Source organism: Erigeron canadensis, chromosome 1 (genome assembly GCF_010389155.1).
Source record: "Erigeron canadensis isolate Cc75 chromosome 1, C_canadensis_v1, whole genome shotgun sequence".
Lineage (NCBI taxonomy): Eukaryota > Viridiplantae > Streptophyta > Magnoliopsida > Asterales > Asteraceae > Erigeron > Erigeron canadensis.
In genome coordinates, this window is record NC_057761.1 from 31,655,481 (window position 1) to 31,727,569 (window position 72,089).

At 31.8% G+C, this 72,089-nt stretch overlaps 3 protein-coding genes and 1 long non-coding RNA gene across 6 annotated transcripts; 1 reads left to right on the plus strand and 3 right to left on the minus strand.

Moving 5' to 3' along the window:
- The first annotated feature begins 4,452 nt into the window (after positions 1-4,452).
- On the plus strand, positions 4,453-9,086 carry LOC122607815 (G-type lectin S-receptor-like serine/threonine-protein kinase At4g27290). Its single transcript, XM_043780868.1, has 8 exons — positions 4,453-4,572; positions 5,053-6,620; positions 6,796-6,936; positions 7,346-7,500; positions 7,590-7,800; positions 7,898-8,138; positions 8,239-8,389; positions 8,488-9,086. Exons 2-8 carry the CDS (start codon positions 5,300-5,302, stop codon positions 8,773-8,775), a joined length of 2,508 nt encoding a protein of 835 aa, XP_043636803.1. The 5' UTR covers positions 4,453-4,572; positions 5,053-5,299; the 3' UTR covers positions 8,776-9,086.
- A 4,319-nt stretch (positions 9,087-13,405) lies between these two features.
- LOC122607832 (G-type lectin S-receptor-like serine/threonine-protein kinase At4g27290) lies at positions 13,406-17,382 on the minus strand. Its single transcript, XM_043780891.1, has 7 exons — positions 16,080-17,382; positions 15,770-15,910; positions 14,880-15,034; positions 14,564-14,774; positions 14,238-14,478; positions 13,994-14,144; positions 13,406-13,890 (listed from the first exon to the last, which is right to left on the minus strand). The coding sequence occupies exons 1-7, from the start codon at positions 17,350-17,352 to the stop codon at positions 13,603-13,605; spliced, it is 2,460 nt and encodes an 819-aa protein (XP_043636826.1). The 5' UTR covers positions 17,353-17,382; the 3' UTR covers positions 13,406-13,602.
- Positions 17,383-22,826: 5,444 nt separating this feature from the next.
- Positions 22,827-25,237, minus strand: LOC122605790 (probable acetyltransferase NATA1-like). 2 transcript variants are annotated; one of them, XM_043778754.1, is made up of 2 exons: positions 24,476-25,236; positions 22,827-23,113 (listed from the first exon to the last, which is right to left on the minus strand). In XM_043778754.1, exons 1-2 carry the CDS (start codon positions 25,170-25,172, stop codon positions 23,109-23,111), a joined length of 702 nt encoding a protein of 233 aa, XP_043634689.1. In that variant the 5' UTR covers positions 25,173-25,236; the 3' UTR covers positions 22,827-23,108. The 2 variants fall into 2 exon arrangements, with proteins under 2 accessions (XP_043634689.1, XP_043634681.1); XM_043778746.1 differs by lacking the exon at positions 22,827-23,113 and adding an exon at positions 23,176-23,384 and having other exon boundaries at positions 24,476-25,237.
- A 4,959-nt stretch (positions 25,238-30,196) lies between these two features.
- On the minus strand, positions 30,197-32,310 carry LOC122586149. Of its 2 annotated transcripts, XR_006321882.1 has the most exons (5): positions 32,200-32,310; positions 31,951-32,113; positions 31,677-31,742; positions 31,080-31,583; positions 30,197-30,220 (listed from the first exon to the last, which is right to left on the minus strand). It is a non-coding gene; the product is annotated as an uncharacterized LOC122586149 (long non-coding RNA). The 2 variants fall into 2 exon arrangements; XR_006321881.1 differs by lacking the exon at positions 30,197-30,220 and having other exon boundaries at positions 30,743-31,583.
- Between the last annotated feature and the right edge of the window lie 39,779 nt (positions 32,311-72,089).

Sequence of the window (72,089 nt, forward strand, 5' to 3'; positions counted from 1 at the left end):
CATGTAATGTACCTCATTGTACACAATTGCACCATGACCATCAATGTCCACCCAGAAACAAACACCATGTGTATATACTTCGTACGATACTACTTTTGAAAGGCCTTTGATGCTTATATATAGGGTCACCCGCAGCCTTCCCACCACATCTCCAACCTTTCGAAGGTAATACCGTCTTCCATATATACACAACTAACCTAATAATCAACCAAACATGCACATACAATAATCATATAACAACCACGTATTTACACGTCAACAAATCCATCAATCAAACAATGTCATCACTCAAGACACTCAAACATATGCACAATCAAGTCATGTCATCATCAAGGAAATCAAATGTATGCACAATTGAACTATGTCATCAATCAAGGCAAACACATAATTGCACAAACAAACAAGTTAACACACAAAGGTTGTACACTTTTCAGCCCGAATCTCAAACGAGTAGGGAGCTACGAACTCACCTTGGCTTCCAAGCAAAACAAAAAGTTTATATCAAGTTATAATTGTCCAAAATTCGCCACGCGTCCACAACCTATCAATATATAACATATCGTCATCAAAGACAACTCAAAACCTAGAACAAGACACTTTGACCCGACCTTTTTAGAAATGTACAAGGTTTCAGACCAAAAGGACTATACCATGAGAAAGTAGACTCTTTTGTGATTCCAAGGATAGGTCATATGTCTCGATTGAACTTACGGATCAAAAGTTATGTACGTTTGAAAACTGACGCGCAAAGCAGGCAAAAACTCGCGGCGAGACCTTGCGACACGAGGTGTTGGCACGAGAACACTTCTGATTGAGGGACACCAAAACTCGCGGCCCGAGTCTGGTTCCTAGCGGCGCGACTGGGTGAAATTTTGCAGCCAAACACGAACAAAAACGCTCCAAAACTTCATTTTTGACCCAAGGATCGATCTAGGAAGGTTCAAGACATGTTTTGAAGCACAAACCAACATAATTTGACATAAACAAACATAACCCATCTCATAAACTCGAATCATAACATCAAATTCATGCCCAAATCATTTGACCCATTTCTAAAACCCTAATTTAACCCTAATTGCGTTTTGACCCGATTCGTGACCCAAATTTACTTGAAGACAACTAGAAACAAGTTAATAAACATAAAATGATGATTATGGGATGAGTTTCACTTACCAATCTTACACCAAAAGCTCAAACCCGAATTTGACCCGATTAGAAGTTTCCTTGCACTTTCAAGACTCAATCCTTTGATATGTTATTAAGATGATGATGATGGTGAAAACCCCCAACAAAGCTTGCTTAATCTTCCATTAAGAGGTAGAAATCTAGAGGAAGGGAGATATATGTGTTTGTGTATGTTTTTCTTGGAAGAGAAAAGAAAGAGAGGAAGATAAGAAATGAAATGGGTGGAGGAGTTGGAAGGGGCCGACCTAGATTCCAAAAAGGGTAGGCTCCCGCTCTGCCAAATTCGACAAATAGCTAATCATTAACCCTTTAAATGCCAAAACGAACCCACAACATAACTTAACTTAACGATCTCGACTAACACATGCGTCCCAAATTGCACAACAAATTGATCTATCTGTACACATTGCACTTAATGAACTTCAAATTGCACTTGAACTATATTGGCCAACTCGATAGTTAGTTAAATTGAATATATGGTCAAAAGGTCAGGAACCGCGATTGTTACACTATATATGTTGTACGTGTATGTTGCTCTACCACATTGCTAGTGAAGTAATATAATATTTGTTTGCCGATTAGATGGTCTTAACACTTGCTATTAGCTAACACAATGCAATAACATATAGATTAAGAATAGGAAATATAGCTTCATGGCGCACCCTTATGGGTCACGCCACGATGTGCAATGTCTCATCAATTGCTTCTATATGGCTGGTTCGCATACTTGATAATTAGTCAGCATTAGTTTTGTCGTCTTCCTTCTCATCAAAATACAAATCACAGGTACATTATGCTATAGAAAAAAAAGAAATCAAGAAAGTAAAACATTTGGCTTCTTACGGTGTGTACCTTGCTGAGTGCTGCAGAGTCGATGCAATTACATATAGTAATTGACCTTTAGTATGACTCTCAAGTGTCAAATATTGTAGAATCTGGTGTCGAGCTTACAAATTGTTATCAATACCTGATCCTAAAGTATCATACACAAATTGCTTGTACATTGAGCATTAATTAAGAGTGCTTTTCTCCCTATTTTACATCTTATTATATATATATATATATATATATCTTATTCTACCGATCCAGAGTATACTTATATTCACCGATTAAGTAAATAACTATCAAGAAAGAAGTAATCCTTTAACTTTGTTTAAGGTCCTTTTTTTGAGAAAAGAGAATAGAAAGGAAAAAAGAAAGACCGAATACACTAGAAAAATTTATTTTTTCTATATCTATATTGAGAAGAGATAGAATTTTTTTCATGATTAGTGAACTAATGCAGGGTCTAATTTTTAGTAACTGAAAAGGTTAGATTGAAATGTCTCTTAATATTAATATTGTTACAAAAACTATTTTATTTGAGTATTAAGTTATTATTTGTTGGCCTATGGCCCAAACATGAATAGCCCGTTTTCTATTTGACCCAATAAACTAAAGCTAGTTGTTTTGACCCCCTACATAAGCCGACTTTCTATTGTTTTGACTTTTGACATTGCGAATTCCAACACTTAGCAATATTGAACCTGTATTAGCAACGATTTCGCAATAAAAACCAATAACTTTGAGTCAATTAAAGTTCAGCCTTTCGGGTTGGAGCGGCCTCCAAATACGAAACGCTTTAAAAGAGACCATATATCCTTCGATAGATGGAACTACTTTTATTTACCTCGAGTGCAAAAAAATCTCAGGAATTGCGAGATATATGACTTCCATGTTTATAAATTGTTCCAAATGAATTGTTTTACAATGGAAATATATATTTTTTTTTTTCAGTTCATGCCAAGTTGTAAGCCAATAGCTACCTATAAATACCCTACCAGTGATGAGATCAATAGAGTTGTAAAGAAGTAAGGTGCATTTTTTAACAAACTGAAATTTAAAGAAAATAATCTTACATGTTCCATATGTCGTCTCACTTAACATATGGGCCTTTAGTTGTGTAATACTTATATTATAAAAATAGAAATTGAAGTAGAGAAATATAAATTAAGGTTTCGGAACTATGCTAAATCATAGACACACTACAAAAAATCGGCTTTTGAGGAAGAATTTTTATACGATGGAAAACGTTTCGTCACAATAAAGATGTTAAACGACAAAAATAAAATAAAAATGTACTTCTAACATTTATGATACTTTAGGATCAGGTTGTGGTTGTGATGTCAATTTCTAAGCTTAGACATCGGAGTCTACAAAAAAATACACTCGAGAGTCATAAAAAAAAAAAGTTATAAGCTTGTATATTTGATTAATGTTTGAGTTTTTTTAACTTTAGTTTAACTTTTTATATATAAGTATAATTTTTATATTTAAGTATAATTTAGCTTGTATAATTTTTATTTTTTCGTCCTTTTCAATTTTTATATAAAAAAAATAAAGATTATATACTTTTAGAGTTTCTTATTTTTACCACTAAACTTTTGAGTTTTTTAACTTTAGTCTAACTTTTTTTATACAAGTATAAGCTTGTATACTTTTAGAGTTTCTTAATTTTTACCACTTAACTTTTAGGTTTTTTGACTTTAGTCTAACTTTTTATAAACAAGTATAATTTACTTTTAAATTGTAACTTATTTTTACCACTTAACGTTTGGGTTTCTTTAAACTTTAATCTAACTTTTTGTATACAAAGTATAGTTTACTTTTAAAGTTTTTAATTTTTAGCAATTAACTTTATGTTTTTAACTTTAATCATCAAATCTTTTTTTTTTTACTTTCTATTTTTTATTTTAAAGTTTCTAACTTTTACCATCAAATTCTTGGTTTTGGGTACCTATTTTTTAGTTTCCACCTAAACTTTTAGTTTCCAAACTTTTAGGCAATGTTGTATGTATATATGTTTGTATGACACAACATCGATCTCGGACAACACCCTCCCGGGGTAAAATAACAAAGTAACTTCTTTTTTAAAAAGGTGAATTTCGCTGAAAACTTCGTTTCGCGATTCAACAACGAGACTCTTGCAAGAGGTCTAGAATATGTTGTCTTAACCGGATCTGCGCTAAAGAGCTCCCACAAAGTAGAAATGTCTATTTCAAATACCGATGGGGAAACCCCCTACTAATCCACTCGAAAGCATGACGTTTAATAGGAGTTTACCCTGTCCCTTCAGACTTGAAGCTGGTAAAACCCAAGTTAAGCTCTCATAAAAAGACTTCTTGAACACAAAACCTCGTATGGGATGATCTTCCAACTATTGAGCATTATTGAGTTAATGCTTCATGTTTTCCTGTTTCAGTTTTTTTAATTAATTAAACACCTGTAATAATTCCCCCAATCCCAACTCATGATGTTCCATTCTTAAAATTTCTTTTTTTGCATTCCAATAATCAAGAGCCAGACTACGTATATACAAGTTGTGGCCTGTGGGTTTTCGATAATAAGGTATGTAAATCTAATAATATTGTTCGCTCCAATAATAATAATACGAGTAATATATCAAAGACTTTACACTCAGATTCTTTTCATTTAACTTGCTGTTGCTCAGATTCAAACGCCAAATATTTTCCATGTTTTATTGTTTCATTATCAGATTCTTTGATTTAGCTTTGGTAAATTATACACAGACCATGAGAAAAACCGTTAACCCGACGGTTAGTTGTAAACGGGGACTCGTCGGGTTTTTGGGCGGGGTTTGGGACGGGGTTTTTAATCGGATTCCGGTCCGGGATCACCGTTATGATTGAGGTTAGATTGTCTACATCTAATCTTTCGAGATATTAACCTACAACTTGTGGAAAACGACCTTAGATGTTTATTTTTTATTTTTATATTAATTTGAAAGATCTCTATATATTTTCGTGACTAAGATATATATTTCGATGGCTTTCAATCCTTTGACAAACTTACACTCATGACTCACAGGTCACAGTGGGGACACGCATTTTAACGTACTTGTAATTGATCGGGTAATGGGATGGCTTCCAATCCGTTGACTAATAGATATGACTCACATATAACTAAAATATCACCTAAGGAAAAGCTTACGCAGGTCAGCCATAGATAGAAATTTATACTTATGACTCCAGCCTAAGACCACTTCTTAGAAAACCTGCCTCTTTTGGTCCTTACAACGTGTCTCAAATGAACACAAATAATGCAAAACTAACCCATGAAGGTATTATATGTTCCGCCTTTCCTCAGACACAAGAAAACAACAATGGATATACCATTCATGTTTTTACTACTCTTAGGTGTTCTACTTGTTCAATTGTCAGAATCTAAAGCAGTAGACAGCATTTATGCAAATCAAGCTATCAAAGATGATGGCAATACGATTGTTTCCCGTGGTGGGAAGTTCAAGTTAGGATTTTTTAGTCCCGGAAAATCCAAGTATCGGTATGTGGGGATATGGTTCAACAATATATCAGTTTGTACTCCCATTTGGGTTGCAAACAGGGAGACGCCGATTGCTGATAAAACGGGCATCTTCATACTCACTCATGAAGGAGAACTGATTATATCGGCAGATGGTGGACATACTAAAATCTGGTCATCCAATTCGACGTCCTTGGCTATGATCAATCCAGTTGCACGGATTCTAGACACCGGAAATCTTGTTCTTTGGGACAATACTAGTACCAATAATCAAAACCTGATTTGGCAGAGTTTTGATTATATGGGTGACACATTTATAGCAGGGATGAAAATTGGAAAGAATTTAGTAACAGGGTTAGAATGGTCCATGACATCCTGGAAGAGTCCTGATGATCCTTCTCAGGGTGAATATATACATTACTTAGATACAAATGGATATCCACAAATGTATGGGAGGAAAGGTAAGGTTTTGAGATGGAGAATTGGACCATGGAATGGTCTCGGAAATAGTGGCATTCCTAGTGACACTCCAAATAAAATTTACGCAATGGAGTTTGTTCATAATCAGAAAGAAATGTATCAAACATATGAACTGAAAACTTCAATTATTCAACGGGTACAGCTGACTTGGGACGGGAAGATACTGCAAATGCATTGGATAGAGCGACTGCAAGAGTGGATTGTGTATGCAGATGTTGGAGTTGACAGTTTTAACCGTTATGGAGTATGCGGTCCTTATGGAAGCAATAACATCAATATGCGTCCCTTTTGTAGTTGTTTGAAAGGTTTCGAACCAAGATTTCCAGATGAGTGGGAAGCATCAGATTGGTCAGGCGGATGTCAACGGAAAAAACCTTTAGATTGTGCAAGTGGAGATGGCTTCTGGAAGATATCAGGAGTGAAACTTCCAGACACACGACATTCATGGTACAATGTGAGCATGAGCTTAGGTGAATGCGAGATGACTTGCAGAAGGAGTTGCAATTGTACAGCTTATGCAAATTTAGATATTAGGGGAAGTGGGTGTTTGTTATGGTTTGGTGAGCTTATGGACATCAGAGAGTATGATGAAAAACACAATCTTTACATAAGAATGGATGCCTCTGAATTAGCAGGTACTCGCCTTTTCATCTAATATATTCCACGGTCTTGTTTTCCTATTCTCAATTTATTAGACCTTTTAGATGTCTTGTTTTCCCATTCTCAATTTATTAGACCTTTTAGATGTCTTTCATTTTCTGGTTCATTTTTAATGAAAGCCTACTGAATTTGATAACTCGTTACTGGAAGGACATAATATATCGCAATTTAGCTACAAGAGGAAGAAAGAAGTGATCATGGTAGTGCTCTCAATTATCTCAGCTGTGCTGTTACTGTTGTTTGCAGTCGCGTATGCTTGTAAGAAGAGAAGACCTTACATGAAACAAAGAGGTAACAAACTTTTAGTTTTAATGCTTCTAAATATGAAACAAAGAGCTAACAAACTTTTAGTTTTAATGCTTCTAGAAATGAAACAAAGAGGTAACAATTTTTAGTTCTAATGCTTCTAGAAATGAAACAATGGTAATCAAGGTTGTCAAACTCACTTGAATTGAACATTTTAAATATAAAGTTCAAAATTATCTGTATGATATGTTCATAAGACCATATATAGGATTGTTCATATACCAAGTTTGACATAGGGAACACTAAGACTAGTCCGATTTTTGGCCAATGATGACCGACTTTTGACCAAATTTTAACCAAACTGATATTTTGGCCGATTCAGCCCTGTTGCCAATGATAACTTTTGGCACATTTTTGTAATGAAAAAAAATCTAACATTGATGCTGAATTGTAGGAATCTGGGATGCACTTAATAAAAAGAATAAAAGTGTTCAGATGGAAGATACTGATGACTTGCCTTTTTTTAGCCTGTATGAAGTAGCTAAGGCTACTAAAAACTTTAGTATCGATAACAAGATTGGAGAAGGGGGCTTTGGTCTTGTTTACAAGGTAACTTATTGATACCTTACTAGAAAAAGGCAAAAAGCAACAACTATCGGTTTGCATCATGAATAAGAAATCATAAACTTTGATCTCAGGGTATTTTGGTAGATGGGCGAGAGGTAGCTGTGAAAAGGCTCTCCGAATCATCTAAGCAAGGGCTTGAGGAATTCAAGAACGAGATAATGTGTATTGCCAAACTTCAGCACCGAAATCTTGTAAAGATTCTCGGATATTGCATTCATGGAAATGAAATGATTCTGATTTATGAATACATGGCTAACAAAAGCCTGGACTCGTTTCTATTTGGTTTAGCTCTCTCTCTCTCTCTCTGTGATTTCACATTATCTTTTCACACTTGTAGTATTATATGCTTAACTAAGCAGATACTCCTTTTTTTTGTCAGACGAAACCAGAAGTTTGATGCTTGACTGGCCTCGCCGTTTTCAAATTATCCACGGGATGGCTCGAGCTATTCTTTATCTGCATCAAGATTCCCGCCTCCAAATCATCCATAGAGATCTCAAGGCAGGCAATGTTCTGTTGGATGCTGACATGAACCCAAAAATCTCTGACTTTGGCCTTGCTAGAAAGTTTTTCGGATCTGATGATACTTTCACCAAGACAAAGAACGTGGTGGGAACCTAGTATGAATCTGAACCATTGTCTATTTATTTTTTATTTGATATTGCAGTTAATTTTCTTTAAGGAAAAATGAAAACAAAAACTGATGCAACTTTGCTGTAGTGGTTACATTTCTCCGGAGTATGCAGTACATGGGAAATTCTCCACAAAGTCGGATGTATTTAGCTTTGGTGTTTTGGTGTTGGAGATAGTAAGTGGTAAAAAAAACAGAGGATTCTCTCATCAAGATCACGGTGACAACCTTCTTGGGCATGTACGTTTAATTAGTGGATTTTTAGAGACCAACCTATTGTCTTTGCTAAGAAACCTCCCGGTGTGTATACTTATCATGATATGTTTTGTCTGATTTAGGCATGGAGACTTCACAAAGAAAACAGGTCAATTGAACTCATGAGTGCGTCTTTACATGACTCGGGCGTCATATCTGAAGTACTACGATCAATACATGTTGGGCTATTATGTGTGCAACATCATGCAGAAGATAGACCCCCTATGATGTCGGTGATTCTGATGCTCATCAGTGAGGGTGTGTTGCCTGAACCTAAACAACCTGCCTTTTTCACAGGAGAAAGTCATGGTGAAGTTCGGTCAATGTCATCAGCTGATGAATACATGATAACGCAATTGATTGCTCGATAGAAAGCACATGTTAATGACAAATTTACAAATACCAGCAACAGTTTGTTAGTAATATCTATATATATATATAGTTGAAGCATGTGGTTTTCTAGAGTTTTTTGTACAGACAGGGCGAAATTACATATTTTTGGTGCTTCTAGTAATTTCGTCGAAGAAAGTAGGAAGTCCGGTGTTGTGACTTATCCATATCATCCAAATACGGTGTCCATAACACCGAACTTAATCTAGGTGGAGCACTTTTTCAATTCTTCAAGCATGTTGTCTTTTACGTATTAATTAATTGAAGTGAATGAGGTCTCTAATTAATTAAACTAGGTATCTATATCACCGCCCTTCACTTTGTCTTTTCTTTTTCTCTTGTTTTTTTGAATGTTTCATGTATCCACTGACTTATATAATTATATTCCATTCATAAAAACTCACACTCACAACACATTTGCTCTGCCTTCCAAAAAAGAAAAAAACAGAACATTTGCTCTCTAGCTTTATTACTTTCAAACACCGAACTTCTGTGAGAAAAGTGAAGAACGATGTCAGGAAGTGAAGGTAGGGTTATCTCATACCCAATTTGGGTGAAAAATTTTTCACATCTTGATTTTTTATTTCATAAAAATCAGGGGCCCATCATTTATTCATTAATATTAAAATATTAATATGTAAGAGGTTTTTCACCCAACTTAGGTGTGTGACAACCCCATATTCACATTTCTCATATATATATATATATATATACGGTAACACTCCGGTGAGAACAGTCTTAAAATAAGAACGGTGGGAACACTTAAAAAACATCATTTTGATGCATTAAAAGTCCATAAAACTAACATAGTGCAGAACTAATTATCATCATTTAAGTGTTTAACAACACATTGATCCGTCAAAATCGAAAGAATCACATTTTTTGATAGATGCATCATTTTGAAGAATATGCATCCAAGATGGATGCACAAAACAAAAAACATAATTTTCTTCATTTTGACAGGCCAATGTGTTGCTATACACTTAAATAATGATAATTAGTTATGCACTATGTTAATTTTATGGACTTTTAATGCATCAAAATGATGTTTTTTAAGTGTTCTCACCGTTCTTATTTTAAGACTATTCTTATTTGATTGTCCCCCTACTTTTATATATATATATATATATAGGGGTGAGATATTTTGAGACCACCTCTTATTTTAAGACCAACTAGGACGATTGATTTTTGTACACCATCATCATCTACTACGATATACAAGACTTTTTTGTAAAAACACTAAGACTTTCCGGCGACGGGCCCACCGGAAAATCATGTGTAAGTTAACTTACACATGTGTAAGTTACTTATGTGTAACTTACACATGTGTAAGTTAACTTACACATGATTTTTTTGTGGGCCCGTCGCTGGAAAGTCATAGTGTTTTTACAAAAAAGTCTTGTATATCGTAATAGATCATGATGGTGGTGTGTAACTTACGAAAATCAATGGCCCTTTTCTGGATTTTTGTTAGTTTGTCTCAAATTATCTTTCCTATATATATATATATTTGTTTGAAGGGAGCTAATATTCGTACCACAACAATTAAAATATCTATCACAGCTGCGCAATATATATTTGTACAATACGTTGCGAAACTTGTACACTGTGGTAGTGTATCATTTACTGTGGTACGTTTCATTTCCCTTGTTTGAAAGTAGTAAAGCTAGAGCAAATGTTTTGTGTTTTTTTTTCTTTTTTGGAAGGCAGAGCAAATCACCGGACTTCTGTGAGAAAAGTGAAAAACGGTGTCCATAATACAATTCTTAATCTCCTCAATGTCTACAAACAGCCACCTGCACAAAAAAGTGATCCACATAGATTAAGTTCGGTGTTATAGACACCGTATTTGGATGATACGGTTAGGAATGGCAATGGGTCGGGTTTGGGGCGGGTAGTACTAAACTCAAACCCGATAAGAAATATACGACCTGAACCCGACCCGATACCCATCGGGGACCTTATCGGGGATAAAATCATGCCCAAAATCCGAAACCCGACCCGATAAGGATATTTATTTTTTAAAAATATTTACTAAAACTTATACTCCTATGATTTGAGAAAGGTACTACTTATTCTTGATGTTTTGAAAAATGGATGTGCAAGTTATTGAACATAGATACAAATTTTGTTGATATTAGTGTGGAATATAGATTCAAAACTAATTACTTATAAATATATAGATATATGTATTGATATCGGGTCGGGTCGGGTCGGGGTAGACATGCCCCAGTCCCTGCCCCGAACGGGTTGGGTATCGGGTTTCCCCGTTGGGTCGGGTTTTTTTTTTTTGCCATCCCTAGATACGTCATACGTGTAAGTCCGGTGTTTTCCTACTTTCGCAAAAATCTTGGACGAAATTACTAAAAGCACCAAAGATTGGTAATTTTGTCCTATTCGTAAAAAAAACTCCAACTCTTATCATTATTAGAAGTTTAGAACATATGCTGTCATTTAAGTTTTTATCATCTGAAAATTAAAATTTTCTTGAAACTAGAAAATTGAATAAAATACTTCGTGATCTGAATTTAACACAATGTGGTTTTAATTTTTATTTAAAAAACACATTGTGTTAAGTTCATGTCACAGTGTGTTTGAACAATTTTTTGATTTTCACGCGCTATCAAAACACAATGTAATTTAAAACTTAACACAATGGGTTTTTGGATTACACAATAAAAACACCTAATAAAAAACTTAACAGTGTGTTTTGACTAGTTTTCTAATTTTCACATAAATTTTAGTTTTCAAGTGAACATTCCACGTCTTTTTAAACTCAATATTAACCACTAACCACTTATCCAACTTATGTAGTTATGTCTGCTGTTCTTATAAGGAGGCTGGTTTCTGAAAAAATTAATTAACATATATACGAGTAATAATTTAGGTTGGATAGTTTGTGAGTGAAAAAAATTGTCCATCAATTTCACACCTGATAGAATTAATACCCATGTCCCTGAATGTGAGAGGAAACACCAAGTATATGCTGTCAACAAACCATACGAGTTAATCTATCAAGTTAAAATCTATCCAATAAAACATCCAATCGAAAATATATTACGAGTATTACACTATTACCTGTGATTGTTTTTGGTCCACAACCGATATCAACTCTTATCATTATTAGAACATATAGCTATCTTTTTAAACTTTTTACCACAAAAATCATCATTTTATCTTTTTATAAAATAATAAATGGTTTACTTCTTTTAGCTTCTCAAAAATAAAATAAAAAATTATTCCACATCCCGCGCATAACGATATACTAAATATATTTAATATATAATATAATGTAATTATGAAATATGGAATTCACATAACACATTGATACCTTTTAGTCATACACAAATAACCGTATATATTTTTTATACATAATCTTTATATATACTAAAAAATAACTGACCTAATAGCTTATTAACCAATCATAGCTTTTGATTTTATCAATTTGATTTTTGATGATGTCATCATTTAAATATAAAAAAACTTTATTTAATTTATATAAAATAAATTATGCAATCATAGTAAATTCGAGTACATATATCATATTTGGATAACTACAATATTAAAGTCATTATCCACTTTACCAATATCTTTATCACCTAAATTAAATATAAAAAATATATATCGTTGTGTTGAAATAAAAAAATGTATGTTATTTGTAAAATTCTTGTTTCTTTTAAAAAAAATTTAATGATCATGCTATATTTTCGTAAAGGGAGTTTTTTGCTTTTCAAACAAAAGAATAAATAAATTCTATAGACCTATCTTTACATATTACATACCCAAATTAAACAAAAATCTTATCACAATTTTAAACTTTATATCTATTAAAAGATAATTGACCTTTATTAGTTAATCAATTAATCTAATAACTTATTAACCTGACAATTTAATTGACCAATCATAACTCTTATAATCTCAAAATCATTATTAGTCTTATTATAATTTCAAAACTCTAATAATCTTTATCTAAATATTTTAACATTATATTTTTATTTATATAAAAAATCTCATTAATTATTATTAGTCTTATCATAATTTCAAAACTCTAATAATCTTTATCCAAATATTTTAATATTATATTTTTATTTGTAAAAAAAATCTCATTAATTTACACTTTTTGTTTTTCATGTGACACCTTTGGCCTCATTAAAGACTTAATTTATAAGTTATAACTATTATAAAATATTTATCTTTATTTTTATCTGTTTATATATCGAAAGACAATTGTTTTAATAACTTATCAACCAATCACAGTTTCGGTTTCCTCAAATTGATTTTTGCGTTCAATTTTGACTTTAATTTACATTTTTTGTTTCACTAACTTATACATTTTATCCAATACTTTTAATTTAATACATCAATAATAATAGTTAATACATATCTAATAAAGTAATCTTTATGTTTATTTAAATACATTTCTAAATAGATCTTTACAAACCAAACATATCTTACTTTATATATTTATTTTACCACTTTTTGTCGTAAACTTATATAAGTTTTGTTTAACTATAAAATCTTTATATACATTCGTATATTTATACGGTTTTAGTACATACTGTATTTGTATAAAACATGTATTGTTATGAGAAGAAGATTGAATTAATAAAATGAAAACAAAGAAAGTTAATATCAAATAGACGTACTAATAAAGGTTATTATCGAACAATCATTTTTTTGGGATTTGTATCGTTACAATTGAACCTTCAACTTACGAACTCCAGAAAACCACATGCTTCAACTAGATAAAAATTACTAAACCAACTGTTGTGGGTATGTGTACATTTAACATTAATAACATGTGCTTACTATCGAGCAATCAATTGTGTTATCATGTATTCCCCAGATGATGCAACCGGCTGAACTCCCCCATGACTTTCTCCTGTGAAAAAGGCTGGTTGTTTAGGTTCAGGCAACACGCCCTCACTGATCAGCATCAGAACCACCGACATCATAGTTGGTCTATCTTCTGGATGATGTTGCACACATAATAGCCCAACATATATTGTTCGTAGTACTTCAGATATAATGTACGAATCACGTAACGACTCACTCATAAGTTCAATTGACCTGTTTTCTTTGTATAATCTCCATGCCTAAATCAGTTCAAACTTATCATGATAAGTACACACACCGGGAGGTTTCTTAGCAAAGACAATAGGTTAGTCTCTAAAAGTCCACTGTATCAGTTATACGTACATGTCCAAGAAGGTTGTCACTGTGATCTTCATGAGAGAATCCTCTGTTTTTTTTACCACTTACTATCTCCAACACCAAAACACCAAAGCTAAAAACATCAGACTTCGTGGAGAATTTCCCGTGTACTGCATACTCTGGAGAAATGTAACCGCTGCAGCAAAGTTCAATTCCATCAGTTTTTGTTTTCATTTTTCCTTATAGAAATTGCAAAATTAAACAAATAGACAATGGTTCAGATTCTTACTATGTTCCCACCACTTTCTTTGTCTTGGTGAAAGTATCATCAGATCCGAAAAACTTTCTAGCAAGGCCAAAGTCAGAGATTTTTGGGTTCATGTCAGCATCCAACAGAATATTGCCTGCCTTGAGATCTCTATGGATGATTTGAAGGCGTGAATCTTGATGTAGATATAGAATAGCTCGAGCCATCCCATGGATAATTTGAAAACGGCAAGGCCAATCAAGCATCGAACTTCTGGTTTCATCTGACAAAAATGTGAACGGTTCAGTTAAGCATATAATACCACAAGTGTGAAAGTATATAATGTGAAATCATTGAGAGAGTTAAACCAAATAGAAATGAATCCAAGCTTTTGTTAGCCATGTATTCATAGATCAAAATCAATTCATTTCCGTGAATGCAATATCCGAGAATCTTTACAAGATTTCGGTGCTGAAGTCTGGCTATACACATGATTTCATTCTTGAATTCATCAAGCCCTTGCACAGATGATTCCGAGAGCCTTTTCACAGCTACCTCTCGCCCGTCTTCCAACACACCCTGAGGTTAAAGTTTATGAATGTTTATACTTCTGTTATTTATATTAAAATTTTATAAAATATAAATAGTTTGTTGCTGTTTTTAAGAAGGTAACGGTTCGTTTACCTTGTAAACAGGACCAAAGCCCCCTTCTCCAATCTTGTTATCGATACTAAAGTTTTTTGTAGCCTTAGCTATTTCATACAGGCTAAAAAAAGGCAAGTCATCAGTATCTTCTATTTGAATAATGCTATTCTTTTTATTAAGTGCATCCCAGATTCCTACAATTCAACATGATAGAATTTTTCCTCATTAGTCATTACAAGAATGTGCCAAAAGACCAAAGGGTTGATAGCCCAACGGTACCAAGAAGTTATGACGCCGGGCCCATTACAATATGCCTCCGGTCAAACCTTGTTGGTGAGGGTTCATTTCTCCAAAAGGAGGATTAAATTCCTATATTGGCCAGTGGGTATTTGGTTAAAGTGTCATACAGGCAGGTTCCCTCTTGCTGGTTGGGGGGATTGGTACCCATTGTGGTACATGGGACTAAGGGGTTCCTGGGTACCCTTTTTAAGAATGTGCCAAAAGTTACTCAGTGTTTTAAAACTGTTTCTTCAAGGATGAGAAATTGGCGATAACTTGCTACAGGGCTGTATCAGCCAAAATATCAGATTGGTAAAATTTTGGTCAAAATTCTGTCATTGTCAGTCAAAAATCAGCCTGAATATGGTGTTACTTCGGTGAGACTTGGTCAAAAACTTGGCTAAAATTCAGTTTGAAGTATTTAAATAATTTGTGTTAATGTTGTAAACATATTTCTTGGCCTATAAACAATCTTATGGTTGTATGAACATGTCATACAGATAATTTCGAAATTTTCAAATCCAAGTACTCTCCACCTAAGCCGATTAGTTACTAATACGTAGCCGACCTCTGAAGTACCACCAACGGAGCTATACAACCTTGATTAATATTGTTTCAATTATAGAAGCATTAAAACTAAGATTTGTTACCTCTTCGTTTTATATAAGGTATTTTCTTCTTACAAGCATACATGACTGCAAACATCACTAACAGCATAGCTGACGTAATTGATAGCACTCCTGCGAGCACTCCTTTCTTCTCCTTGTAGCTAGATTGCGATATTAATTTTCCTTTCAATAAAGGGTCATCAAATTCAGTATGCTTTTGCTACAAGACGATAAATCCACTAAATAAAAAACAAACTTAAAACGACGCAGAAAATGAGCGACATCTAAAGCTCTAATAGATTGAGAATAGGAAAACAAGACGGTGGACAATATTAGATCAAAAGGTGAGTACCAGCTAATTCAGAGGCAGCCATTCTTATGTAAAGATTGTGCTTCACGTCATATTCTCGTATGTCCATAAGCTCATCAAACCACAACAAACACCCACTTCCCCTAATATCTAAGTTTGCATAAGCTGTACAATTGCAATTCCTTCTGCAAGCCATCTCGCATTCACCTAAGGTCATGCTCACATTGTACCATGAATGTCGTGTGTCTGGAAGTTTCACTCCTGATATTTTCCAGAAGCCATCTCCACTTGTGCAATCTAAAGGCCTTTTTCGTTGACATCCCCCTGACCAATCTGATGCTTCCCATTCATCTGGAAGTCTTGGTTTAAAACCTCTCAAACAACCACAAAGGGGACGCCTATTGATGTTATGGCTTCCATAAGGACCACATACTCCATAATGATTAAAACTGTCTACTCCAACATCCGCATACACAATCCACTGTTGCAGTCGCTCTATCCACTGCATTTGCAGTATCTTCCCGTCCCATGTCAAATGTATGTGATGAATTATTGAAGTTTTAAGTTCAAATTTATAATATATTTCTTCATGATTAACAACAAACTCCATTGTGTAAAATGGATTTGGAGCATCACTAGGAAGGCCACTACTTCCGATACCATTCCATGGTCCAATTCTCCACTGCAAAACATCACCTTTTTTCCCAAACACTTGCGGATATCCATTTGTATCTACACAATCTACATATTGACCCTTGGAAGGATCATCAGGACTCTTCCAAGACGTCAAACACCTCTCTAAGCCTGTTCTTAAATCCATTCCTAATTTCATCCCTGCTATTAATGTGTCACTGGGATAATCAAAACTCTGCCAAATCAGGTTTTGATTATTGGTACTACTATTGTCCCAAAGAACAAGATTTCCGGTGTCAAGAATCCGTACAACTGGGTTGATCATAGTCAAAGATATCGAATTGGATGACCAGATTTTAGTACTTCCACCATCTGCCAAAATAACCAGGTTTCCTTGATGAGTGAGTATGAAGACGCCCGTTTTATCAACAATCGGCGTCTCCATGTTTGCAACCCATACAGGTGTACAAACTGATATCTTGTTGTACCATATCCCCACGTACCGATACTTGGATTTTCCCGGGCTAAAAAATCCTAACTTGAACATCCCACCGCGGGAAACAATTGTATTGCCATCATCTTTGATAGCTTGATCTGCATAAAATCTGTCCACTGCTTTAGAGTCTGACAAGTGAACCACTAGAACACCTGAGAGTAGTAAAAACATGGATGGAATGTCCATAGTTGTTTTCTTGTGTCTTAGGAAAGATAGAGTAATATATTGACAAAATACATTGACAAAATACAAATGTCCATAGTTGTTTTCTTGTAGTCCTACGGATTGGAAGCCATCACAATATACATTGACAAAAATACAAATTGAAAATATCGTACTATAACTTTTTATCACTTTGACATCTCATGTTAGCCTTACAATTATTAATAATTGATTTAGACCTTTTCTCTAACTATTTAATAATTGAACTATATCAATAAAAAAGTTATTTTATATAATCACTAACTTAATTTATATAGCATATATTATATAACTTTTAATTTTTAAAAACTTATTCTAAAAACTTACTAATAAAATTACATAAATATTTTTCAAACAATTATTGAACACCGGTAACAAAAAGTATATAATTGAGAAAAATGGTTCGAACGTCAAAATCTTCATCCAATTCATATTTAAATTGTTTACCTTCTTTTCGACTTTTATTCTAACTTTAATTACGTTTTTATTAAAGCAAATATCCCTCCATCCCTCCTCACCCCCCAATTTCCCTTTTTAATTTTATCTAGGCGGTTCAAGCGTATACAGTGATGGGCTGGCTGTTTGTGACGCGTAAGAAGTTGGTGCGAGTATGTTCTGTTTTTGCACTGATTTATGTTTTAACAGTCAATCAAATGCTACTAAGTGTTTTCATGTACACAGGTTAAAAAATTTTCTATCAAGTGTTCCATGTTTGGTTCTTAATTAAAGGGTATTTCTTGGCGGAGGTAAATCCAATTTGGGCTTAATTTATTGTTCATGATCCAATGGGTAAACTCAAAAACTTAAGTTTCGTTCTTTCTACTTACAATTTGTCAGCTTTTTTGAATGCAAAACTAAAAGGACCTCAATTTGTCATCATTAGGACCAACCACTATCCGGTTGAAGCATTTCATCAAACACTTGGTGTCTATCATTATTAAAACATACAGTTCTCTTATTCTCTACAAGAAAATAATATTACCTCCTAAAAGAAAAGAACTGAGTAAGAAATGGAAATGTAGTGGGAGGAGGGTTTATGGCTGAAATATCTTTCAAAAAATTTCGAGAGGCAAAAAAAGGAGTCATAATTGAACAAACAAAAAAGGTGGCTAAGGCTAATAGGAGCAAGACTTTATGAGAAAGCTTTTTATAGGGGTATCTTTTGACAAGTGGAAATTCATTCATCAAGGGGCTTCCTCTTATTTTATTTTGGAGCAAGGCTTCACAAAGGAAGTCCTTCTTGTGAGCCAAACTTGTATTTTTTATATTTTGTTTTATGTTTGTTTAATGAAATTTTGTTTTTTACAATTCTTTACCCTTGAGTTTTTACGTTTGCAAAAAAGAATCATCAAAATTTTAGATTGGAGATGTTATATAATTTAGTGCAAAACTTTAGAGCATATATCCGAAATGCCAAAATAAATTAACAAGAAAAGTTGTAAATCTACTTAAGACTACTTTGGGAGAAAAATATATTCACAAGTGGCTACAATGTTGTAAAAAGGCCATATCAAGTTACATAGAAAATATATTGGATAGCCATAGATGAAAGGTAAGGTGAATAATTGTGTGTAAATTGTATATAAATTTGTAAGAAAGATAGATAGATGGTTGTGAAATATTAAATATGTGTATATATATAGGAAATAAAAGGGGTTAAAGTGAAAAAAAAAACATAGATAGCCGTTTGGAATCTGCACTATCGCATAACGTCTCTTTTTTTTAAGAGCCTTGAAATCCGCGCTTGGAGAGTTTTTTAATCAATAAAGCCCCTTGAGGCAATATGCATGACTTCTTGAAGCTTTATAAGGCTTCTTATAACAAAAAAGGTATAAAAAAAAAAACACCTTACTTCGAAAAGCCTAAGGTCATCCCCATCGGTGGTAAATATGGATATAGTCTAGTTGGTCGGCTCAAGTGGGCTGTTTTGAGTTGGGTCCAGCAAATAGATATCCGACTTCCACCCAACATCAGTCGTGCCTTTTTTTTCTTATTTTACAAAAATCTATACTTTCTATAGCAATGTTTATGTGATTAAATTTGATGGTATGCAATGTTTGAGGCTAAAACTATGCCACGTCTCCACATGTCTGCTATATGCCTTATATATCTATGTTCACTATAATAATTTTTCCTTTACTTCTTCAATTGATAGTTTAATTTATAATATATATATATAGGTTGAATTTATAATTTTTGTGCTAAAATTACAAAGTGACTTAGTTCCTTTATTGGATATGTTTAATAAATAAGAAATATATTTTTAATCTAATTAAATTATTTTTATTTAAGATGATAAATAACTTAATATTTTAACGTATTTTTAATACTTTTTGAATCAGTTGAACGCTTGATCAACTGGTTAAAGTCATCTCTAATTTTACTATCAGATCATGAGTTCGACTCTCTAGAATGACTTGTCTTGAGTACGTGCAGAGTTTTACCATTATACGGTGAGGTGTCCTCTGACGTTAACTACCAATTGGTTGTTTAAAAAAATGTAGTTATAAAAAAAAGGAATGTTAATTAAAAAAATATTATGATTTAATTAAAACAGAGTTTGGTTGAGTTGTTGATGGGAGTATAAATATTGGGTTTAGTTGGGTTGGATAGATTTAAGTGAGAGAAATTAGTTTTTTAATGAATAATATAGTTGGGTTGGGTTGTAAATGTGGATGGTCTTAAAATCGTTTGTTTGTAATTGTAAGGCATGACCGATTGACCCCCATGATACTAAATAAAATATTTTTTATTATTTTTTTTCATGATATAAACTAATGGGTTGACTCGAAATTTCAGCGCTGGGACCAGACAAATCATTAGTTTTATTTAGGTTATTAATTTATCGAGTATTAATTTATAGAGGTTCTAGTGTTCTACTATAATATCGTTTAGTTAAGTGTCCAAATTTGACTTGTTGAGTCGTTCTTTTTCAATTTTTATCGTAAGTAATTTTGATTTCATAATATACTACCTAATGAAAGTTACACTAATGAAAAATACATCTAAAACTCAATCTATCCATATATTTTACGTTTTTACAACAAGTATTGTATAACAAAAACAAAAAAATCTGCGGTCAAAGTTGCGCAAAATTAACTTAAAAAGTCAAAATAAGATATTTAATTGGAAAGGAGAAAATACCTTCCAACCTATAACCATCATCAAGTATTCGAAGTATCTATTGGTTAGACATAAAGAAGTCTCATATTTGAACCTCACTTGACATATATTTTGAGGTGGCCATGAAAAAGTTAGAAAACCGTCATAAAAATAGCTGTTTAGTCCACATATATATGGGTCAAAGACTCGTCTTCTTTAACGTACATGTATATAAAAATCTCTATCCGTTTAACATTTACATGCAATGCAACACATATTTGATGATTGTAGCATAGCTCCTAAACCTTCATTTATATACCTCTAATTGAATTTCTGTTTTTATAAGTTGATCATTCCACCTCTAAAGGCTCATTTGTTTTCGAGATATATGGAATAGGGTATTATTATCTTTTGACTTCAGTTTGTTAAATATACACCTTACCTTTTCATAACTTTAGTTATCTCATCACTAGTGGGGTATTATAGCTAGCTATTGGCTTACAACTTGATTGTAATACATTTTTCTCAATAGTTGAACAAAGATAAACTTTTATTAACAATTAATTTGGAACACTTCATCAATATAGATGTCGTTTTCTCAGTTTTCTGAAATATTTTATACATGAGAAATGAGATGAATAAAAGTTTTTCCGTCAAGGATAGATGGTCTATCATCAAGAGTATTTGGGGGCCTGTCCAACCCGAAAGGCTGAACTTTAATGGACTCAAATAGTTATCGGTTTCAATTTCAAAAATTTTGCCGAGTGCAGGTACTCAAGATATTTGCAGGTACAATGTCTTTACAGCGAGACGCTTTTTGCACCTAATTGATGAAATATTGCCAGGCACGGACCAAGTAGGCAATGTTTTGGAATGGCGCGCATCACATGATTCGAGACCATTGGACTCATCCGGATGTAAATGGGCTGGTGGCGTTTTACCCCCAGCAACTTTGTTACCGAGTCACTGCATTATAAGGACTATGCTTAGGATCGTCCTCCAATTTCTTCTCTGCAACATCAACATCGCATAACTCGTGACTCTCATCAGGACACCTACTGTCTATAAAGAAAAGCTTCTTGGAACTTCTTTCTATATCATCAATTAATTTATAATTTATCTCCCACACACAAATACACATATATATACCCCACCCATATTTAAAATAAAAATAAAAAAATACCAAAAGGCTAGTAAATGGTCCCACTTGCAACGTCTTTCATCTTCTTGGGGAAGAATTGTTTTAAGGACGCTAACGCAAAATAGCCGTCCGCGTCTTGGGCATGGAAGGATGCTCGAGAAGAAGGCTTATAAGCACTGGCCTAACCGCATATGAAGTTTAGCCCTTAAGTTGATCTCCCTAACTGGGTCTGGTCTTGGGTGGGTAACCCGGGGCCAGGTTATAGATAAACGTTCATCTGATCAATTGGTCCAATTAAAAGTGCCGTTTAACATTTCATGTGTAACTTAAGGATGATGCATCAAATGCTAATGTATACGTATCATGAGCAGGTTAAGGCCATTTCTGAGCTTGACACTACAAGTCTATGCATTTTAACACTTAAGACTACATTTGAGTTATCTTTATGGAAGATTATGGAACAAATGCGAGGCAAATAGTTGTGAATTACAGGTGGCAACTTGACAAGTTAGACGGCAGCATACACAACACTTAGAGATGTATGATACACTAGTGATCAGGTTGTGATGCCAATTTCTGAGGTTGACACAGGAGACGACAAAAAATCGACACTCCTAAAAGGATTAATTGCTGTACACACCAAAGTCTACAAAAATATGAACCATGCAGCATTACGTAGCACGATACGCATCTTGACTCCCATAATTTATTCCTTTCTTTGTAACTTAATGTATATGTGATGTGTTATGAGAAGGTAGACGACCTCGCTAATACTGGCCAATTATGTTAAGCATAAGCACCAGCCACATAGAAGCAATTGGGGCGTTACACATTGTCACCCATAAGGGTGTGCCATGAAACTATATTTTCTATTCTTAATCTATCTATTATTGCATTGTGTTAGCTGACAACAAATGTTGAGACCATGTAATCATATAGTGATGAACTGAAGATGGAGAGGGAGGGGCAAATTTAGCCGGTTTGGTAATGTCGAGTAATTTTTAAAATTAATTTGATGATCAAATATGTATAACATGCATCAAACAGAACCAACTAGTTCTGAAGACTATACCATACACTGATGAACTGCATGAAGAAAGAGGGGAGGGTTGGCAGAATACTAACATAGAACCTAAGAACACCAAAACTACAAGATTTTGAGTCTTTAGGTCCATTTACCCCTACATAGAAGCAACAATTAAAAGAGCAGGAAATCTATTCCAAGTCAATAGATATTAAATTATTAACACCACCAAATATGGAATGTATATTCTGTTACACATTCATTTTCCAACATAAAAATGCAGGAAATCAATTTCAAGTCAATAGATATTAACACCACCAAATATGAAATGTATATTCTGTGACACAATCATTTTCCGAACATAAAAATGCATTACACATCCCTAAAGTTGCTCTTTTGCTAACCCTTCCCATGTGTAAAAACCAATTTCAGCTTTCATAAGTGAACCATTCCACTACAAAGATAAAATGTAATTCATCCTGCACAACCATAAATTCATTAAGCATTGTGACCCATTAGGGTATGGTTGAGCCTATGATTACAGATTACTATTCTTCATCTGTTAGCAACTTAGCATCTAGTAAATGAAACATAATGGAACAAATGCGAAGCAAATAGTTATGAACTACAGGTGGTAACTTGACGAGTTAGACGGGTTGGATATGTGATCAAAGCAGCATCCACGACATTGAGATGTATGATACTTTAGGATCAGGTTGTGATGCCAATTTCAAAGCTTGGCACCGGAGTCTACAAAAATTTGACAGACTCGAGAGTCATACTAAAGGTTAGTTGCTGCATCGAATTGTATGGACTGTGCAATTCTCAACAAGGTACACACCAAAGTCTACACCAACTACGTACTGTAACATTACTCAACAAGGCACGCACCAAAAGAAACTAAATACTTTACTTCCTTAATTTCTTCCTATTTTATAACTTAATGTACATGTAAGTTGTGTTGTGAAAAGGCAGACGAAAAAACTAATGCTGACCAATTATGTTAAGCATAAGCACCAGCTACAAAGAAGCAATTGAGACATTACACATTGTGACCCATAAGGGTGCCCTGAAGCTAATAGCAAGTGTAGAGACCATGTAATCAAATAGTGATGAACTGCATGGGGGGCATATTGACGAGTCAAGCGGATTTGGTAATGTTGAGTAATATGTCAAATTAATCTGATGATTAAATCTGCCACTCATAACATGTATCAGACAAAACCAACTAGTTCTAAAAACTATATCAGATAGAACCTAAAAATGCCCAAACTAACAATATTTTGAGCCTTTCGGTCCAGTTACTCCTACATCAAGCAACAATCAAAAGAGCAGGAAATCTATTCCAAGTCGATGTATATTAACACCAACACATATGCAACGTATATTTCGTGACACATTCAGTTTCCAACTTAAAAATGCATTATACATCCCTAAATCTACTCTTTTCCTAACCCTTCCGATGTGTAGAAACCAATTTCAGTTTTCATAAGTGAATTATTCCACTACAAAGATAAAATGTAATTCAACATATCAAACATAAACATTAGTGCATTTCATTTGTATATCCAAACAAAAGAACAAGCACCATAACATCATATATATATCTAATACTCCAATATCATAGTATCATACATTACCAAAACTTAAAACATCCATAACAAAATAAAGGGGCAAACAAGACAATTAACATCATCACATCAAAACTCTAATCCATATCTCTACCCCTAAAACATTCATTCATTAATTATATTATACTAGCTAAAATTACTTGAAAATGACATCAAATTAGATCAAATCAACATCCTTATTATTAGTAGAATTAGCAGTAATAGTAGTACCATTATCAGCATAGCCTTTCAAAGCATCACCAGTAAGCCTACAAACCCTCCATTCTTTCATAACATTAGCCCCCATTTCCTCATAAAACTTAATAGCATTAATATTCCAATCAAGCACAACCCATTCAACTCTTCCAAACCCCATTTCAACAGCCTGTTTAGCAACAGCAGATAACAACATTTTCCCTAATCCTTTCCTCCTGTAACACTCCCTAACAAACAAATCCTCAATATAAAACCCAGGTTTAGCCAAAAAAGTTGAATAATTTGGGAAAAACAAAACAAACCCAGCAACATAAACATCACCATTTTCCTGACCCACTAATGATTTGAACACTTTTTCTTCAGGATCATTAACTGGGTATTCAAGATTTAGAATCTTGGAAATGGGTTTGAAATTTGGGCTGATGAAATTTGGGCTAAAGGGTAGTTTGGAGACTTCAATTAAGAAAACAGTAAAGGATTGAAAAGGGATGTTTGTGGGTGAAAACAGAGTGGCGGAAAGTGATTGTTCAGTGGCTACACATTGATCTGAAAGACGTTCAAAGACAGCCATTTGATGGATCATTTTGTGGATGAGTGGTGTGTCTGATGACGTGGCAAGTCGGATCCGGGTGAAAAGATGGTGGGGTTCTGGGTTGTTCATGTTTAGTTCTGGTGTGTCTGTTGGTGGTGGCGGTGGAGCTGCGGCGGCCATTTTTTTTGTTATTGTTGTTTTTATGAATGTGACTGTGCGCCGTTGGATATGAGTAGTGAGGTTTTATAGAGTAGGGAAGAAGATAGAATCATAGAAGATTGAGTATTGAAGGGGTAGTTTTGTCTTTTGGCTTTTGTACAGGTGTACATTACTTTATTGAAATACGAGAAACAAACAAGCCCAAAATGAATTTTTCTTTCTTTGTAAAATGTTGAAAGAAAAGAATAACCTTTGACGTGTGTTTTTAACTTGAGGGTTTTGATCTAACGTGTACTAGTGGATACTATAATGGTATCTGCGCAAATGGGATGCCCGGAGGGGCCAAGGCTGGGGCACAATTTTGAGGGGTATAAAATTTTTAAAATTTTTCGATGTGTATTATATACGTAAAAACATAATATTATATTACATAAATATATATATATATATATGATTCTAATAACAAGTTAATGTTAAAATTATAAATATACTCGTACAATATTTTAGGTACTAGATATATATATATATACAAAGTTATGTCTTTAGTAATAAGTTATACCAATTTACTTTAATTAATAATTAAACATTTAAATGAAATTTAAAAGATAAAGAGTAAATCTTCCTGACAGTGTTCATACAGTGTTCTAAAAGACTAAAAAACCAGAAGTAACATAAAAAAAAATGTAGTTTACTTTTAGTTCTTAAATGTATGATTATGTTACTGATCTTTTCTTGATTAGTTTTGTGATCATATCTTGGTTAATTTTTTTAAGAATATCGTTTAATATTGTATATAATTTCATTTGATCAAAAAAAATTTTAATTTATTCATCCCTGACTTTAATATAAGTTTTAATTAGATTAAATTAATAAATAAATAAGAAATAACATTTTTATTGTTATAACGTCTCAATTATAAAAATAAAAAATTTTGCTTATATAATTGGATTTCTAAGAGTTGGGGGCATTTTTTTCAAGACTCGGACAGGACACTTGAATTCTTAGGACCGTCACTGTCTGCGCGTTGTGGGGTGTTGATGAAGGTGAAGGCAGTGGTTGTAATGGGCGATGGTGGTGGTGACAAATAATATATGTTATTGATATAACTTGATTTTGACGAAATGTTAGAAATTTAAAATTTTAAGCAATAGCTATTTGATATACATTTAACTTTTATTTTATATTTGGTTCATAAAGGTATTTTTTTAACATCAAAACAAACTTAGCTTTGATATTTTCATCAACTTTATACGCTTTTCAAACATGAATATAATTAATTTAGTTATAGTTATCTTAATTAATACGAGTATCACACTATCAACCATGATTTGACATTAGTGTTTCAAAATTCGTCCGTAACTTAACCAATACGCCACTCTTTAGAAAGTCGAGCCAAGCCAAGATGGCCGAGTACCCTGAGGGCTTGAGTACCTTTCGCATAGTCCAATTCGAATCCCTAAGTCCTTCCGACATAGGCTTGAGTATTCACAACTTCTCAATCGACCGAGTTAATAGTGCATAATGAGTTATGCAAGCATATTTTATATATATAAAAAAAACAACTTTATAGTTCAATTAAAATTAAATGAAATATGTAAAATATAAAACTAACCAACTGGGTTGGATCAGTGGTTGGAGCTCATGCCTCTGGAAACAGAAGTCATGGGTTTGATCCTCATGTCCAGCAAAGCTGGGGGTCCTTTACTACCTATGGTAAAACCTGGAAGCAGCCTCTCTACCTTTGGTAGGGGTAAGGTTGTCTACATATCAACCTCCCCCATACACCGTCGAAGACGGTATTGGGACCCAAAACCCGTGGAAGACGGCATTGGGAGTTACTTTACTTTATTTTATGTAAAATATAAAACTATAGAACAATTGTAAGGATCAATCGTCGATTCCAAGTTGATCTTTGGTAGCTTATTATTGCACCTTTTATGGAATAGATTCAACGCTGATTGCTTAATTAGAAGAGAGTCTACTTAGAAAAGTTCTTGTCAGCTTGAGTTATGGCATTACGGGACGAAAAAAGGGTATCGAGTTGGTCGGAGAAAATAAAATCTCAAAACGCTGTTAAACACCACTTCTTAATTAAATCTCTGCTTAATTAGAAGAGAGGCTACTTAGAAGTATTGTTAAACACCACTTCTTGTTAGTATGTTGGCTTCATTTATTTATGTATTACTTCGGAAAACATTTTAACAAAAACTTTTGTGTTAACAAAAACTTTTGTGTAGCCCTGAAAACATTTTAATCACATCAGAATTTGAACCTAATAATTAAAAGTCGCAAATCCTTCAACTATCAAACCATCTATTGATGGTTGGTTGTGTTAGTTCGACTTTCTTATACCTATAACTATACGAGATATTTTAGAAGGTTGCATGACTGCATGATATTAATTCTTAAATCTTAATAAGTATCTAGCAAGAGTAGACAATATGACATATTACAAAATACTGAAATACATATATATAAGCATAACAAGCTAGGTAGCTAGGGGAATAATACATACCAATCTAACCAACCAAAACTAGAACCTTTGCTAAGATTCGTGACCCAATTGTAGGGCAAAAAGATTAAAGATAGCATCAAAAAGTTTAACAGGTCTGTTGAAGCCGTATTTTGCAAGCATATGCTCCAAATAACGCACCGAGCGGTTTGTACAACCAAATCAAAAACCGGGTCAAATTGGGGGGTTTAAGCCCAAAGTATCAGCCCAACAAATTGAGCCATGACAATCCATCTGTGGGAACAGGAACGTACCACCATAATCTTTTACGAGTGTGCAAATATGAAATATCTGACGCCACTTAGAAATGGGAATGAAAAGGTAATTGAGTGATTGAATGTCATCACAAATCGGGCAACGGAAGGAGTACGTTGACGTTAATGTTATGAAAATCAAACTATCATAAGTTTAAGGCGATCAAGGACGAGTCTCCATGAGTTGATGTTAACTTTAATTAACGGGTACGATTTTGTTCCACCATAAAATCTTTATTAATGCCTGATCGAGGATCGAGAATGAGGAATTAATTAATGTGACTTCTAAGTGCAAGATCCGAGTAACCATTTTTGTTGGTTCGGGAAAATACAGCTTGAGAAGTAAAAGAGACCGGCAGCCATTGTGTTTTTCCTCTTTTATACGTCTCGCATATAATGACCATTATTATTGGCTTATTCTTCCCGTCACCAGTATAGATTCTAATGAGTTCCATCATGATTTGCATATTAGTTTGTGTCTTTATAAAAGGGTTAAACTGAAATGAAATATACATATTATTATTATTACAGAAAAACAAAAGCACACGAGTATGAACGTCACTCTTAAATAAGTATCATCAATAAATATCATTTTTGTCTTTGCAAAAGATTATAATAACAGTAAATTGAACTTTAGTGCTACTAAAGCAGTGTGTTACATTAACTAAACGATAAGTTGATTGATAAATCATCCATTATGCGATTAAGATTTCAACTCTTGGTGTGTTACCTTGACTGGGTTCATAAACTTCTATTATCGCCACTTTTATGCCAAAACCACCATTTATAATTAAATACACTTGTGAATTGCATGTCTTGCAAGTTATACTCGCTACGCAACTAAATTACTATATGTGATAAAGTAGAGTTAACTTGAAGATGGCTAAATCATGCTAAGCTTGAAGTGTTAGGACACATATCAATTTTGATCCTATATCCGCCTCTGCCTTCTTAGACTGTAATCCATCGACAAATGTAATCCATTGACGATTATGTATGCTTAGCGTATTATTGCACCGTTTTATGATATTGCTTCAAGACTGATTGGTTAATTAGAAGAGAATACCAATTAGGAAAATTCTTTTAATTTTGAGTTACGGGGTGAAATCTTTTTTCTATTGTTAGATACAAAATTGTTCATCGTGCTATCGGTAAGATGAAAAGTTGAAAACTTATACGGAGAGTTCAGTTTCTTTTTTTCACCTCTGTACTAAGAAAACTGATTAACTATCTAGACTTATTATAAATACATTTCTTGTGCCAATGAGGCACACATCAACGGGCAATTGTTAGAATATTTGTGAAAGAGACATCTTAGGTTTTACGCATAGGTCTTTAGTTCGAATTTGTAGAGTGATAGGCATGTGTGTGTTTTTCTGTAAATTTCTTGCGATCACATCCTATCCGAGTTGTTCGGGGTCTAACAGACCGAAAGGACCAAACTCGACCCGATCATTTTATAAGATTTTTTTTTTTTTAAAGAATGTACTCAACTATAAATATCGACAAATACATTTAGCAAAAGTAGTTATAAAAGACAACGCATAAAAAAAAATAGATATTTCGGCATGAACCGTTCGTAAAATCGTCGTCAAAACCGGTTACGGATTATGAGTTTTCCAAAAGTACATTTCAATCACAGTCCAATACATTAATAATACAAAATGACTCAATAGAAATAACCAAAACTTCTTAATTCATACACTTGACGTCAGCGTTGTAAATCTCGGCCGTCTCAGCCAAGATATCGGATCAAATATCAGATCGGCCAGTCCAGGAGACGAGATGACTAGGATCGGTCAAATATCGGGTCAACGTTGGAAAACTCGTTGGATCAGGTCAAATATCGGAATATCGGGTCAAAGTAAAAAAAAAAAAAAATCTATATTCTCAGAATATATCATATATTTATATTTATATCTATTTATATTTGTCATTTTTTTGAAAAAGTTATACAAAAGTTCAAGATTTATGAGTTTTTAATATAAACTTTTGTTACATATATTTCCATAAATTATTATTATTATTCACTATTCACCCAATCCGATAGCTCCCCGATTTTTCAAAATCTCCCATCTCCCCACCTCGCCGATCCGATCACGATCCCCGAGTTCTACAACCTTGCTTGACGTAATCAATAATTATACCAAGATAATTAAAGTATCATGAGCCAATAGTTCAAAGGGGTCTCTACGAGTCCTATCAACGTTACCATTTTCTGCATTTAAGATATGCTTCAAGCTTTACAAATTCAAAACTACAATCTTTATATAACTTGTCTTTGCTTCTGCAACTGGAACAACCTATAAAAAGGGTAAACAACTAAAAAGTAAGCAAAACTTAATGAATAATCTTGCATACATTTATACACATGAAGGAGGTCAATGCACAAAGGTCTATTGCATATTGAATATGGCACCGTCGTGCCATATCTATAATACTCACCTTTGTGCCAACGCATTACATAGATCCATATAAGCAAATAATTACAATCTCAATAAACAATATCAATGCTCCACATGAGGTATGTCCTACATGGACTATGGCCACAATTTAGGCCCGTAATCAAAGACGGCTACTACTTAGGCTCAACGCCAAATCAATTACCACACACGGAATCCACCATCATATGGTAATTGACCCAAGGCATATATAAAAGTATGCAAGAAAGGGACTATAAACATTACATTATTCTTATAACGACATGAGCATTTCTGTTCTTTCTGCCAAGAAACTCATATGTGAATCCATTGGTCGTGCTTAGACCTAGATTATCGGCAACTTAGACCTTGAATGCACAAACTTTGATAATGTGGGTAAACTTGAGGCTATTGCTTACATTGACTTTAAGAATTATACTCCAATACTAGACGTGTTCACACGAGAAGCACGACATGAGAGAACCAAGTCATTCATCAAGTAACTATGGAGATTGAAGGCTACAAAGCATATAACATAAGGTTCCAATATGCTCTTTTAGACAAAATAGTCGTGCATTACATTGGTAAAAGAAAACACACTCCTAATAACATACTACGATGATCCCCAAAAAATACCAAGTTTTTTACATACAGGTTTAATAAGCACAAAAACACGAACAACCCACATACACATAAGAGTTCTGTTAAATTGAGTTTCTGTAGATTATCACATTTCCATTACCTTGAGTTTCAGTAGAATAGCTAAGAAGAGATCACCTTTTTCATTTTTACGAAACAGTGAAACAGTTACCCCTGCAAAACAACTATAAAACCGCCATTACAACTTATGATATAAGCTATAGCTCGAGACATAGCCAAAACACCTTCAATTCGTAACCATTTGCTGCAATCAAAATCCAACCTCAGTAAGTTAGGGTTATTAATCTGTAAGGAGTAAGTTTCAGAAACAAGTTCACTTTGTAAAATATGGTTCTTTATTTGTTTATTGAAGCAATAATCCCTTGACTGAAGGATGCTCTTAACACATAGAAATAAACTGGTTTTTGGAAAAGTGAAAACTATACTGGTGGGAATTTATCAAATATTCTATCACTTCTTAAGCTTATCTAACATGTATACATACCTCAACTAAACTTTTTGCAATTAAAACAGGTTCAACATCGCTAACGAATGCACATATTGCTCCCGTCACCCCAAGAAAGATAGCAACATTTGCAGTCGTTTTCTACACACACAAAAAAAAGGAAAGACAAAGAACTTATTTAAGATAATAATTGTCGGTGATCTCATTTTAGTCTAGGATTGAATTATACGGTACCTGTGGCCATGATAGATTATCTCCTGTGATGATAGATTTGTAACAGCCAGCAGGAATAATCAAAGACTGATGAATAAAAAATAGAAAGATTTTAAAACACAAGTTTGTAAAACTATAAGGAAACATGAATCCATAAACATATAGTACACATACCATAATGACCCCCACAAAGGTACTTGCTATTGACAAAGAAGACGGAAAAAAAATGATAAAAACAATTAAAGCCTTAACTATTGTTTCCAACAAGAGTTACGGGTTATATATGAAAACATACAATAGATGGCTTTGCTGAACAACACCACTCCAGTTAATGCACCTAATGCAACTCTAATTGCATTTTTCCCACGAAGGGATTTTAGGGGAGTAGGCATAAGCTCATCAACTGTGACAGCTACAGGACTCAGATTTAGACAATATCTGATGATGTAGCTCAAAACCTAAAAAGATAATGGAAAAGAAAAGGTAAAATTTAGTATGAAAATATCGTATAACCACATATTAATGAAAATATAAACTTACTTACCATACAATACATTACTAGTTTTGAGGTAATCCAATCAGGTGGTGGGGCCAGGTTGAAATTAGAGCTAACATGCTTTCCAAACATCATGTAGCTCATTTACACCCGCTCCAAAATACAATATACCACTGATTGAGTATACACATGCATTAAAATTAAAGTTAAATGTACGTACTACTAAGCAATATACAAACAATTACTCAGTATCAAAAGTAAGATAGACTTTTCTTGAAGTGGGGTACATCTAAAAACTAAAACTAAAAGTCCAAACTCTATATAAATTATTTTACAAAGCTTAAAATACAATAAGTAGATAACCAAAAGATAAAGAAAAATGGGCCACTTCAACTTTAAAACTTTAATGTTTCCAGGCCATTCTTGAAGCCCAAAAGTCTTACCCTTTAAAGTACTCTGAAGCCCAAAACAATAACTCAAATCTTTCAAAAGCCAAAAAATAACTGGATTCCCCAATTAACTAAAAATACCCATAACTCCAACTCAACCAAAATTAACATTACAACAAAACGTCCTTCACTCAATATAATCACGAATTCATAATAACACAAAAAATAAGCTTCCAATTTCGACTTTCTAGAGTTATTGGATACCTCAAAATAATCTAACCATTATAATCCTGAAAAACAATGCCATCCATATCAACCACACGGCTAGTGAAAAACAAATTTCCAAAAAAACATCCAAACTAAAAAACACCAATTTATAGTTTCAATGAGCTCACATAAAAACCTACCACTTTGCCCTTGATCTTTAACCCATATTTCTTGACTTTTTAATGCTAACATAAAATACTTACAATCCACCACTTCAGATTTCAGAAGACCATAATCTAATTATTACAATTTTTACAACAAGTTCTAACTCCAAAATCCTTTTTCCTATTAAAAAGCTGCATCAAGACTTAGAGCTTTATAAAATAACCATTGACTTACAAAAGTCAACTCCATACTTAAAAAAACAACATCACCCATACCCAATTTTGTAACCCAAAAACAATTTAATACCAACAAAATCAAATCTCCACTGGATTTCATAATTTACACCCTCTTCTCTTAAATTCAAAGCCTCCACACTAACTGAAATCAGCTTAAGCTTAAGAACAATGTGACTGCTCAAACAATTTGCCCAGCCTAAACTCCAGAAATAAAACAATAAATTTAAACAACAAAAACAAGAAATAAAAGTAAGATAGACTTACATGACCAACAGTAGGCATACATATGTCTTTCTATGACGCAAAGCAACATACATCGCAAGTGTGAACTTTAAAAAGTGTGTAGATATTTATCCAACAAAAAAATGTGAAATTTTAATAATTTACTATTTTAGGTGTGAACTTTCATATTTAATTTTGTGATGCTACTTTTGCCCACACTAACAATTTTAGTGTGGACAAAATTATACAATTACATAGTTTTACATATATAAAAGCAAGACAAACTTTTATAATCTATTCACGCTAATTAAAAACGTGAATATTGTAATATTATTTGTACTGGTAAAGGGTAATTAGTTCATGAAATTTGATTTAGTAAAAGGCCATTTGACTAATAGTCCAACTTTTTTACATGTCATTTACGATGAATTATGTATCAAAAAGATAAGACCGGTGTAACGCACAGGTTTCATTTGATTTAAATATTATACATGTTACATAAGTCATATATAGTTGTGTTAATTATTCCATTTCCATACGTGGCTTATATATGAAATATTGTTATACATTAATTCAATGAGTACAAAATTGTTAAAAATAAAAAAAGAGAATGAGATTTTACCTGATAGCAATCATCGTCATAATATCCATAACAATGTAATAATTCCGAGGCTACCAATTCTAACAATCAAGCAACAAAAAATAAGACCTCAACCGGCCCCCAAACTTTTCCATGACACATCGTTAGTATGGTTGATCCAAATAAATTAACTTTGTATGGCTTTAGTTGTATATCAAAACCCTCTAAATCTCCAAGACTCCGGCCAAAAGTAAGCTATGACATAGAAAACTCGCTAGAGAAAGCGCGCTGATGAAGCTTTTGAGTAGAGTGGAGGTGGGTTTGAGTTTAATGATGATGATAGTGCTTGGTTGGTGGATATCAGCGAGGTATATATATTAAGTATGTTGTATTTTCTCTTACTTGTATATTTACTTATTAAGCATAGGATACTTGTATATGTAATATGTAGTATACTAAGTGAGAGTATTTATTTTCAAAAGGAAATTGATACATATCCGTTCGAAAAATTAGACTAAAACATGATACAATTAATACATTACGTAGCAGCAACAACAAGGACGACATTCCTTTAAAGCCATTAAAAACAATCTAGCCGTTAATACTTCTTTGCTAAAAAGTTATAATATTGAGTCATTTTCAAAATCCTGGTTCTGTCAGTATTATTATTAATAACTTATACCTCAATAAACTTTAAGATTACACGTGTTTATTTATTTATTTATGTACGTGTGTCATGTTTTGTTTTTAATTAGAAGCTTGGATAGTGGAATTGATCATGAATCGGGGATTATAAACGAAGATGATGAAAACTTGACATTCATGTCTATATAGAGCTTTGATTTTTAACAACAACAATAATGATAATAATGACAACTTATTCGGTAGGTTGGTCATCAATCATCATGATATTCATATGAAAACATCAATTGAAAGTTTAGTGAGCTTGTATCTTCAAAAGTACATTTTTATTTGGGACGAAAGTAAATTATATGAATTGTTATTATTGGACTTAAACTTTTTCTTTTGTTTAATGAGTTTTCTCAAATACGTGTTAGTTTGTTTTGGGTTTGCGTGGCATTTTCGTTTTCTGTTTTTCTATTATGTCTGATTATTATAATACTCTTCTTTCTGCCTCAGATTTCGTTGCATTCTGCATATATAGTTGAGTTAATATTTTTTTTCTTACCATACAATGATTAATCCCTACACGTACTCTCTACCTTAAGATCGAGACATAGACCATATTTAATTAATGTCCATATTGATAAGAGTGAATTTTCGAAGATGAGTAAACTATAAACTCAATATAGATTTTTTTTTTTTAATGCCGACTAATTAACTTAAAAAAGGTCTATAACCCCTCTTTTTCTGGATTGAAAATTGTTGTTTTCAATTTGAAAACAAACCATTGCATCATGGATCTAATTAAGCGTTTATTTTCTGTTTTAGTTTCTTTTTCGAAACTTATATGGCAACACCTATATCTTTAACTTAACGAATGGAGGTTTTGTTTTTTTTAAATTATATTTTACAACATAAACTGTTGGTCGTAAATTAAAATATAAAATCTGTTAGAGATTATTAAATATGTGATACAGTACAAAACATTAATTGAATAGGCTCTCATAGAGTCTTTATTGTTTCACCTACAAAGTAATCAATGAAAGTAATATTTCCTACCTCCTTTGTATTTAGGTTGTACAATTGTTTGCCATCTTTGGTTTTTAAGTTTTTTTGGACAGTTGAGATTATTTAATTGCTTGTACTTCTTTGCATGCATTCATGTTTGATGTAATGATTGTCCTAGCATTTTGCAATTAATATTTCACTGAATAGGGCTAAGAGTGTTGAGAACCGAAGAATATCTTAAAACTAGAATATCCAAAATTTTAAATATTAAATTTGCCAATTCAAAATCCAAATTTGAAAATTCACGTATCGAGTTGATATCGAATTATTTGAATATCTTAAATTTCACCCCAAATACTCAACTTCAATCTCACTAAACAACAAATCAAACATAATAAGCAATATATCAAAGTATTTATCTATATAGATACATGCTTATTGCCTGATAAAATCATAAAAATAATAGGGAAAAAAAATCTTAAGAAAGAAACCTATCAATTAGACTTGCTAACTACCATAATTATTAACGACTAAAATTTTTTAAAGTTGAAAACAACTTACTTGAAAAATTGAAAATCTTAACTATTAGATTAAAATTAATTATCAAAATCTAAAAAATATATTTAAATCTTTACCATCAATTTTAATTAGATCAATACCCGGTCGTTGACCGGGTTATAAACAATAAATTTATACTTAAAAGAGTATATAATGGTTAACTGGATGGAAACCCCGTGATCCCATATATCATTTGATACCCACTAATCCACAGCTAGGCTAGTGTCCAGGTGAATCTCAACTACTTAATAAGCTCTTTATTTTTTCAAGTTTGCCTTTGGCAAAACCTGAACCCAAGACCTCTCTTAAAGAGTGGCGGCTGGTGGCCACTGACCTATATAAATATATACTCAATATATTGACAGAAGTGCAAATATTCAACCTTTATTAGTAAGGATTAACATAAAACGTAACATACCTTGTAAAAACGAAATTTAAAGATGTTTCGGTTTGCAACTACCTTATGTTTAGGTTTGCAACATAGATTTTAAAAAATCTTCATTCATTGAAAAGGTGATGTTCTGGTTCAAGTTAATGCCTTCGTTCAAGTCAAATGCAGCTGCTTTCTTTTTCTTGTTATTATTGAAGTGATTGATGACTTCAATGACCTAAAATAAATATAGAACATGTGAAAACCATGTTATTATAGATATGAAGAAAAAAACATGAATAACATATTTACATTTTGCAATGCAATAACATCGTCTTTAGAGGATAGGGAGAAATATATGCATATATGTAAAAACACATTACTCTTTTCATCTCTTTGGTTGAAAATTTTGTAACTTTGAAATGAGAAGAGAAAAAAAGTGTGCTTTTTATATTATAATGGTGTAGAATTAAATTTTATACAAATTTATAAAGATATCATATTCATATTCGTTATGAATGATTGACTTTTAGCATTACATTGATAGAGTGCCAATTTTTTATATAGCATAGATTTTCATATTGTATTGGAATGCAAGCTGTCGTGCTAATCAATGAAATTCATTTTGAATATTACCCGTAATTTACCAATAATACTATAAATATAGCCTTGGTTAAGTTGTAAAACCACTGTCATTGCTATAGTTTGGAATGTCAAAATATATACAACCTTTATTAGTTATAGTTTGACTTTTATATTTCTTTTAGTTTGACTTTTATTTTCAAAGGCTAAGATTGTTTTTTTCTTATTAATTTAAATGATCTAGATTAAAAGTTAAGTTTATTTTTTTCCAGTTTGAAAATTTTTGTATTTTGAAATGAGAAAAATATGATGTACTTTTTATAGTGAGATACAATAGATCATTTACAAATTTATACAAATTATATATATATGGCTACCACTACAAAGAGAAAAAAAATAAACAATATTTTGATCTAAGCCATTGAAAATAAATCAACAAGTTAATCTCTACTATTAAAATTAAAAGTCAACTTTGATAGTTGATTATGGCAATAATGCATTCATCCATAATTAAAAAGTCAATTAGTTATTAAGAAATAAAACATGGATAATAAAGATCCATCAAGTTTCTCTGAACATTCATGGACTTGGAAATGGGGAAGGGGCATAAGGGGAGGCCGTGAGGAATCTCAACTAGAGGAGCTGATAGATAACTTACAGACAGTAACATTGATTGCAAATCCAGATTCATGGTACTGGAACCTCAATGGTAACACTTTTCTATCGGTAAGAGATATTAGACAACACTTAGATCTCTCGATCTTACCATCTGGAGATTACAAAACCCACTGGAACTCCTTGGTGCCTAAGAAAGTCAACATATTCCTTTGGAGATTACTCAAAGACCGTCTCCCTACAAGGTTCAACCTTAGTATTAGAGGTATGAAGATCACTTCTATATGTTGTCCTCTTTGTAATATGGGTGCAGAAACAGTGAGTCATATTTTCAAGGATTGCATTGTGTCAACCGAGATACGTATAATGATGTCGACATGGCTTTAAATCGCAATACCAGATGGGGACCCAAGTGAGTGTTTGGACCAAATATTGGAGACGCAACTAACAAAGAAAGCCAAGAATATTGTTGAAGCCATTTTATCTATTTGGTGGTGGGTAATATGGAAGTATCGGAACAATGTTGTTTTCAAAGGAGTCACTATGCCCGACCTAGAAATTTTTCGTGAAATTGTTTCTTTTTCTTATTTTTGGATTAAATTTCGTAGTAGAAAATATAGTATAGTCTGGAACTTATGGCAAATCTGCCCCAAATATTTCATGTAATTTTAGTGTCTTTTCGGTAATTCGCCGAAAGTGTGTTAGTTTACAAAATTGATGTTCAAAAAAAAAGATCCATCGAGTTTCCTTTCAAACAAAATTGTATCCGTAATATTCTTATGTTATCGAAAACTATGTTGCTTATTAGATTTGAAAAAAAAAGAGTTCGTATAAGATCCAACTAAAACATATTGAAAATTTGATTCTAATTAAATAAATAATTAGATACTGATTTAATAATATTTTCAAATTTGGTTAATATACATATCACGTTGAAGTAAAATTTAGTGTGTAATTTATCTATCTATGAAATTGTCTAATAGCTACCTATATATGAATAAAAATATCAGGATAACAACTTTATATAGAATAATAATTAGAATAAATATAAACTAGCACGGTACTCGCGCAATGCGGTGGTGATCGTTGCCACGACTGTGTAGTAGTGGGGGTTACTGTTGGTGGTGGAAGCGTCGAGTATTATAAATAGTTGATGTGAAAGTTAATTGATGTAAAGAATAAATGAAAATATTTTAAAAGATAAAGGGTTGAAAGTGTAAATTAATCGTTGTTGTTAAAGGTAGTGTGTGTAAAATTATTTTAAAGGATGCTAAATAAAAATATTACATATTTTCAACATTTTTAAAAATCAATTGTTATTTTTTTGTATAATATAGTATATATATATAATTTTAAAATGATAAAAGAATATAACCATCTAATATAGTGGAAATATTTTTTAACGCAAATTATAAAAGTATGGAATAACACATTATTTATGGTGCAATGTGAATTATATATAAACTAACCACCAAAAGTTTTGAGTCAGACATTTCATTTTATACTTAACCAGGGTTGACCTAATTAATTATAATGGGTGTTTTTTTTTTGTCATGTAGGTTGACTGATCAAATGCGTTTGTTTTAGGTCAAATGAGTTGTTTTTTGGTCAAGTAAGTTGACGGGTTAGTAGGTCAAATAAGTTGTTTTTGAGTCAAGTGTGTTCGCTGGTTTCTAGGTCGACATTAGTTAATAAATTAATTAATTTTAAATGTTTTGGTTTACGAGTCGACTTAAATTAAGATCCCAACCGGACCCAATCCAAAAAATCAGGTTGGCAGGTTAAAAATTTATGACGATTTCTAGTCAAATTTCTGGTTCGGTTAAGTTTCAATATGTGATACATATATAGGTTTATTTCGTTATTCGATCACCAACCGTGAATTGGGAGGGAATGGTTCTATATATCCTTGACACTACATTTAGAAAGTATAATGATTTGTTTTTAATCTTGAACCTATAAATATTTAACATTTAATCTCCACTATTAATAGGAGACATATTTTAATAAGGAAGGTGTCATATTAAACATGTAGGCTTTAATTAAACATGAGAATTCAAAAATGAGTTTGGTTAAAAAAATGCAGGAATCTAATGTCATTTCGACATATATGATTTTTTTTAGATATGTCTTGAATTTCAAAATCACAAGAACAAAAAAAGAGATACAATTATCGGGTAGCACGAAATTTATTATTCAAACAATCAAAAATATGTGTTTCAATTTAAATCACATCTTAATTTAAATTATAAAGATTTTATTTATAAACTAGAATAGTGTCCATGCAATGCATAAAATGGTGAATATTTATCAGAAGATTTTAATTTTGATTTTAAAATGATGCTCATAAACTTTTATTTAGGAAAAACGGGTGAGGGTGAGGATGGTTCATGGTTGACTTCACCAACCGTCAACTTTAAAATTTCTAATCCACGGGTAAATAACTTTATATGAAATAATAACTAAAACAAATATAAATATAATTATAAAATAGTTAATTGTGGATGACGAGTTTGGTTGATGGATTGATTATATCCAACATGAACCCGACCTGATATCAATATCGAGTTTGAAATCTCAATCTAAATCTCTTAATCCGTAAACCCAAACCCAATCACCAACCTAAAAAAATTGGGTTGACGGGTTAAATGAATATGTTAATTGATTTCAAGTTATATATGAGTTGATGGATTGATAGATTGGCAGGTTGGCTTCCGGTCATATAGGTTAGTAGGTTGACCCGGTCACCGACCGGGTATTGATCTAGTATGATATTAGTTATGCAAAGCTAGTTTGACTTTGTTGAATGTGATCACCTGGACACTAGTCTGACTGAGGGATTAGTGGGTACCAAATGGTAAATGGGATCAGGGGGTTTCCATCCAATTACCATAATTGCCGATGGGAAACTATACCAAGGATTTTTATATATTTGATTGGAATACAAGTTATCAATTTAGTCAATGAAATTCAACTATAGCGTTTCAAGGATTCATCAAGTTGTAAATCACTCGCAAATAGCAATAATATACCGCTTTCTATTAAAGGAAAAATGGTTTTTCTTTCAATAGCTTAGGTGACATTCAATTATCTCAATTTCATCATCCTAACTTTCTTTTTATTTGTACAGAAATCATTAGTATTTATTTACAAGTACATCCATATTCTTAACTTCTAAATAAAAAAAACCCAACTTTCTATCTGAAAATAAAAATAATATATATACAAAACATTTTATTTTTAATTTTTAATAAAAGATGATATGTTGGTGAGATAACATGTAGATAAATCCTCTATTTTAAATTTATAATGGTAATATTGTATCCCTCACTTGATATGAGCTTTCTAATTTATTTTTTCAATTTTAGATAACTTGATTACGTTATAACTTTTATTTATTTTTAAATTTGAAGTTTAAATCATGCCCTGAAGGTTTCTAGTATGTTAAAGCGGGATATTATTTCATTTATATTTATTTAGTATTTATATCACTTGTAATTTGACATATGCTAAATCTCCTATTTATTTATAAAGATTTATGCAATTAATGGTTGTAATGTCATTAGATGTTGTAATGCCGTGGTTTTTTTTTTCTTAAACTTTCATAAAAAAACTATACCATATGCAATTAATGTTTATGTAAAGTCCATGGTGATATTTAGGGAGATTGACTTTTAATTTAGTAAGGTTGATTTTTAGTTTAGATGGTTAAGATTGAAAGTTAAATTTATTTTCAATGGTCAGGATCAAAAGTTCATTTTATTATATTATCTCAGCTCTACCGACAATATATATATATATATATATATATATATATATAATTTAAATGTTAAGATATCTTCAAATTTACTAATTTTAGTTTTATAAGATCGTTAGCTAAAAACTAATAATGCTAAATTATAGTTGTATCATTTTAAAAGGGTCTCTTCATTTTTATGTTTAATCTTTGGATGCTCGTTCCTTATCTCCATTTTTATCCGCAATTTATTATAAACAAAATAAAAAGTTTAAACTCACATTTACATTCTATTTGTTTCACAATGGTTACATACGAAATTACTAAATTACCTTTAATAAACATCCACTTGAAAAGAGTTTTTATAAAATTCCAAATTTACCCTTCATAAATTAATTTACAATTTAAACTTTTATTTTAATAATTAATAATTTAAGTATTTATTTTCTACAAAATTTTCACTATCACAATTACATCAACGTACATTATTCGTGTTAGTACAACATAAATGGCTAAAGTAAAAATGATATATAGTACATTCCCTATATATATATATATATACACACACACTAGCCTTGTACCCGCGCGATGCGGCGGGGCATAGGAAAAAAAGCTGGTTAAGTAGCGGTACCGTGTTATTACATGAATGTATGATTCAACTCAAGTGTTTCTTAGTCCGGTTGAAAGTGCAAACCGTCGTCGTTGTTTTAGAGTGAGCGTTTTTTATGTTGATTGATTATTAAATTCAGTAACGCATGTGTGTTTTTTGGGTAATACTATGTGAGCAACTTCAGGGAAGGAAAGGGAAGGGACACGAGTAAGGTTTTTTTAAAGGGTATTTTTGGAATTTCAGGATAAAGTGTTTGATGGTAGTATAGATTAAAAGGGTAGATTAGAGATTTTAAAGGTAGAGTGTTAAATTTTTTAGGGCTAGTTTGTTTATATAGATAATATACATATATATTTAAAAGCCGTGTGTATTTTTGCGTGCTCCTCGCAACCTCTTATTTTTTTATTCTTTTAATTTCCATCATCTTTTTTCTTATTTTATTCTCTTTTTCTTCTCACTTGTATATACATTAACAACTAGATTAATACCCGGTCGGTAACCGGGTTACCAAGTTAACTTATATATATATATATATATATATATATATATAGAGAGAGAGAGAGAGAGAGAGACGATTTGATATATATCAATGTTTTCAATAGTTGACCTTACCCAAATTCCACTTGAAACCCACCCGGGAAAAATGGGTTAGGGTTATAAAATCTTGACCCGATAATCTGTTAACTTAGTTTTTTTGGGTAGGGGTAGAAGTCGGTGTCAGTGTCGGGTTGACCTCTTGGGTTAATAGGTCAACCCGTCAACCCAAAAATATTTTAAATTTATATAAATATTTTAAATAAGTCGACCTACTAACTCATTTGATCTGACAGCCTACAACCCATTTTGTTGGAAATTAATATGCCAACCCACCAACCATATGACCTGAAATCAACTCATCAAACCATTTAACCATCAACCTAATTTTTTTTTGATTGGTGGTTCGGTTTGAGATGGCAGGTTTTGGTTTAGATTTTCAAGCCGATTTTGCTATTAGGTCGGGTTCGGGTTAAGTATTTTTAACCCGTCAACCCATTTACCCGAACTTGGTATAATTATATTATATTGATGGGTGGGGGTAGGTGTCGATGGGGATGTCGGTGTCGGGTTGACTTTTTGGGTTAATAAGGCACCGGCCAATCCAAAAACATTTTAAATTTTAAATATTTTAAATTAGTCAACCCATCAACTCATTTGATCTTACAACCCATGACCCAATTTACTTGAAATCAATCTGTCATTTGCACCAACCATATGACTCGAAATACCCACCAAACAATTTAACCCACAAACCCGATTTTTTATAGATAGGTGGTTCAGTTTAGGCTGATAAGTTTTGGTTGAGATTTTCAAGTCTATTTTGATATTAGGTTAACTTCGGGTTAAGTATTTTTAACCCGTCAACTTGTTCACCCAAATCTGATATAATTATATTATAGTTATAATTTAAAATTTAAATCTATATGGATTAAAATACACTTTAAATATATATATATATATATATATATATATATATTTATCAATTAACAATAAGCTTGATACAAAATACATATTAAAGACTTTCAATTGTAAACTTAATAGACAAATATACAAGAATATAACCGTGAAAAGCTTTTCTAATTAAACATAACACAAATAATAATTGAGGAAGTTAAATTAAAAATTGAATTAAATATACAAGTTAGATGGAAAAAAAAGAGGCGTCTTTTCCACTTTACCTACGATTAACGTGGACCTCACTTGGAACAAAATTTTTTTTTCCATATAGTATGTATTATGCATATTTATTCATGGATATCCAATACAGATTGTGTAACATGATTACAAAAATAATACATTTAATAAAATTAAAAATGTTACCATATTTAAAATAGTTAAAGTTGACTTTTTATTTCAATGGTTAAGATTAAGTTGTGTTTTATTTTCAATGGTTTTGATTAAAAGTTATATTTATTTTTTTCTCTTAGTTCTACCAACAATATATATATATATATCATTATCAGTTAATGTAAAGCATGGTTTGTATATTGTATCCATGTTTCTCTTCGATGCTTAAGCTTGATAGTATACTTTTAACATGTAAAATTAATAGAAACCCACATAAGAAATATTACATTAATGTTCAATGGTTCTTGGTAGTGGTAAACGTAGTTTGGACTTTGGAGTGATGGGTTGAAATCTAAAACGCATTTTGGAAGTTTGGTTAAATAAAACGAAGTAATTATCAAGAAGTCTTGACATTAAAAGGTTACCATATATAGAATAGGCAAATTTGACTTTTAGTTTAGATGGTTGAGATTTATTTGTTTATTAATTTCAATGGCTAAGATCATGTTACAAATATATTTTTTTTCTTTGCGTGCAACTCACAGCCTCTACTTATTCCTTTTATTTTTACAAACTATTAAGCCAGATGTACAATTTCTATACATATACACAAACATATACATACATTTCATAAATCTTCAAACACCACCAGAAACCACCAACGGTGGTTTGCATCAACCCCTGTCCACTTCAACATATAACTTCTTAAGAGGCTTATACAAGTTGTACAATACTCAACAACCACCACTGGAACAACCACCACCAGAACAACCACCACCGGTCACCATCGCTAACCACCATCATATCGACAGTATCATTAAATATCGTAGATTAAACAGGATTTTAAAGATTGGAAAATAAAATTTTGGTTTATAGTAAACTAATTAGCAGGATACACAAGGAAATAAAAGATTCTTAGCGGGAAGGCAAAAACGTTAAAAAGGTTGACGCTTTATTGTTTTGAAGATGATATAAAACTGGGAAAGTGAAACATACGTGTACTCCATCTGTGAGTGCAAATTCAGTATTGAATGTGACTGTCAAAGACTATATGTGATGGGAAAAGTTTTTTTATTCTAAAATTTTAAGAAATTGATATGTTGATTCCACTAATTCTCCTTCTTAATTTTGCCCCTGATTTTTCCACATGTCACCATATTATAATTAGATATATCTTTAAGTACACCAATTAAGTTGATTTATCATTATCCTATTTTAATATATCAATATACTAGCTAATTAGCCCGGGTTGAACCCGGACTACATAATTAAAAAGTTAAAATCAAAAAATATATACACTTATGTATATAATTTAGGAAAATTGTGTATGTCTTCAACCGTATTTGCTTCTTTGGCTTGCTGGGAGGAAATTTGGGGAATTCTTACACATACCGCTCGTAATTGTTGGAACCATGCTTGGTTGTATGTACATAGACATGTTTATTACATTTGTAGGTTGATGTTTAATAGGTTTAAATGTCTCTTTACTATATATTGTCCATTTTACGCTAAAGTATGTTATGTGGTGTCTGTTATTCTTCTCTAATTGCAATGTAGTCAGACAATACTCGACCAACATGTATGGTTACTAAACTTTTTACACTCTCTATCTTTTTCCTCTTTTTGGTCGGAGATGTTTTTGAAAGTAGTCTATCTATCTTCGTGTAGGTTCAAGGTTGTCTACATTCTAACTCCCCCAAACACGGCTTTTGCCGGATTAAGTACCGTTGTTGTTAGTATGTATTTGTTGTCGACACATTATAATTTTTGATATGGAGATAGCAACATATTTATAAAGATAAACATTAGTATATAAACCCGATTAGGTGATAAAAATAGTAAAACTAACTACCATAAATCAGTGGTAGATATAGAATTAAAAATCAAAAGAGCTAGAATACAATCGATCATTTTTCATATTAATTTTATAATGTTACAAAAAAAAATGTAAAAAAATAAATAACATAGGGCCTAATATAAAAAAAAAAAAGTTTTTAAGGTTACAAAATAATATGTAAAAAAATAAATAACATAGGGCCTAATATAAAAAAAATAGATTTTTGAAAATAAAGAAAAATAATTATGACATAATAAATTTGTAGAAATAGCTTAAGAGAAAATATGGACATGCCACATAAGAAAAAAATTTCTAAAAACAATTTTGTTTTATTTATATAAGAGATATTTACACAATTTATCTTTTTTGTATATTTATCTTTTTAAATTATTCTTAGTTAATAATTTTACCTTTCAGCGAAGTTTTAACATTAAAAAGCGTATATAATAATACATGCTTAATCTAATCTTCTGACTAAAAGCAGTTAAAACTTAGAAGTAAAGTATATAGGCAACAAATGTTGGGTTAATTTTGATTTCGGGTCAACAAGTCAAAGTGACATTTAATTAGTACGAGTCTAGGCAGTTAGTTTGCAAGTTGTTTTAGTATGGTTTTGTTTTGTACGTAGGTAGAATGTGGTCATTGTTTGACCGGGTAATTAGGAGTCAAAGAAGTGGCAAATGCATAGCCACATTTCTAGGAAGTTAGAGTCAGTTATTTTCTTTTCTATTTAAGCATGTATTTTTCTCTTTTATGAATGCAGCAAGTTTCCAACAGAAAGTTTCTCTCTACAATTTTACATATATATTGAGTGAGTTTCCAAGTGAATTTGGGGCCTGAAATCCTACAACAACAATGACAATAACTATAACAACATATAATATAGAGTGTGATTCTTTGAATTCGATCATATTCATAATCAAACCGTATCATATTTATAAATTTATTTTTGGTTTATATATTGTACAAACTTAATATGATTCCAGTTTTTCTATTTTCTACAATGATTTATATGGTGTTTTTCTAATTTCTTTTTGTATTTCACATATAATAGTATGATTTTAACGCGTTTTATCGAATTTTTGTTAATTAATCATATATAGTTGTTACATGATGAATATTTACTTTTTTTTATTCCTTCGACTATTCATATATTGATCATATAAATGATTACTACATTCAACGTTTTGTACACGATAAAACGAATGTATTTTTCATGTGTATAAGATTTCTAAAAGCAACATTATGTTTCCCGGGGCGAAGCGCGGGTAACGCTACTAGTTTAACTTAAAAATGGAACTAGAACTGATGAGTAAACTGGACTAACTGTACATTATATAACAACAAAGCATACAGTACGGCTTTTTTTTTTCTTCAAAATAAACCTTGTTCCCGATATGTATCACAATTAATGGAGGTATCTTTTGGCAGGAGAGTTGATGTTGACACTTTACACAATCATAGACTTGATAATTTTTTTATGCAAAAAAACCATGGACTAATTATAATTTGATATGGGCCTATTCTACAATTAACCTTGTAAGAATGTAACCAACATCTTCATTTGAAAGTAAAATACCCAAAAAACAGAGTAATTTACTTGCATATATAATATGATATGAGATGGGCTCATCTTTAGAGAGAGATAAAGCTAATAGTGACATAGTAACTGAAACTATATTAAAAAAAAATGTTATTGGTTTCAATTTATCTAGTCTATCTAGTACAATGTAAATGGTTAAAGGTAAAAATCTATACTATATTAATAAACAAACCATCATTTTTTTTTTTAACTTTCTATCTTTAAAATACATAAAATACCTTTAATTTTTAATACATTCTTAACTCACACATTAAATCTACCTAATATATACCTAAAATATTTTCAACTCATATTATCGAAACTATCTATCTTCTTTATTCATTAATTTAGATATTTTTATCGAATATTTATATAATACTTTTAATAAAGTTATTTACAAAAATACATCCCCTAACCATAAAATAACTACATTATCATTTACATCAATCACTTTTAGATTAATAACCACATCGTTATCATCACCCCTACCAGCATCACCCGTTGTCGCCACAGCCGTCGCACTGCGCGGATACCCATCTCGTGGTTTATAGTACATATAACTTAAAAATGGAGCTAGAACTGAATATCAGTTTTGCTGGACAAGTGTACATTCCCGATATATATCACTCCATTAATGTATTCTAGTAAGTCATAAAATTTCAGATATTAATGCATATGGCCAAAGAGTTGATGTTTACATTTACAGATTCATAGACTTGATAATTTCTTTATGAAAAAATGGAGAATTTTATATATGCCATTGTTAATCTCTAAAATATCATAAATGCCCAATTAAATTGAAGTATATCAAAAATGCCATCATTAAACTTAAAATATATTAAAAATACCCCAATGAATAAATTTAATAAAATTAAAACATTAAAATCCTTTAATACTATAAATAACATTTTAAATTTACAATCACACCCTTATCTTATAATCCCTAATTACATATTGTAATATATAACCATCACATCTGGGTTTACTAATCCCTAGTACTATAACATTTAAGGATTTACAATTTACAGCTAATCTATAAACCCTTATAAAGCATATTGACATTTCTATTTTAGGAAATTCAGCACTTTTTTATACCCAAAATACCCTTATTTCTTATTTCTAATTTTCTTATACACCTAATCTATACTATTATACTATTTAGTAAATAAAGTTATCTAAAATAACATAAATGATTATATTACAATATCAGTAATTTATCCAAAATATCTTCATTAACCTTTTACATCAATTACTTTTACATTAATTATCTACACCACTCAACACCGCCTCCACCACCAACAGTCGCCCCCACCACCACATCGTTGCCGCCACAACTACCGCTGAATTGCGCAGGTACCATGCTAGGATTTACATATACATATAGCTTTAAATGCTAGAAAGTAACCGTGTTTACTAAACATGATTTAGAAAGAGACAAGCATTTCTCTAGATTTTAATAAACCATCACATGACATATGTAGGTTCAACCCATGCCTTATTGAACTAAAAAGTAAAAACTAAATAGATCATCATGACGTAGAGGTGGAAAATTTGTTTGCTATTACTGTTTCTTTAGTATGAATGAATGAATGGAAATTATTTAATATAGTATATGAGAATGAGACTATGTCAAACATGATTTTGATCATATTGTGTAAGGGTACAATGTTGTATACGAAATAGAATTATATGTTATATGTCATGCAATTAGGAATTAGTAGATAAGGATATAAAATGGTAATTTGTAAATGTTATCTATGATTTCAAATGATTATAATGTTTTATGCCGTGCCGCCTTCCGGAATGTAAAAGAAAATTCAAAACCTGGCTCGATAATTAAAAATGGCCCCTAAATAAATAAGTCAATGGTAAATTAGTAAATTATTAAAGCATAATATTACAGGACGATAATGTTTTCGACACTCGAAACAAAGCATAACAAAAATTTACAATATAGTTTATAATTTTAAGCAAATGGTTTGGCTTTGTAGCTAATTGTACGTACAACTCTTCACTCGTAGAAATTTTATAATGTTAGTAATTTTAGTCGGTAGGTATATATGTAGCTAGTAACATTAGCTAGTGAGCATAAAACATAATAAATGTTAAAAAGTACTAGCACGTTACCCGCACAATGCGGCGGTGGTTGTGATAATGCCGTTGTAGTGGGGGGCCGAGTGCTGGTGGTGGAGACGGCGTTGAGTGATGTGGATAATTGATGTAAATGGTTAATGAAAATATATTAAAGAATAAAGGATTGGTAGTGTAAATTAATCATTAATGTTATGGGGTAGTGTATGTGGAAATATTTTAAGGAGTGTTAAGTGAAAATATTACATATTTTTACTACTTCTATAAATAAAATGGGTTATTTCTTTTATAATATAGTATAGATATTCATATTGTTTTTGGAAGTTCCCATATCTTAATTTATGCATTTGCAAACAACTTTCCAGTCTTCCACGTCCGTGTTCTTCTCACCTCTTCTTCTCCTATATACATTATCTTAAACTTTTTTACTTGCTTTTGAGTTTTCAAGCACAATGGCAACAGGTTAAATCCAGTTTGCCATTTCAATCGCCACATACCCAATAACACATACATGAGCTTAAAACTCTTGTTTTTTACCTCTAGCAACTTCCGGTGTCATAAAAACCGGTGTACCAGAAAAACAGAGTAAATACTATTCTCCGCCCATATCACCAATTTTCACATCGTTTCACACACCAAATGTTTTCGTCATCTAATCATCTTCTTCATTAAATTAAAGCTCGACCAGTAAGTATATACGCAGTAAGTGGCACCCGGAAGTAGTGGGCCCTTGTATGGAGTGGGTCCGGCTCTATAGCACCCCTTAGAGCCGGCCTTGGTTTTATGTTAATTAAATTTAGCCATTTAGGTACTTTTGATATATTTTATGTTTAGTAATGGCAATTTTGATATATAAAAATTTAGTTGGGCATATATGATATTTTGAAGATTAACAAAGACATATATAAAATTGTCTCATGGAAAAATAACCCGGGACTAAATTATATACTAAGTCAATATATATAGATATGGGCCAATTAATCTTGTTAAGAAAGGATCGATTTCCAAGTCCAACAATATTCTTTTATTTTATGAAAAAACCCAATTTATATTTTCTATATCTATTATCTTTCTCTTTTTTTATTCGTGATTTTATATATATTTGTATTTATTTATTTATTTATCTTTATGAATTTTATAAAATTAAATTAAGAGATAAATAAACATATTTTTTTTAGTTAAAGCATTATTAAATTAAAACTATAAAATAAGAAAAGTAGATGTTGACATATTTGAATTGAAATGATTAGATTAATTCAATTATAGATTTGTTTCAAAGTGTCTATAAACATAACACATAACAACATTATTCTTAAGTACATTATATCTACCTAGGTGTACATATCAAAAAAATGATATAAAAAAAATGTAAATTATATTTATATACTCTTGAAATTTAATAAATTGATACCAATGGGTGAATCTCCAATGATATCGTCATCATCTGACTACATGGGACCAAGTTCATAACTTATCAAATGCAAGTGAAAAAACTATATCTCGTAATCCATGTGTGAGGATCGTAACTTACGTGCATGAGTTCTATATGGTGTGCACTTTGGATACCAACATGGTACATGAGACAAAAGGGTACCTACCCATATTTCCTTTTAATTTATTAAATTGATGATTGATAAATTATCCATCATAAAGGAAGTAGAACGGGTTCATACAACAACAGAAACAATAATGTAAGTAATAAGGGTAAACTAGGATTTTCATGCCACCCGATGAGCGACGTAAGTTTTTGAAAACATTTACGTCTATGGATGGGGTTAAAAAAACCCACAAATTTATAGGCGACAAAAAGTATTGAGAACGAAAATTTAAAAATACAAAAGAAATTTATCAAACCAACAAATAAAAAAATAGGACCAAATATAAAAAGAATACATAAACCAAATGAATAAGTTATATAAAAAAAATGTTACATGTAAAAAAGGTATAAAAACCAAATGTTAAAAATAATATGAAGGATATATAATGCAACAAAAAACCCCCCAAAAAAAACAGAATATTGAAAAATATAAAGATTTCTAAAAAGTTTATAACATTTTAAATAGTTATAAAAAAATGTTAAATGTAATAAAGGTATAAAAAAAATAAAATGTTACAAAAGATTTAAAAATATATATATAAAGTTAAGGGATTGAAGTAATAAAAAAGAAACAGGAGAGACAGAAAAATAAAGGAAAAAAGAAGGAGGGGCCAAAGTGTAAATAATTTATTATTAAATACAAACAAAAATAAAGGAGGGGGAGAGGGTTTGAACCCATGACCTAACCTCAATTCCATAGGCATCCATATTTTGCTTTATAATTGATAATTCTCATATTTATATTTAAAAGGCAGATAAAAATAAAAAATACTGTTCACATCATATTCTTTTGTTATAGTAAGTAATTAACTCTGTGGGCAAATCGGCTTTAATTTTGAATCTTAATGATAATCATTTTGGGATTGCCATCTTTAGGAAATAATCATGGAAATACTATACGAGATAGGCTATGTATACATGATACATGAGCCAAAGGGTCGAGTTTACAAATTGGATTTCAAATAGATGATTTTCTTGATCCTGGTTCAATTTTGAGATGTCAAATGTCAATATTGCAAATTTAGTTGATAGAAATTGGATTGTTCTATGTAAACTGTAAAGCAAGAGACCGCTAAACAAAAAAAAAGTTGTCGTTTGACTATATAACTAACTATATCACCTCAATTCCAAGCCCAAAAATAATACCCACAACCTTTTTTCTCTCTAGCCCATCTCACCGGCCTAACCTCAGAAATTGTAGCATGTCCAATTTCATTTTGTGATTTAGGGTGGCCAAGGAGAAACCTAAGGTAGTTAACTCTTGAGAAGGGTTTTTTCTCTTCATATACACTTATTTTTCTAGTCTTGTTAGTTTAACTACGTACTTTCTCTTTGCAGTTTTTTATTAGGTTCGTAGCTCCTCATGTGGTCCCTCTATTGTGCACTTGGTTGGCTTTATAGCGAACAGTTAATTCAGTAATCACTAAAGAGAATGTTATAATGACAAACTTTTTACTAATTAATTTCTTACTAACTTACGTGGAGGATGATTTGGCCCATCCACATCATCTTATATCACCCAACTATGGTTAACCCAATTTCCTTAATTATAACTTTCTGTAAATAATTTTTCCTTCTCACTAGAATATTACCTAAAATTATGGCATTATGTTGGTCTCTTCTCTCCAATCCTAACTTCTTGCCGATCATGGTAAATACTTCCATATGACACAACATTCACCTCTGCAACACAAACATAATCAACATGAATCAATCTTTAATCTTATTACATGACGAACATATAATATCTGATCACTCCTCCTTTCTTTCTTTCCCGTTAGATTAATACGGGTGTTAGAAAGGGTTATTATCGGATTCCTATCAAGAGTTATTACCTGATTTTGATGACGGGCTTGTGAGGACATTATCAGATTCATCGTTAAAAGCATTTTGATGACGGGGAGGCATTAGTAGGTGTTTTGGGCATGTTAAACTACAACAAATATGTTATTTATTAACATTCATTTTTTCGCACTTTTTAAAAATGTTTCAAAAACTATTAATTTGTTCACACTTATAAATGTGTGAAAAGAACTCACATTTAAAAGTGTGAATAAAGTTAAAGATTCAAAAAAATTTCACAATTATATATGTAGAAACATAAAGTTCACATTTTCAAGTGTTTAAAAATATATAGTTGTTCACACTTAAAAGTGTGGAAGTAATTTGTGACACTAAATTTCCTCACACAAGAGGAAGTACGAGGAATTTGAGTGTAAAAATTAGCTCTCACACTTTTAAGTGTGAAAATGTTTGACATTTTTTTACATTTTTAAGAGTGAACATTTTGTTTATACATTTATACTTGTGAAGAAAGTTTGACTTTTTAAATTTTTTCACACTTCTAAGTGTGAATTTGTTTTATACAATTTTAAATGTAAACAAATTAACATAATTTTTCACACTTTTTAGAAATGCGAGGAAATAATTGTGAGCAATTGACATTTTTGTTGTAGTGTTAGGAAGTGAGGCGTTTATAGGTTATTGCATCTTATAATTAGTTCGGAGTTGGAGATTGACTTTAGATAGTCATGATAATTAGGTGTGAATTATTGTAAAAGACAACATACCTTTTATATTAAGCTAGTTGTTGTGTTGTTGGTCATGGCTGCAAGACTTGGGAAATCATCGCATGATCTTGTTGCTTGACTTTTATTTTACATTATTTACGTTTACGTGTTAGAAAGGCGTTTTAAGCTTAGCTTGGAAATCATCGCATGATCTTTTTGCTTTTGTTTTGTTATATCTCGAAAGAATCTACTCATCCTTTAAAGAAATTCTGAGATGTTTAGTTGTATATGCAATGCGTCATACGTAAAAACTGAAATGCTACCTAATTTTGGCCCAAATCGGCTGGTGGGAACAATTTCAAATTGTTTACTCATACATACATGAATCTTTAGGGGACTATGAATATGCCAAAGAAAACTACAAAGTAATAGTACAGAAACGACCATTTTGATTGACCATTTATTAGAAACGTACAATAATCATTTATTAGCAACCATGTACACTGTCCCCGACATCGAAGGGTTCAACCATAATCTCAAGAGGTTGATTATTAACACATGTTTTACATCTTGCAACAATACCTTTCATGGTCAAGATGAGCATATCATCCAAGACAGGGGCATACCCACTCGTCGTGTTTAGATTGAATAAGCTTGGAATTTGCTCAAATATTTGGTGTACAATCAATCATTAAAACAACTGCCATATGAAAGCTTTGTATATATGCCGGCAACAAAACTTCGGCAATTGCAAGTCTCAATGATTCTCTAATGTGGGTCAGGAAAATTACGTTGACGTTGTCTTTTTTATGAAGCTCCTTAAATTGAAGATAAAAAATACTTAACCTAAAAATATAATTAAAATGAGCCCGCCCATCGAATCGAGATTTAAAATCAAAATTTTGTATATTTCAGAAAAGCTGTGATCCTGGATTCCTGGGAAGAGATCAGGTTTTTTTTTTCAAGAGAGAAAATAAAAAGGTTTAAGTCATAAATTTTGAAAACTGATATAGATTACAAAACTTAACCATAATTAGTTGGGTATGTAATATTGGATGAGGTGGATAACCCACATCACTTTCCACGTAAGTTTGTAGAATTTAGTTTGTAAAAAGTTTGTAAGTGTAGCATTAGTCATCACTAAATTAACTACTTGCTTTGATTTCTAGAAATATTGTTTTTAATTAAGTTAATTCAGTATTCAATAAAGTTAAATATTGTTTTTATTTTTTATATTAATTGATTGATAATTGTAATTAAAAGTTCGGAAAAAATCTATGTCATTGTCAATTAGTTTTATGAAAAGGTTGATCGGTCTATAATTAACCTAAAGTTGCTGGAATTCGGAAGAAACTAGCTGTAACACTCCAAAGATTTTAAGGTAAAAGAAATTAACCCCTTTTCATAGTTTTGACATTAAATTAATTTTCTAGTATTTTATTTTTGGATATGGGGTTAATTTAATTGGAACTTTAGCGGATAGCAGGTAAAAATACCCACAAAAGTGGGATGGGTCGTGGCATCCTCACAAAGTGCCAGCCATCCATTTGATTATGAGTCATCTCCCACTTCTATTTTCTTCTTCCCTTCATGCATCCCCTCTCTTATTCTTTCAAAATCAAGGAGTAATTCATCCAAGAGCAAAAACATTAAGCATCTTCATCTATATTAGAAATTTAAAAGCTAGGGTTTTGGTGATTTTGGGTGGTGGCCGAAAATCAAGAGGAAAAAGGAAGAAAAAGAAATTGTAGCTTATAGTCTTGAATTAACTCATTAAATCTTGAGATATTGAATTTCCTTAAATTAATTTTTTTATCTTTTCTTTGAAATTAGGGTTCATGGATGAACCAAATTGGGGGTTTTGCTAGAATATGAATTATGAGTAATTTTTCCCCAATTCCTTAGTTAACCTAGTTGTCATTGAGTTATATGATGTGTTTGATTTCGAAATTGATAAGTTCTTATGATAAATTGAACTTGTGAGAAAAGAAGGAGTTTTGCTAGCTATTGAAATGATGATGAAAATGGTAGAATGAGCTACCTAGTGTTATTGTAAGAATGGGAATAACTCAATGACAAATGGGTTGGGTTTTGGGTTTAGAAAGGCTAGTGATTGAGTATGACTAGGTTGAGCTAGTCAAGTGTGAATATAAGCTTATGCTTTTTACGATATGTTTATAGGTTGAAGCTTTCTTGTGCTTATCTATTTAGCGTTATTGTCTTTATTGCGGAGGAGGTGAGTATATTTGCATACCTTTATGTTTATGTTGGATCAATTGACCACATCATGTTGAAGCCTTTTGTCAATGGTGGTTTTGACCATTTCATGTTGAAGTTTATTTGTCCATGTGTGGTAATTGATGCGGCATTAGCCCATGTGGGGGCATAGTATTTGTTGAGGCCTAAGAACCTCCGAGGCCTAAGAACCCCGATAGTTGATCTATTGAGGCCTAAGAACCTCCGGTGGCCTAAGAACCCCGATAGATGATCATGATTATGTTGTTTAGCTTATATGGATCCATATATGTGATGTTAGTGTGCAAGGTGAATATGTAAATGTGACATGATGATGCCATAGGTTACATGTGAAAGTCCTTGTACCTTGCCCTCCTTCGTATTCGTAAATGTATGCAAGTATATTCACTAAGCTTTTGCTTATGTTTTAGTTGTTTACTCTTTTATAGGTAGTTCCAAAAGAAGGAAATAGTGTGGTTGATTTGAAAGATTTGATAGAGCTTGAAGTGGTATTTTGAAAGATTTGAAGGTATTAGGTCATTCATGGATGAATGGCTAGTTTTGGCTTTTAGAGGCTTAGAAGTCCCTCTCCCTTTGGCTCTTGATACATTTCGATTTGATGGTCTTGTTTTGGTCAAATTGTGTAAATGGGTAGGTGCAAGTTTCAGCAAATTGTGAAGTTGTATTTGGACAAAAATAACGTCAAATGGGTAAATGACCCATTATTTGTGTTCAAAGGGTTTTGAAACTAAACTAAATTGTAATTATGTATACAACATGTTTGTAATGTTGTTGGTAATCTCTGGAAAGTGTTTGGTAAAGTTCGTTTTGAAATTTGAAGGTCACAAGTTCGATTTAGTGTCAAAAATGTTTTAGGGTTGCTGATGTGCTGCCCACTGCGGCGCAGTGGGGGTGATTTTACCCATTGCGGCGCAGTGGTTTTCCTCGACCAGAATTGATGATTCTTCCCACTGCGGCGCAGTGGGAGGGTGTCAAGCCCACTGCGACGCAGTGGGGCTTTGTCCCTTTCTTTGCCGAGGCTTTCCACTGCGCCGCAGTGGGGTGTAAAAAAAAATTAGTATTTCGGTTTATCGAGTCCAGTCTTTTCACTAGGAAAGTTTGATGAGCAGTAATTCAACATCAACAGTTATTCACCTTCTAGTTTGATCTTTCTTCTTATTTATTCCATACTTTGATTATTATTGTTATTAAGGTTACTGTTGCAAGACTTATTTAATTACCGTACAATTATTATTATGCTTGGATAATGTGATCATGTCTATGTAGTAATATTATTTGCTTGTAGTTGTTGAACCGTTTTTCTGTTTGACCTAGTTAAAGTAGGTTGGGGACTTGACAGGAAGCCAAACTGCTTGGGTGACTTAACAGAATTCCCGTTAAACTATAAAGGTTAGGTCATAAAAACATACTTAGTCTATAATCTTAATTAGGGAACTTAAAATGAAGCTTAATTAAAGAGTTAGGTGACTTGAAGGAATCTTAACCATTTAGACCAGGGGACTTGACAAGAAGCTTAGTCGTGATTAGTCGTTCAACAGATATAAGTAGTTTAGTATATGATCTCTGTGGCATGTGAAATGTTTCCAAGTAGATGTATCGTTTCCATTATTATTGTCTTTGTGTTTACTTTTCAAAAAATACTTTCGTTGTTTCTTCCGAAACAGCCTGGCCCGGTAATACCGGATTTCATTATCTTTTATTATTATTAGTTTAAGCATCGTGACAACTCGGTCACAACCCCCAATAATCTTAGAATTACACCTAGCTGTATTCTTAGAACATAGTCCATGAGAACGATCCTGGTCTTACCAATTTGCTATACTATACACGATCGGGTCCACTGTCCGAGAGTGGGTGATGTAAAGAAGTTAACCTAGTAATAAATAAATTTAAAACTTGTTAGAAATTTAAGTTAACAAATCTTGCTCATGAAGACACCTTGGTCTTTATTTTAATTGTCTTACTTATTTGTCAATTGTATATATATGTTGGTAACGATTTTTGCTCGACTCCAATATGGGCACTCCCATGTGCCTTGAAGGCTGAAGGGTGGTTGAATTTGATCGAACTGGGTTTCTTCTTTATGATGACACTTTACACATCGATCCTTATTTCATCATGTGTTGATGATGATTATAATCAAGACACATACCCAGATATTGGAGTGCATGCATGTGGTGCACCTTTGGCATGGATCATCTCGGTTCTTATACACATATTCTCCATAGTAAGTATCTTACATTTCAACTTTTATTGTGTTGTATGATATTATTTTGTTTTCAGTTTCTCACTAGTAATTAAATAACATAGTGAACATGTGTTGATTGTGTATTAATCCTGAAAGACTTCATGGCAGTTTTCTGTAAACCCCATGCTACTTATGCAACCATCATAATAATTCTTATTATGGTGGTCATCCTTTGCTATGGAAATCTCGATGAATACGGCCCTTGGCTTCCTGGTAAGTGAAGAATAACTAATTTGTATTTCAAATTTATAAAGTTATCATCTAATCATTTTTTGTATTCTGTTATAATAGGTATTAGGTTGATACTGGTTGGTGTAGTGATCGCTTGCTTGATATATGTTGGTTGGACTTGGACTACCTTTAGTACTAAGGATAGAGTGCTTTCAACTTCCCCTATCAATACACCTCAATCGGCTTTTATGCGATGTGCTTTTGTGGGCAATTTTACACACCTGCGATGTATGCTACTTTGCGTGATAGAAAGTCATATACATGCATACGGTTGGTCATGTAAGTCTATCTTACTTTTATTTCTGGGTATATATGTTTTTGTTGTTTAAATTGAAATGGCTGTTTTATTTCTGGAGTTTAGGCTGAGCAAAAATTGTTTGAGCAGTCACATTGTTCTTAAGTTTGAGCTGATTTAAGTTAGTGTGAAGGCTTTGAATTTAAGAGCAAAAGGTGTTAATTATGAAATCAATTGGAGATTTGATCTGGTGGCATTAAAATAAAATAATTAACACCCCTTTCTTTTAAATTCAAAGCCTACACACTAACTAAAATCAGCTCAAATTTAAGAACAATGTGACTGCTCAAACAATCTGCCGAGCCTAAACTCCAGAAATAAAACAACCATTTCAATTTAAACAACAAAAACAAATATAACCAGAAATAAATGTAAGATAGACTAACATGACCAACAATAGGCATATATATGTCTTTCTATCACGCAGAGCAACGTACATCGCAGGTGTGTAAGAATGCCCACAGAAGCACATCGCATAAAACCCGATCGAAGAGTGTTGATAGGGGAAGTTGAAAAGTACTATATCCTTAGAACTAAAGGCAGTATTAGTCAAACCAACATATATCGAGTAGGCAATCACTACAATAACCAGTATCAACCCAATACCTATTATAACAGAATACAAAAATCATTAGATGATACTTTATAAATTTGAAATACAAATTAGTTATTTTTCACTTACTAGGAAGCCAAGGGTCGTATTCATCGAGATCTCCGGAGCAAAGAATGTCCACCATAATAAGGATTATTATGATGGTTGCATAAGTAGCATGGGGTTTAAAGAAGACCGCCATCAAGTCTTTCAGCATTAATACACAATCAACACATGTTCCCTATGTTATTTAATTACTAGGGAAATACTGTAAACAAAATAATATCATACACCACAATAAAAACTGAAATGTAAGATACTTACTATGCAGAATATGAGCATAAGAACCCAGATGATCCATCCCAAAGGTGCACCATATGCACATTCTCCAAGATCTGGGTATGTTTCTTGATTATAATTATCTTCAACCAATGATGGAATAAGGATAATGTCATTCCAAAAAAGAAATCCAGAATGACCAAACTCAACCACCCTCTTTCTTTCAAGGCACATGGGTCTTTCCTTCAAGGCACATGGGAGTGCCCATATTGGAGTCGAGCAAAAAGCATACACTCCCCTCAAGTCACTGAGGAGAAAACATTTAATGATAAAAAAATCAGGTCAATAAAAAATAGTTAAATCAAATAAATTAAATTTGTGGTTTAAGTACGTACTAATAGCGAAGAACTTGTATTGGGGGAATATGATAAATGAATTAAATCAAAGTACTCTACACGTTTCACTAATAATTTGTTACATTTTATAGTGACTTACAATGGTACTAAAAAAAGCTAATAGGCTATAACTGCCCTAACAACATTTAACTAACTAATTTTTCAGTTTAAACTTTGAATTTTAAAGGTAACATGCAAATATTTCATTTTTCAAATCTAATTTCTTTTTCTTATTGTCTTTGAGGCTTTGCATATATTATTTATTTATTTAATTATTTTTTTAACTTTTTTAACTTCAACTAATTAATGACACAAGTTATAAGTTATTTTTATTTATTTTTGTCGGTTCCAAACTTTGATAAAGGATGAGATTTTTCGTTAGAGAGTTTCGCAAAGAGGCCTCCAAAGTAAATTCCACTTAAGGTCACCGAAAAAGTTAAGCCGAGCTTGATGTCTACCTTGGTGGTGTTGGTGGTGCTACAAGTAGAAAAGGCTACAAAGAGGTTTAAAGGAAACAATACTTGTGGATTTGAATTTGTGGTACAGGGCATTTCGCTCATAGATAAATCCTCCAGCATTTATGATACTATATGTGCGAGCTGAGAGAGATTTGTGGAATTTTTTGATTTAGTACACGATAGATATTATTGTTATCTACATTTTTAATTAGTGTGAACAATTTATAATAAATTGTCACGCTTTAATGTGTGTATAAATACATTGAATTAAAAGTGTGTAGATATTTATCCAATAAAAATTGTGAAATTGTAAAAATTACTATTACTATTTTAGGTGTGAACTTTCATATTTAATTTTGTCACAATATTTTTGGGATTAAGATTTTCTAAAGTTATCACAACTTTATAGGTGAAGTTGAGAGGATTTCAACCTTTGGAATGAAATCAAGGGTTAAGATTCAGAAATCAAGTTTGAATCTTGACCTTTGATTATAATCCAAGGGTTATGATCCTCTCAACTTTACCTATAAAGTTGTGATAACTTTACAGGATCTTAATCCCTACTTTTGTCCACACTAATAATTTAGTGTGGACAAAATTATACAATAATATAGTTTTATAGACATAAAAGCATGACAAACTTTTATAATATGTTCACGCTAATTAAAAACGTGAATGTTGTAATATTATTTGTAGTGGTAAAGGGTAATTAGTTCATGAAATTTGATTTAGTAAAAGGCCATTTGACTCATAGTCCAACTTTTTTACATGTCATTTATGATGCATTATGCATCAAAAAGATAAGACCGATGTAACGCACATGTTTCGTATGGTTTAAATATTATACATGTTACATAAGTTATAGTTGTGTTAATTATTCCATTTCCATACGTGGCTTCGATATGAAATATTGTTATACATAAATTCAATGAGAACAAAATTGTTTTAAAAAAAAAAGAGAGAACGAGATTTTACCTGATAGCAATCATCGTCATAGTCCATAACAATGTAATAATTCCGATACTACCAATTCTAACAATCAAGCAACAAATAATAAGACCTCAACCGGCCCCCAGACTTTTCCATGACACGTCGTTAGTATGGTAGATCCAAATAAATTAACTTTGTATATGGCTTTAGTTGTATATCAAAACCCTCCAAATCTCCAAGACACCGGCCAAAAGTAAGCCATGACATAGACAACTTGCTAGAGAAAGCTGATGAAGCTTTTGAGTAGAGTGGAGGTGGGTTTGAGTTTTAATGATGATGTAGTGCTTGGTTGGTGGATACCGGCGTGGTATATATATTAAGTATGTTGTATTTTCTCTTACTTGTATATTTACTTATTAAGCATAGGATACTTGTATATGTAATATGTAGTATACTAAGTGAGAGTATTTAATTTCAAAAGAAAATTGATACATATCCATTCGAAAAATTAGACTAAAACATGATACAATTAATGCATTACGTAGCAGCAACAACAAGAACAACAAGGGCGACATTCCTTTAAAGCCATTAAAAATCGTTACTATCTAGCCGTTAATATTTCTTTGCTAATACAGAGTTAGAAAAGTTATAATACTGGGTCATTTTCAAAATTCTGGTTCTGTCAGTATTATTATTAATAACTTATACCTCAATAAACTTTAAGATTACACGTGTGTGTTTGTTTATTTATGTACGTGTGTGATGTTTTGTTTTTAATTAGAAGCTTGGATAGTGGAATTGATGAATCGGGGATTATTAACGAAGATGATGAAAACTTGACATTCATGTGTATATAGAGCTTCGATTTTTAACAACAACAATAATAACAATAATGATGATGATGACAACTTATTCGATAGGTTGGTCATCATCATATTCATATGAAAACATCAATTGAAAGTTTAGTGAGCTTGTATCTTCAAAAGTACATTTTTATTTGGGACGAAAGTAAATTATAGAGTTAATTACTGAAATGGTACCTAACGTTTGCGCCATATTACTGGTTTCATACCTTTCCTTTAGAAATTACGCAGATCATACCCAATGTATGCAAATTTCCACTCAGACCATACTGGAGGCTAACGCCGTCACGTGGCCGTTAAAAACCCTCCCACGTGACTTGCATGTGAGGGGTAAAGATGTAATATCGCGTTTATTAATTACTTAAATGGTACCTAACGTTTGCATGATATTGTTGATTTCATACCTAATGCTTTTCTTAATTACTTAAATGGTACCTAATGTTTAGTTACTAATTTTTTTTAATTTTTAAAAATTTTTCTTTCGAAAGGTGAATTCCGTTTAAAGCCAATGTCTTAAAAACTAGTATTTTAGTCATACGGGTGTGGAAAATTTTTTGGTATTATCGGTATTACCGAAAATACTGGCTGGTACGACTAATTTTAATTTGTTTTATTTTTCTTTTATGAAAATTTTCCAAGACTTGTTACAATTTAACGAAAATAGTCAAAATGCACTTATAATCTAGTAAAAAGTAATACAAAATAGAATTTTCATAACAAACTATAAGTTTAAAGCTCACAAATAACCAAAAATAGCAATAAAGTATCATAAAAACAATTTTTAAAAAATTTCAAATTTTCTTTTTTGAATATACTGAAAATACCGCAATGGTAATACCGGAATATTATAGGAATACCAGAAATACCAGTCAGTATTTACTGCAACACGAATCTTAAAGCAATGTTTTAAATACCGGTAAATACCGGCCGATATTTCTGGTATTCTTGGATATTTCTGGTATTACCGTTGCGGTATTTAAGTTTTTTCTGGTATTCATAGAGTCTTTATTGTTTCAACTACAAAGTAATCAAATGAAAGTAATATTTCCTACCTCCTTTATATATAGGTTGTACAATTGTTTGCCATCTTTGGTTTTTAAGTTTTTTTTGTACGGTTGAGATTATTTAATTGCTTGTACTTCTTTGCATGCATTCCTGTTTGATGTAATGGTTGTCCTAAAAGCATTTTGCAATTAATATTTCACTCAATAGGGCTGAGAGTGTTCAGAACCGTAGAATATCTTAAAACCAGGATACCCAAATTTTTAAATATTAAATTTGCCAATTCAAAATCCGAATTTGAAAATTCACATATCGAGTTGATATCGAATTATTTGAATATCTTAAATTTGATCCCAAATACTCAATTTCAATCTCATTAAACAACAAATCAAACATAATAAGCAATATATCAAAGTATTTATTTATATAGATACATGCTTATTGCCTGATAAAACAATAAAAATAATCGAAGGGAAAAAAAATCTTAAGAAAGAAACAGATCAACTAGACTTGCTTGCTACCATAATAATTAATGACTAAAATTTTTTTAAGTTGAAAACAACTTACTTGAAAATTTGAAAAAATATTAACTATTAGATTAAAATTAATTATCAAAATCTAAATATTATATTTGAATCTTTACCATCAATTTTAACTATATCAATATCTGGTCGTTGATCGGGTTATAAACAATAAATTTATACTTAAAAGAGTATATGATGGTTAACTGGATGGGAACCTCGTGATCCCATGTATCATTTGATATCCACTAATCCACAACTAGGCTAGTATCCAGGTGAATCTCAACTACTTAATAGTCTCTTTATTTTTTCAAGTTTGCCTTTGGCAAAACCCGAATCTAAGACCTCTCTTGAAAAGTAGCGGCTGGTGGCCACTGCCCTATATAAATATATACTCGTAATATATTCACAGAAGTGCAAATATTCAACTTTTATTAGTAAGGATTAACATAAAACGTAACATACCTTGTAAAGACAAAATTCAAAGATGTTTCGGTTTGCAACTACCTTGTGTTTAGGTTTGCAACATAGATTTAAAAAAAATCCTCATTCATTGAAAATGTGATGTTCAGGTTCAAGTTAATGCCTTCGTTCAAGTCAAATGCAACTGCTTTCTTTTTCTTGTTATTATTGAAGTGATTGATGACTCCAATGACCTAAAAAAAATATAGAACATGTGAAAACCATGTTATTATAGATATGAAGAAAAAAACATGAATAACATATTTACATTTTGCAATGCAATAACATCATCTTTAGAGGATAGGGAGAAATATATGCATATATGTAAAAACACATTACTCTTTGGTTGAAAATTTTGTAACTTTAAAATGAGAAGAGAAAAAAAGTGCGCTTTTTATATTATAATGGTGTAGAATAAATCTTATACAAATTTATAAAGATATCATATTCATATATTCGTTATGAATGATTGACTTTTAGCATTACATTGATAGAGTGCCAATTTTTATATAGCATAGATTTTCATATTGTATTGGAATGCAAGCTGTCGTGCTTTTTTTTTAAAAAAAGGTGAATTTCGCTTGAGAATTCCGTGTCGCGATTTGACAGCGGGAGGTCTAATATACGTTGTCTTAACCGGGTCCGCGTTAGAGAGCCCCCTCGAAGTAGAAATGCCTATTTCAAATAGCCGATGGGGGAAAAACCCCTTACTAATCCGCCCGAAGGCACGACGATCAATAGGGGTAAATCCTGCCTCCTCAGACTTGAACCTGGGTATACCCAAGTCAAGCCTTCATAGAAAGACTTCCTATGTACTTCCCAAGTCTTGAACCCAAGACCTCCTGCTTGTAAGACAGGTATTCACTTGATATGAGTTTCCTAATTTATTTTTTCAATTTTAGATAACTTGATTACATTATAATTTTTATTTATTTTTAAATTTGAAGCTTAAATCTTGCCCTGAAGGTTTCTAGTATATTAAAGCGGGATATTATATCGTTTATATTTATTTAGTATTTATATCACTTGTAATTTGACATATGCTAAATCTCTTATTTATTTATAAAAATTTATGCAATTAATGTTTGTAATGCCATTAGATGTGTAATGTCGTGGGTTTTTTTTTTCTTAAACTTTTATAAAAAAACAATACTATATGCAATTAATGTTTATGTAAAGTCCACAGTGATATTTAGAGATTGACTTGTAATTTAGAAAGGTTGATTTTTAGTTTAGATGGTCAAGATTGAAAGTTAAACTTATTTTCAATAGTCAGGATCAAAAATTCATTTTATTATTTTATCTCAACTATACCGGCAATATATATATAATTTAAATGTTAAGATATCTTCAAATTTACTAATTTTAGTTTTATAAGATCTTTAACTAAAAACTAATAATAAAACTAATAATGCTAAATTATAGTTGTATCATTTTAACAGGGTCTCTTCATTTTTATGTTTAATCTTTGGATGCTCGTTCCTTATCTCCATTTTTATCCGCGATTTATTATAAACAAAATAAAAACTTTAAACTCACATTTACATTCTATTTGTTTCACAATGGTTACACAATGATTACATACGGAATTACTAATTACCTTTAATAAACATCCACTATAAAAAGAGTTTTTATAAAATACTAAATTTGCCCTTAATGAAATAATTTACAATTTAAACTTTTATTTTAATAATTAGTAATTTAAGTCTTTATCTTCTAAAAAATTTCCACTACCACAATTACATCAACGTACACCACTTGACACCCCCATCACCACCAATAGTACCATCATCGACACCGCTAGACCGTCTTTCCCACTACCCCCGTTGCATTGCGCCGGTACCATATTCATGTTAGTACAACATAAATGGCTAAAAGTAAAAATGATATATAGTACATTATGTATATATATATATATGTGAGAGAGAGATCAAATAAGAAGGTCTCTTAAGGAGAGAAGAGAAAAAATGTCTTATGAATCAATCAGAACGTGACATGTGGATTTTAAAAAAAAAAACGCGGTGACATTTTTGTAAATAAATCAAACTTTTGTCAGCCTGGTTCCGGGTCAACTTGGGTCTGAGTCAGCTTGGGTTATGATCAGCTTGGTTTGTCAGCTTGATTGGGTCAGCTTGGTCAGCCTGGGTTCTAGGTCAGCTTGGGTTCTGATAAGCTTGGTTGGTCAGCTTCGTTGGGTCAGATTGGTCAGCCTGGGTTATGGGTCAGCTTGGTCAGCCTGGAATCTGGGTCAGCTTAGGATCTACATTTGTGTAGATTATGTGTAGTTTTGTTTCAAGCTAACCAACATGACCCAACCTGACCCAGACCCCAAGCTGACCCAACCCAACCCCAAGCTGACCCAAAACTCATAATCTACATTTGTATAGATTGTGTCAAGCTAACCCAACCCAAACTTACCAAGCTGACCCAACCTGACCCAGATCCCAAGCTGACCCAACCCAACCCCAAGCTGACCAAAAACCCATAATCTACATTTGAGTAGATTAATCTATATTTGTGTAGATTGTGTCAAGCTGACCCAATCCAAGCTAACCAAGCTGACCTAACCTGACCCAACTTGAACCAGACCCCAAGCTGACCCAACCTGGCCCCAAGCTGACCCAAAACCCATAATTTACATTTGTGTAGATTGTGTCAAGCTGACCCAACCCAACCTGACCCAGACCCCAAGTTGACCCAAGCTGACCCCAAGCTGACCTAACCCCAAGCTAACCCAACCTGACCCCAATCTGACCAAATTGATCATGCTGACCAACTAAGCTGATCAGATCCCAAGCTAACCTAGACCAAGCTGACCAACCAAGTTAACCCAAAACCCAAGCTGACCAAACCAAGCTGACCAAGCTGACCTACCAAGCTGATCAGAACCCAAGCTGACCCAGACCCAAGCTGACCCAGAACCCAGGCTGACCAAGCTTCAAAAAAGTTTGATTTATTTATCTATAGGACCTTCTCTCCCTTCTCTCTTTAAGATACCTTCTTTCAAGATCTCTACCCTATATATATATATAATTAAAAGCCGTGTGTATTTTTGCGTGCTCCTCGCAACCTCTTATTTTTTTTTTCTTACATACATATCATAAATCTTCAAACACCACCAGAAACCACCAATGGCGGTTTGCATCAACCCCTGTCCACTTCAACATATAACTTCTTAAGCGGCTTATACAAGTTGTACAATACTCAACAACCACCACTGGAACAACCACCACCGGTCACCACCGCTAACCACCATCGATAGTACCATTAAATATTGTGCATCTCAACATATTGCATCGTTGTTAACAATCGCTGGTCTCCACCTACCAATCTCCTTCCTTCTATTCTTCTGTTGTTGAAACGTTCCCGAAAACTACCGGCCAGTTGACTCGATAATCGATGGCAAACCGGAACACCGTTGGTCCTAGGGTTGGACCGCTGGACATATTTTAACTTTTTTTTTTGTTCTCTTGGATTAAATCATTGAGATCTTACTGGAAACCATCACATGTGTAGTAGTGGCCGGAAGTGGAGTTGCAATGGCAACTCCAGGAAATTTGAGGGGTTCTGTGGCGTAAAAGATGTGCCTTAAGGAGAACAACATCGTAGATTAAACAGGATTTTAAAGATTGGAAAATAAAAGTTTGGTTTACAGTAAACTAATTAGCAGGATACACAGGGAAATAAAAGATTCTTAGCGGGAAGGCAAAAACGTTAAAAAGGTTGACGCTTTATTGTTTTGGAGATGATATAAAACTGGGAAAGTGAAACATACGTGTACTCCATCCGTGAGTGCAAATTCAGTATTGAATGTGACTGTCAAAGACTACATGTGATGGGAAATTTTTTTTATTCTAAAATTTTAAGAAATTGATATGTGGATTCCACTAATTTTTTTTCTTAATCTTGCCCCTGATTTTTTCACATGTCACCATCTTATAATTAAACATATCTTTAAGTACACCAATTAAGTTGATTTATCATTATCGTATTTTAATATATCAATATATATTTACACAATTTATCTTTTTTTATATATTTATCTTTTTAAATTATTCTTAGTTAATAATGTAACCTTTCAGCGAAGTTTTAACATTAAAAAGCGTATATAATAATACATGCTTAATCTAATCTTCTGACTAAAAGCAGTTAAAACTTAGAAGTAAAGTATATAGGCAACAACAATGACAATAACTATAACAACATATAATATAGAGTGTGATTCTTTAAATTAGATCATATTCATAATCTAACCGTATCATATTTACAAATTTATTTATTGGTTTATATATTGTACAAAGTTAATATGATTCCATTTTTTTTTATTTTCTACAATGATTTATATGGTGTTTTTTTAATTTCTTTTTTAATTTCACATATAATAGTATAATTTTAACACCTTTTTTTCTTTTCCCGTTTTATCAATTTTTTGTTAATTAATCATATATAGTTGTTACATGATGAACATTTACTTTTTTTTTATTCCTTTGACTATTCATATATTCAGTGGCGGAGCTAGTAGAGGGCTAGGGAGTGCTTAGCCCCTGCCAACTAGCCAATGATAACGGAGTTTTTTGGGGTGTTTATTAAAGTTTATATAGAAATTAAAGCTTGAATTTGCATATTAATGGCGGATGTATGTGGAAACTGAACAGGTTGATGAAAGAAAGATATTACTTTGACCTTTTTCATCATTATTATATTTTACACCCCTATAATTAGTTATAGTTACAGGTATTGCCCCTAAAGTTTATAAAACAAATATTTTAGGTATACTACCTTTATGAAATAAACATTTCAGACCCATAAGATTAAATACATGATATTTTAAACTTGAAATTTAAAACTAAAAGACTATAAATAAAAGTTGATTGTAGATCCAAAAAACACAAACTTTTATATGAAAATGAATAAAATTAGAAAGGAAACACTAATAAAATATAGATTGAATGGATTTTTCCTACGTTGTGGCTTTTTCAGTTTTTAAACAAGATCAATTTCCAAATTTATGTAACTGTCCTAGTATCATTTTCTAACCTTATGTACCTGTCCAAGTTAATACTGTCATTACTTTTAGCAATTGAACAAGAAGCTAGAAGAGATAGCTCGAAAAACCGATGATTATCTGATGAGTTTTTGAAAGATAGTAAACGAAAGGTCAGAGTTGAAGTCATGGTGGCTTGAACTTAGCCCCCCTAATTGATATTCTTGACTCCGCCTCAGCATATATTGATCATATAAATGACTACTACATTCAACGTTTCGTACACGATAAGACACGTTTAAATAGGAAACAAATGAATGTATTTTTCATGTGTATAAGATTTCTGAAAGTAACATTATATTTCCCGGGAGAAGCGCGGGTAACGCTACTAGTTTAACTTAAAAATGGACCTAGAACTGATGAGTAATCTGGACAAGGGTACATTATATAACAACAAAGCATGAATGTCGGTTGGCTTTCACAGACTACTGTAGCTGCTACAGTACGGCTTTTTTTTTTCTTCTAAATAAACCTTGTTCCCGATATGTATCACAATTAATGGATTCCAGTCGGCCATAAATTTTCAGATTTTAATGTATCTTTTGGCAGGAGAGTTGATGTTGACATTTTACACAATCATAGACTTAATAATTTTTTTATGCAAAAAAACCATGGACTAATTATACTTTGATATGGGCCTATTCTACAATTAACCTTGTAACTTGTAAGAATGTAACCAACATCTTTATTTGAAAGTAAAATACCCAAAAAATAGAGTAATTTACTTGCGTATATAATATGATATGAGATGGGCTCATCTTTAGAGAGAGATAGAGCTAATAGTGACATGGTAACTGAAACTATATTAAAAAAAATGTTATTGGTTTCAATCTATCTAGTCTATCTAATACAATGTAAATGGTTAAAGGTAAAATTTTATACTATATTAATAAACAAACTACCATTTCATTTTTTTAACTTTCTACCTTTAAAATACCTAAGATACCCTTAATTTTCAATACATTATTAACTCACACACTAAATCTACATAATATATACCTAAAATATTTTCAACTCATATTTATCCAAACTATCTATCTTCTTTATTCATTAATTTAAATATGTTTACCGAATATTTATATAATATTCTTAATAAAGTTATTTACAAAAATACATCCCCTAACCATAAAATAACTACATTATCATTTACATCAATCACTTTTAGATTAATAACCACATCGTTACCATCACCCGTTGCCACCACAGCCGCCGCACTGCGCAGATACCCATTTCGTGGTGTATAGTACATTTAACTTAAATTAAAAATGGAGCTAGAATTGAATATCAATTTTGCTGGACAAGTGTAAATTCCTGATATGTATCACTCCATTAATGTTTTCTAGTGAGTCATAAAATTTCAGATATTAATGCATATGGTCAAAGAGTTGATGTTTTACATTTACACATTCATAGACTTGATAATTTCTTTATGAGAAAATAAAGAATTTTATATATGTCATTGTTAATCTCTAAAATATCATAAATGCCCAATTAAATTTGAGTATATCAAAAATGCCATCATTAAATTTAAAATATATCAAAAATACCCCAATGAATAAATTTAATCAAATTAAAACATTAAAATTCTTTAATACTATAAATACCATTTTAAATTTACAACCACACCCTTATCTTAGAATCCATAATTACATACTGTAATATATAACCATCACCTCTGGGTTTACTAATCCCTAATACTGTAACATTTAAGGATTTACAATTTACAGCTAATATTTACATATACCTATCGCTTTAGATGCTAGAAAGTAACCGTGTTTACTAAACATGATTTAGAAAAAGACAAGTATTTCTCTAGATTTTAATAAACCATCACATGACATGTGTAGGTTCAACCCATACCTTGTTGACCTAAAAAGTAAAAACTAAATAGATAATCATGATGTAGAGGTGGGAAATTTGTTTGCTATTGCTGTTTCTTTAGCATGAATGAATGAATGGAAATTATTTAATATAGTATATGAGAATGAGACTATGTCAAGCATGATTTTGATCATATTGTGTACGGGTACAATATGGTATACGAAATAGATTTATATGTTATATGTCATGCAATTAGGAATTTGTAGATAAGACTATAAAATGGTAACTTGCAAATGTTATCTATGATTTTAAATGATTATAATGTTTTATGTTAATTAAATTTAGCCATTTAGGTTCTTTTGATATATTTCATGTTTAGTAATGACAATTTTGATATATAAAACTTTAGTTAGGCATATATGATATTTTGGAGATTAATAATGGCATATATGAAATTTTGGAGATTAACAATGACATATATGAAATTGTCCCATGAAAAAATAACCCGGGACTAAATTATATACTAAGTCCAATATATAATGATATGGGCCAATTAATCTTGTTAAGAAAGGATCTAGATCCAGGTCCAACGATCTTCTTTTATTCTACGAAAAAACCCAATTTATATATTCTTTATCTATTATTTTTTTTTTCATTCTTGATTTTATATATATTTGTATTTATTTATTTATCTTTATGAATTTTATAAAATTAAATTAAGAGATAAATAAACATATTTTTTTAGTTAAAGCATTATTAAATTAAAACTATAAAATATGAAAAGTAGATATTGACATATGCGAATTGAAATGATTAGATTAATTCAATTACAGATTTATTTCAAGTGTCTATAAACATAACACATAACAACATTATTCTTAAATACGTACATTAGATCTACCTAGGTGTACATATCAAAAAAATGATATAAAAAAAAGTAAATTATATATATATATATATATATATATATATACTCTTGAAATTTAATAAATTGATACCAATGGGTGAATCTCCAATGATATCGTCATCATGTGACTAAATGGGACCAAGTTCATAACTTGTCAAATGCAAGCGAAAAAACTATATCTTGTGATCCATGTGTGAGGATCGTGACTTACGTGCATGAGTTCTATATGGTGTGCACTTTGGATACCAACATGTTACATGAGACAAGAGGGTTCCTACCCATATTTCCTTT

Bases quoted from the DNA above. Each gene is read 5' to 3' on its own strand.
- LOC122605790 (XM_043778746.1), bottom strand. From the start codon at position 25,172: ATGGCCGCCGCAGCTCCACCGCCACCACCAACAGACACACCAGAACTA. The intron at 23,385-24,475 runs GTACTACTATTA...AAATTTTTGTAG, and splicing joins GAAAGGCTATGCTGATAATG to ACTCCGGTGCCAAGCTTTGA.
- LOC122607832 (XM_043780891.1), bottom strand. From the start codon at position 17,352: ATGGACATTCCATCCATGTTTTTACTACTCTCAGGTGTTCTAGTGGTT. The intron at 15,035-15,769 runs GTAACAAATCTT...GTTGAATTGTAG, and splicing joins ACCTTATATAAAACGAAGAG to GAATCTGGGATGCACTTAAT. The intron at 14,479-14,563 runs GTTTAACTCTCT...CATTTTTGTCAG, and splicing joins CTTGGATTCATTTCTATTTG to ATGAAACCAGAAGTTCGATG.
- LOC122607815 (XM_043780868.1), top strand. From the start codon at position 5,300: ATGAAGGTATTATATGTTCCGCCTTTCCTCAGACACAAGAAAACAACA. The intron at 8,139-8,238 runs GTATGAATCTGA...ACTTTGCTGTAG, and splicing joins AAGAACGTGGTGGGAACCTA to TGGTTACATTTCTCCGGAGT. The intron at 8,390-8,487 runs GTACGTTTAATT...TGTCTGATTTAG, and splicing joins GTGACAACCTTCTTGGGCAT to GCATGGAGACTTCACAAAGA.